Consider the following 72,089-nt stretch of genomic DNA (forward strand, 5'->3'; position numbering starts at 1 on the left):
CCGCGGTTCGCCCCAGGAGAGCCGGTGTCTGGGTGCTGGCGCATCCCGGGCGGTGGAGCCGCGGCCCGGCCGCTCCTGCTCGTCTGTCTCAAAGCGACACGGTCAGGTTTAAAACCAGGGGCACAGTAACTTTTGTGATTGTCTAATGGTTAAAAATACTCACGCTGGTTTACTGGGAAAGTATTTTAATCTCTCTGTTTTCCTAGGGCTGTTTGAAGGTTGGACTGAACTATGTTGATTTATTTATAACTTGATGTAGAAACATAATACAGAAGTACATTTAGTTATATCAGTAAAATATTTCTGGTTTAGAGAAGCTTAATTTTGGCAAGTGGGTTGTCTAAATTGCAAGGAATGTATTTTCCAGTAGTAATATTTCTGGTACTTTAAGCATCTTGTTGTGATTTTAGTGTCTTTTAAGTGGAAGAAGTTGTTGGCTGAGTTAGGTAGTGTATCCTTGGTTTTGGCTATGCTGCTTCCATCTTTACAATGAGATCTTTAGGTCAGCATTCTGAACAGACAGAATTAAGAAGTATGGTTTATAGCCAGGCATGTTCTACAATGTTCCTTAGAAATTACTTAACTCAAGGGAAGTTGCTCTTAAGCATCAGGAGTTACTCTGTGTTACACTGTGGTAGTAGATGCGTGCCTTGCTACTATCTGTCTTGTAGAAGTGAAGCTTTCAGTTAGCACTTTTATGGAAGTTTACTTATTTAAAGAACTTTCTACTGTAGAACAGAGATCCCTCAAAGTTTAGGAGAGGGCTTATGGTGAAGGTTAAAAGGTGTTCTCTTGTGAGGAAACTGTAAGGCCTTTCCCTCCCTGCCTTAGTGGCTTTGTGTGTAAATGCTGTTTTTAATAAAATGGAATATAGTAGTAAATAAAGTCAGCTTATTTTAGATCATGTGTATTTCAATTGGAAATGTCTAGAAAAAGCATCTTTGGTGATCTCCCTTTCCTCATTTCCTGTGGCAGTTCTACATCTCCTCCTCTGGCACCTTATCTTTTTCTTTCCCTGTTGCCTGATGAGGCTGTTAACCAGGCCCTTGGTACAAAGTGAACTTTTCTATTGTTACAGACATATCAATGCCATTTTGAAAAAAGGTAGGGACTGGTCTTTATTTCTTGTAAGTGTAGGTAGAATATCAGATGCAAAGAAGTTTTTATATGTATACAGTATTTATAGGATTGATTCATTAATTTTAGCATTTATCTACACTTGAAAATTAATTCTCATTTAGTTAGGAAAACAGGCAGTTGCTCCTCTGGTGCAATGCTATATATGGTCTGTCTTAACAATAGCTGCTCATGCTTGGAATTATTGAAGAATGTATAAATAAATCTTGAAGTTGCTATCAATCATCTTGCCCTTTTCTAGGCTTTTGAATATATACAAATATGTTCAGATTTAAATTTATATGCTGATTTTACATTTTAACCTTCCTGTCTGGTAATTAATCATTAGTCTCTTCTTTTGCAGTTAAAATGAATTCAGATCCTGATCCCCCTTCAAGTCCCTCTCACCCCCAGCTGCATCGTGGAAGGTCCCAACTAAACGCTGCTGCTGTGGACCGTAGTGAGAACAATCAGAAACCTGGGCCGTCTTCAGTAGATGCTGCACCTTTTTCTTCTTCAGTTCCTGGCTACTCCCATAGCAGGGAGAAAGCTGAAAAAAATGGTAAGTATGAAAGCAAATTTTATGCAGATTTGGCTTATGTTAAACATTGGGAGATTATGGTGTGTATACATATTTTAAAGTCTGTTTAAAGAGACACTGTAAAGTATGAAAATAAAGGTCTCTGATTTATTTTAACCTATTGTGGAAGAGACTTACCTTCTGCAGCTTACGTTGTGTGTATTTTTGAGTTTTCCCATCCAACAAGAGAGAACTTTGAAAAATGGCAGGAAGAATTAAATGTAATTTAGCATAATACTAAGGTTTCAGTTTCATTTCTTTAGTTGGCTAGATCTCATGCTAACTATAGCTTTAATATGAATTCTAGTGTGGATGAGTAGATGCTACTGTAATGTAGACTGAGGGAATAATGAGATGATATATGAAACCAGAGTGACACAAATAAAGTTAAGATTAGCAGGCAGATAAGAAGTTGAGAATCATGATACCCTTTGAAAGGCAGAATGATACTTCCCCTGTTTTCCACCCCCATCCTTCCCCCCTCAACCCTCCCAGTGAAACCGTTGAGTTTCAAAGATTGTGAAAACTGTTTGGATAAGAGAAATGTCTCATGCAAAAGGTATAAAGAAAAATATCTGCCTTCTGTATTAAGATGCTGAGTTCCACTTTTCAGTTTGTAATCTAATGCTTTGGTAAGAAGGTCTTGTGTTCAAGGTCTAGCAAAATTACTGCTCTTTAAATTTCTTCAAAATTGGACTTTTGATTCTGAAACTGTGTTTGTGCATGCCCTTACATTCGTAGATATGAGTCACTCTATTAAAGGTAACAAGGCCATCCAAGAGTTCAGAATTATCAAATGTGGGAATATCTGCGTGGCATGTGTCACATGCAGCTGAGCTCTGCACATAGTTCAGGCCAGTATTGTAGCTGTGTTAGCACATCTACTATTTGCCTCTAATTCAGAATTGACCAGATGGAATTTTCTGGGTTCTTTGTTACTAAAAAACACACTCCAGATAGACAATTTTTTGGATACCTGAATTTCTAACATGCCTCAGTATATCATTACCAACTTTGTCATCTCGCCCACCTGTAGAGGAATTCAGAGATGATGGAGAATTGACACTTCTAACATTAATTACATGATTATTAGTTTAGTATCAGTGCTAATAGGTATATTTTCTTCCTTTCTTCATTCTCCAATTTCTTGTTATGATTCATCAGGGAAAGAATAGCAACAGTATTAGGAAATGGTATGGAGTTATCTTGGGCTTTGTTGTAGTATCATTTGAAAGAGGAAAACACAGGTTTCTATTGGTGGTGCCCACATTCGTGCAAGATTCTGAAAATAAATACAAACTATTAATCTACTGGTGTTTTACATGAGATTGTGTCAGATATCCTTCTGTAGCTAATTTGGAGATTTTCTTTATATTATTACTGGACTTCTAAAATTATATTGAGTCTTGTCTTGGTTTGCTTTACAAGCCTGTGTATTTCCTAATGATCCCTACACAGATACTTTTGTTTGTGCCCCTAGAAGAGGACTTCCAAGCATTGATGTATTTCTCCATTTCAGTTGTGACTCATTCCTGATCACTTTGTCTCTTCCTTTGAAAATCTTCTCAGTGCCTGGTGCCACTGTCATTGCATTTTCCATCCTCATCTTCATATAAACAAGCATTTAATGCTGCAGAGTGAGCATTGCATCATGGTGGAGTTTCTAACAACCAAGAATTTAGTGGATTTGAATAGCAAATGTGTTTGTCTTCGATGAAGAAACACTAGATGTTTTTTCATCTAGTGTTTTCTTCTATGGGTATTTTAGATTTATGTAGTTTGTCATAATACATACAGTTTCTAGAACTGAAGACTCTTTTTAAAGAAAGGAAGCAGAGAATTTTTCTTCCACCCACAGCAACACTGGTTATCAGAACTTAAAAACAGGGTTTTTAATAGGAACCTCAGAAAGAAGTACAAATAGATCGAAGTACAAATTGTCATGTATGTGCGTATGTTAAACAATATGAAAAAAAGTGATGTCTTAAACAGAAAATTGGCACTTTAGCAATTCTCAAAGTTTTTAAACTGAGAAAGAAGGTATTCCTTGGAATCACTAGAGCCTTTACCCATAAATTTCAAGTTGCTGATAGATACAGGAAAAGTGAAGGATCTGGTTTCCAAGCTGTGGCACAGTGTGGTCTGGTTGTATGAAAGGGCATATGCACTAGGCTAGACCACTGATATTCTGGGAATGGCTGTTCCAACTTCTTTCTTGGCAGATTAAGAAGTCGGTTACTTTGAATAGTCACTGTATGTCTCTGATGATGACTCTAATTCTAAATGGCGTAAAAGAATACAGAAGAGATCAGCACATTGCTGTACAGAAAGCTGTCTCAATAAATTACATATGTAGGCTGTTCCTCTTCATTAGTGACTTGAGTATCTTGCAGGAAATTCCACAAACTTAAATTTGTAATAAGTAATGTAATTTTAAATAAATCAACTATGTTTTCTCTTGGAGAAAGGGAGATGTACTACATCCATCTCAAATCTTGAAGGGAGTTTTACCTCCAGACTGTCTACCACATGCCCATGTGCCCTTCCTGCAAACTGGTATCCTAGACTGTATTAGACAAAGCATTGCCAGCAAGTGGAGGGAGGTGATCCTTCTCTGCTCAGCACTGGTGAAGCCATACGTGGCAGTGGTGTCCAGTTCTGGGCTCCCTAGCACAAGAGATGTGGACAGACTGGCGAGAGTCTAACAGAAAGCCACTAAGATGATGAAGGGGCTGAAGCATCTTTCCTGTGAGGAAGGGCTGAGAGAGCTGAGGTTGTTCAGCCTGGCGAAGGCTCAGGGGGATCTTATCAATATCTATAAATACCTTTAGGGAGGGTGCAAAGAAAATAAAACGAGGCTCATACCAGTGGTTCCCAGTGACAGGACCAGAGGCAATGAGCACACTCTGAAATATGGAGATTCTCTCTGAATGTCAGGAAACACTTTACTACTGTGAGGGTGACCAAGCACTGGCACAGGTGCCCAGGGAGGTTGTGGAGTCTCCCTCCTTGGAGATACTTAAAAGCCATCTGAACATGGTTCTGGACAACAAGCCATAGGTAGCCCTGCATGAGCAGGGGGTTAGAGCAGATGACCTCCAGAGGTCCCTTCCAATCTTAGTCATTTGGTGATTCTTGAAATACTCTTGCTAATGTATCTGTATTTCTTATCTGTGCTGTTTCTTGCACTCTCTACTTATGTATGCTGTGTTTAGGCTTGTTGTGGTTCAAGCCCAGCTGGCAACCCGGAACCACGCAGCCGCTCACTCACTTCCCCCCACCCCTTCCTTCCCCCACTCCTGGAGGGATGGGGAGGAGAATCGGAGGAATGTAACTTCCATGGGTTGAGATAACAGCACTCCAGTAACTAAGGTATAATACAAACCACTACTGCTACCAATAATAATGATAAGGGAAATAACAAGGGGAGAGGACACAACCGCTCACCACCCGCCGACCGATACCCAGCCCAACCCGAGCAGCGATCTGGGCCTTCCAGGTAACTCTCCCCAGTTTCTATACTGGGCATGACGTGCTGTGGTATGGAATACCCCTTTGGCCAGTTTGGGTCAGGTGTCCTGCCTCTGCTTCCTCCTGGCTTCCCCTCCTCCCTGGCAGAGCATGAGACTGAGAAAGTCCTTGGTCAGAGTAAACATTACTGAGCAACAACTAAAAACATCGGTGTTATCAGCGTTGTTCCCAGGCTGAAAGTCAAAAAACACAGCACTGCACCAGCTACTAAGAAGGAGAAAAAATGAGAAGAAAATGACTGCTGTAGCTGAACCCAGGACAAGGCTATAGCATCAATGTGAACATTAAGTAACAATGTGAACATTTCCTGGAAACACCCGTCTCCCACTCCTGCAGCATTACCTATATCTTGCAGCATAATCCAGCGAATTAATGAACATCCTGGCTCTGACTCAGTAAAGCACTTAAGCACACACATATCATCAGATGCACAGGTACTTAATTTGAATCAAACTCCTATACTATAGGTTATTTTCTTAGCAATATTTTAATCCATCTTTTGCTAATGTATTGTTAGGTAATGGTTTTGTTATTTCTTGTATAATTCATTTTGGAATGGGAGGTAACAGTGCTTTGAGAATTTATTGTGCAAATTAAATCTGGATTGAAAGAAGAAGAAAATATTCAATTGTTGAGCTTGATGATCTGCAGATACTGGTTTTGTTCCTTTTTTTTTCTCTTAAAAAAAAAAAAAAAAAAGAGGGTATTCATATTTCTACCCAAAGCCATTGCATTCTCTAGAAACTTGTGCCTATGTAAGTTACTGGTTTTTGTGTATGTGTTAGGAATGGAATCAATATCAATATATCAACTCTTATGTTTAAAAATAAAAATTGTTATACTTCCAAGGATGTTCCTGGACAGGAAGTTTATTAGTGAGCAAAGCATATACACTACTAATTAGGGCTTCTGAAGTTTTAAAACCATTGAGTCACCAGTATTCATGTAAGCAAATTACAGGAGAGTTGCCTGTTGCTTAAACAAAAAAGTCCTGCCATTATTTTAGTAGACTGTGCCAAGAGGAACATGGAAGACCACTGGCTGCTTGATAACCAAGTCTGGTAAAGTCTGTTGGGAGAGACTAAGACTCAAATCTCCTCAGGCACCTTTATGCCCCCAGGTGCACAGGCCCTTCTCTTTCTGTCCAGCTATATACCCCTTTTTGGCATCGGTATTTCATGCACTCTGTATTCTCCTTCCTTTAGAGGCAGCTCTAAAGCAATGCAAAAAGAAATAACTTAGATGAGAGCTCTGGAGGTCCCACCACTGGGTTCTCCAAACAGGCTTAAAACCTTTACTCTTGCTAGTGGAACCGTTTTTTTCTTTTCTACATGTACACAGAGCAGAGCTGGGAAAAAAGCACCTTCAACATGTTCACTTAGTTACCATGTAAGTATCTGAAGGCTACTGCTATTAATGTAATGGTTTTTTGGAAGACATGCATGAATCTATGCTCCAGGTAGGTGGTCTGTATTGCTGAGCCAGAAAGTAGCTTTCTGTGGCCCACTGGATGTTTCACTTTTGATTCAGGTGAAAAGAAAGCAGAGTTGAGAGAAACTTCTTTCAATACAATAGTGATCAGATACTTTCCTGGGATGTCTGGACTCAAGTAACTTCTTCAGGTCAGCCATAGTGATAATCTGAACTGGACTGACTCTCACCCCAGGTAAATATTTATTGAGCTGCAGGTTATCTGGAGGTGTTACCATTTCTTTTAATGCTTAACTACTTTCAGGCATGTTCAGTATCTGTCTTAAAAATTGACTGTCTGCCAGTCAGCAAGTAAAAGAGAACTTCCTAGGATAACAGAAATCTGGGAGGCAGTGTGAAGGTGGTAAGTTTTTATATGTGGATATAACAGATTTTATCTGGTTTTTACATCATTCATATACATTTGCTAGCCAGTGGCGTTGGAGAGGAGGAATTCAAAGGTAAGAGTTTGGGAAGCTTTGAGAGCATTGCAAAGTTAAGTTGCAGTGTTTGGAGGAACATCCCTTTGGTTAAGGAATGAATTTCAGTTTTGTCCATGTTTTTGCTGTTAAGGAAATAGGCACAAGTCTCTTGCTCCAGAACTGGGAACATATGGGGAAGGTATTTGTACTGACAGCTTTGCAGACGGAAATCAATTTCTTAGGTTTTGTTTGTACATGTGTGGAGTTCTGCTTGTACTTAGGAAGGTTATGAGAGGTTTTTTGTATCTTTTGGAAGAGAATTATTTTATAAATTGCATGTCAAAATGTATAAATAGTACAAAACAATTATTCTAAATAGTTTACAACCCACTGTAACAATGTACAACAGTGCATCTTGCTTGCATTGCTAAATGATAGCTAATGAATGGGGAACCTCTCTAATTTACAAATATTTCCCAAGTGGTAGCCTCTTCCACTTAAGGTTACAAAGAACCTTTGCTTCAAAGCTCTGCTTTAGCACTTCTGTGTCTTCATTTTCTGGCAGTTTGCTTGTACAGACAAACTCTTGAGGCGAACTGAAATGTTTGTGCAAAGCTTGAAGAAATTTCAGAAAAATCTTTGATTGTTAGAAGGGGAGGATTATGCTTTGAAGTATTAATTACTTAACAATTTACCTGTCAGTTTATTAATGCCCCTTCAAACTTCACCTGTAATTACTCAGGCTTCTGGAAGGCTCATTTGCCAAGCATTGCTGTGCGGGAGAAAGGATTCTATCCAAACAGAAGTTAATGACTGTGTTTTTCAGGTAAAATTTTGGGACATCATCATAGTTGGTGCAGAACGATGGGAATTGGCTTTTTCAGTTCTGCTGCTATTGTCAATAACATGCTCATGTTTTTTACTGTACTTGGGAGTAGGATCAGACACCCATTGATTTGAGGAAAGATTCTTCATCTTTTTCACCATTTGAAATACGTAAATGTTTTCTTCGGCTGATAACAAAGATATTGTTACTAACAACAATTGTGTTCACACAGTGAACCAGGTTAAGAAAAGTGCCCTAGCTCAATCTTTCTCTGTTATTTTTCAGGTAGATTGATTTTATAATCTGTGTTAGTTTACGGTAACAAAAATGTTTTTTCTAGCATAGTTCCAGGGTGTTATAAGGATAGAAATGAGCAGCAAAAGGGTAGAAGAGGAAAAGCTATATTCACATTAGTATATTAAGTAATGAGATAGGATTGATTCTAAATTGTTTGCTGCTAAGGACTCAAGGTTCCTATTGTACACATTTAAAATTGAAGCTAGTGGCTGGAATACAGTCTTTCAATTTAGTTTCTTCAAAAGGAATCCAGTGTGTGTGATCCACTGTGCAAGCAAAATGGGAACAGTTGGAAAATTAAAAGCACATTCCTCATCTGAACCAGTTCTCTAATGTAATGCATCTGCACTCATAAGCACCGAGAACTGCTAACTTCTGGAGGTATTTTGCAGTGGCTTTGGGGAAAAACATTTGGAAGTACCTAAACCTGCCTGTACGCTCATCTTTAAATAAAACTGCAACAAATCCCTGTTACGCTACAGTACACAGGGAGTTGTTGGAAATCGTTGTGCTGCTCAAGGGCCCCTTGCAGTGGCAGGAGGTCCACTTCATTGCAAAAGTTAGAAGGTGAGACTGGAAACAGTAAACTGGGAAATAAAACCAATCCTTTGCAAAGTCAGTTAACTATTAGGAATGCTTACTAAGCAAGGCAGTAACGCACTGTGGACTTGCGAAACAGTTGAGATGGGCCTTTTTTACAGGCCAGTCTATTTTGAAGGTAAGCCAGTGAATTGTCTAGAGTATCTGTGTGGTAAGGAGCTTAAACTGCAGAATTGCTGGAATTCCATTGAGCATTGCGCAGTTATGATAACTTCAAGTCTTCACCTTCAAAAGTATGTGGCCTTGGTGAGGTTTATGATCTCATTTTTCTTTCTCCTCCCCTTTTTTTTTTCTTGATGGGGAGGGTTAATAATTATTATTACTAACTAAGCAATGACAAAAGCATATTTATTTTTAGCTCTCCGATTTTGGAACATGTTAGATGTATCCCTTTCTCATCCTTAAAGGATTTAATGAGAGATGCCCGCATAGAAAAAGCAGCAGTACAATTCTCATGAGTTGTGTGTAAAATTATTTTAATGACTTTAAGTGATCATTGTACAATAATAGCTATGCTAAAAAGAAACATCTTTTAAGAATAGCTTTCTCTCCACTTTTAAAATTTATGGTCTCTATAATATCACTCTTGGTCTTACACCTACGTGCATTTTTTTTTTTCCATTGCTCTCCTGACAATTTGCCTTAATCTTGTGGTGATGCAGAAGTTGTTCCCTTTTCAGTTTAATGCTATTCAATGACTTGCAACTTGTGTGACTTACCCTTTCTACAAAAGCATTGCTGTTCCCAGAGAAAGAAGAGCTGAGTTCTAGACTTCAACAGCTTTGTAAATAAAAGTTACTCCTTTCTCTCCTGTCCCTGTTATCACCTTTAAAAATAGAATGCTTGGCAGTGAATGCTAATACAAATATTTTTAATTGTTCTTGGGGCAAGTAGGACCATCTGACCATGGAAGTTGAAGTGCATAGAAGAAAAATATGCAGTGTACTTTTAGCTGTACCAAGCCCTTATTTTGCAGTTAAGGTAAGAATTCAGGAGGCTTACAAATGGACAAAAGGATTCAACGCTCATGGATGAGCAAATAAGCATCTGAAGTTAATAAAACCATGTATCAAAACAATGATGTTTGTTGTGCAAAATATTTATCCTTCTGCATTCAGTTCCTCAGTGTCATTATATTCTGTAAGTACAAGTCATGTCTATGACATGATGCTTAGTGCGTGCTTTTAAGTGGAATGTCAGATTTTCCAGAAACTTTACTCCTACATAGGTACTGCACACAATACCACCAAACTTCTGGAGCTTGTGGAAAGGGAGTAGGAGGATTTCTCTAAGAGACTCAAACTGGCTCTGCTGAACACTGAAAGCTCAACAGTACACTCCAGTGACACACAAAAGCTATTAGAACCTACATTTCTGTAGCAAAGTGTGGAAACAACTTTTTTTTAGAAGCCCATTGGTAATAGTCTATCTGTGGATGAACAGTTCAAATCTCTCTCTCCTGAAAGAAAGAAAACAGACACCTTTCACTTCGGAGATATGCTTATGTGGCATCTTCTAGCAAATGAAAGGATTTTTGTTTTGTTGTTAAGATGTGTATGCCTTTGCTCCTAAGTGTGTCTGATGTTCTAGAAAGCTTGTTTCATAGCAAAAACTAAAGCTGTAATAAAAAGCTGTGCCCTGTTCCCTGAAAACCTTGAGATTGTTGGATTTTGATTAACTTGCCAGATCTGTGCTTAGAGGATTTTTTTGCAGAAGATTTCCTTCTGTATCAGAATTGCCACTGTGCAACTTCCAAAAGGGACTGGAGGTATTATACACAATGTGACTCAAAAATGCATAGTTTCTAGGGAGACTTTGCACAAAATGTGTTCTGCTATAACTGGTTTAGTCGATACACATGGACAGGCATGCCCTTAAGCTTTCATTTTCCTATTTTGACTATTTATTGCTTGAATAAAGATCATAGACTCGTAGAATAGTTAGGGTTGGAAAGGACCTTAAGATAATCAAGTTCCCACCCCCCTGCCATGAGCAGAGACATGGTGCACTAAACCATGTTGCCCAAGGCTCTGTCCAACCTGACCTTGAACACTGCCAGGGATGGAGCATTCACAACTTCCTTGGGCAATCTATTCCAGTGCCTCACCACCATCACAGTAAAGAGGTGGTGAAGAAGAGTAACTTCTTCCTATTTAAGTTTGAACCAAAACTAAACTTCCCCTGTTTAAGTTTGAACTGTTACCCTTTGTCCTACCACTACAGTCCCTAAGGAAGAGTCCCTCCCCACCATCCTTACAGGCTCCCTTCAGATACTGGAAGGCTGCTATTAGGTCTCCACGTGTCCTTCTCTTCTCCAGGCTGAACAGCCCCAACTTTCTCAGCCTGTCTTCATACGGGAGGTGCTCCAGCCCTCTTATCATCCTCATGGCCCTCCTCTGGACTTGCTCCAACAGCTCCATGTCCTTTTTATGTTGAGGACACCAGAACTGTACACAATTCTCCAAGTGAGGTCTCATGAGAGCAGAGTAGGTACCTGCATTATTTAGTTTGTGTGTGTATGCTTTCTTGTTGCTTGCTTTCCTATCTAATGTTATAAAATCTTCATATTTCAACATTGTAAAACTTTCTTCATACTAGCAAATGAACTATTGCTGAGAATCTGCAAGAAAATTATTTTCTGTAGCTAGTATATTTAATTTATGAACTTACAGCAAATTCATTCAGTCTTCTAACATAAATTAACTGCTTCGTATTCATGACAAGCTGTTATTTCTGATGTTTCAGTCATGCTTTGTTTCTTGTTTTTTGTTGTTGTTTTTTTAGTAACCCAGTAAGACCAGATGATGACAATACAGTCCATTCATAGCTTCAAACTGTGTAGTAAGACCTTTACTGACTTCATAAGAAGCTATAGTAGTTTCTCTTTCCAACTGTACCCTGACAAAGGTAAATACTAGAGGAACAGAACAAGACTGATGAAAGCTGAGGAGCAGGAGACACAACTCCCTTACAGCAGTAGTTTGAAAATCCTATTTAGCCAGCCAGAGCTGAAATATGCCAGTACCCCAAAGCAGTCTGCATATACGGAGTTTTTGCAGGTGGGTTGTCTTTAGCAGCTGGGTGGTTGGTTTTTAAGAAGCCAAATGCTACTTTTTCTCTTTTAGTTAATTTTAGCTTTATGCTACAGAAGGAATTGAAATTCAGGGGACAGAAAACAGCACTTAAATGGCTTCCAGCAAGCTGAATATTTTTGTGGGTGTTTATGGTAATAAGGTGATACACATCCTCTCTGTGCACCCCCCTAACTTCTTTTGGGACAGGATTTATAGCATTTTGAGGTGTTACTGGCTGTTTAATTTGCAAGCTAATCCAGTGCTGGGTTAGATAGCTACAGCTTATTATAAACTCTGAGTTTCTCTAATGAAACTTGTGGCACAAAGCGTATTTATAACTCTGAATTTAAAGATAGTAGAATAGTTAGATTTTCCCTGCAAGTACTACTTAGGCATTTATTGGTGGAAATCTGTAGATGTAAAAAATAAAATAGAAATCCAGCTTCACTTTCATCATAATGAAAGTCATGGAAGAGGCTTTTTCAAATACAGCAACTAATTCGGTGTTGTTCACGGAACAACTGAGCAACTAATTCAGTGTCTCCTTCTAAACAGTTACTTGTTCATCTTGTGGGATATGGTGGGAGGGGTGGAGTTGAGTAGTGAACCTAAGTTACTCACACTAGTACCCTCTTGAAAGCGGGTAATTTTCTTTGTAATTCAGACAGTACTCCCTTTCAGATTGAGTTACAATAAGGCCTCCTTGCTAAAGCAGTAATGTGATGTATGCCTGAAGCTTCAATTAAGTAGAGTGATGTGCAATGTGACAAAGATCAGTTCAGACAGAGTATTTGTTCATGTGTGGGAGGAGATCTAATGTCAAAGACGACATTTTTCCCTCCCTGCTCCCACCACAGCGATTCAGCTGGTGGAAAGACCTGTGGATGAAGGCTTGTCCCATGCTACTCTTCATCAAACATGTCAATTACTCTTGTCAGTTAATAATGTGGAGCTAAGGGGAAAGCTTGACATTATGTGATTTCTTTTAAGTACAAAACCCACTTACATTAAGCACTGCGTTTACTGGATAAAGCTGGTGAAAATACTAAGTGCAGTTTCTCTTCTTGTGGATGCCATCCAGCTTTTTCTTCTGTTCTACCTGAACTCTTACCAGTACTGAGCTGTTTGGGTGTATTTTTTCGTTTAAAAAGTGTGTCACAACTCCAAGGTTTTATTCTGGGTGGTAATAGTTCAGAGCTTATGACTGTGTGTACAATGATAAGGTGTCATCTTGGTGGCATTTACTACATTTCAGCTGGCCATTTATTATTTAGTCATGAAATCCTTTTGCAGGTTTGGTTTGGGTTTTTTCCAATAAGCACTTCTGATGTGGTTTGAGGGTTTTTTGGCCTGAATAACACAGAACTGTAACAGACTGTCACCTACCTGTTAGCCCCCTTTATTTTTTTCTTTTCTTTCACACATAAGTGCATTGAACAGTATAGGCCTTATTGTATATCACTGTGTGTCCAAACTGATACTTTCCTCTGGGATAATAGGAGCTATGTATTTCTAGTCTTTGTTTTTTATTTCTTAATCTGTTCTGTATCCATGTAACAGCCTGCATTCTAATTTGTCTAGAGGACTTGTGTGAGAAGCCTTACTTGCTATCTTTGGAGATAGAAATATGAGATGGATCTGCTTATCCTCCAACCATTTGACTCTTTCTTTCAGGGATGTTTTATGTCAATGCTTTTTACACAAGATTTGATTTTACCCAGTGTTTCTTATATGTACCCTCCATAGGCTGAAGGTTTTGGGTTGTTTTTTTATCTTCTACATATTTGCCTTGCATTGGTATCAGATTTAAAGGTCTCTGTTATCAGGGATCACTCTGGTATCATACTTGATGCTTTCCATTTCTCAGTTTTAAGTGAGAGGCTGCACACTGCTGTATATAATTCGGTAGTTGACTTGGATGAAACAATTAGAGAAACTACAGTTTTAGACACAATTAGAAGAAACCAGAGCTTCTTTAAGCCTGAGATTCCAGCACAGGAGCTTCTGAATGCTATTCCCTGGCAGGGGAAAGAAAAATACATATTATAGTAGATCATTACTGCGGCTTCCTCTTTTTAATTTTTCCAAATAGTCAATTGCCCCTGAATTGTGTGTAAGCTCTATGGTCTACGTGCTAAGCTTGCTGCTCCTCGTGTGTTTGAAAAAGGCATAAAAAGGTGGTAACAGGTTCTGCATCGAGTTGTTCTCCAGATCTTTTTCTCTTGCTCTATCACAGTATATGTTTTAAATTCATCAGTTTTCTCTATTTTTCTTTGTTTTGCCATGACCTTAGCTTTACAGTGACACTTTCTTTTTTCTAAGAACTTTTTTTCTCCTTTTTTTTTCAAAATAGACTTGCTTTTAAATACAAGTCTAGCAGGTTTTGTTTTGCTTCTGACACTCCTGTCTGAGAACTAAATCTAACTTGCTTTTACAAGAGTGGCTCACTAACCTTTTAAACTAGGTTCTGGGTGTTCCTCAATTAGAAGAAATGCCATGATACCATTCTTGAACGTGATACTTTCTGGGGCATAGTTGAGGTCATTATTGCTGCTTTCTGGCCTTTTAGCTGCTTTTTCACAGTGTGTCTTAGTCATGTTTATTCCAACAAAAGATCAAGAAAACCACATTTAAAACCCTGTATTTAAAGAAATGTAAAATTTGCAGTATCAGTTGTGAGATTACTTATTGTCGCCTGGCTCACTTTGCTGGGCCACCTTGGTAGCAGTTTTCACCTGTGGCAACTGTCAGATCTTATCATGCAATGGTAAAAATGCTTATGTACTTTTCCAGGTGTGTGTTCGGTGAGCTTGGAAGTGTGTTATCACTGGCTAGGACTCAACGTATCATATATGATGTGCATACACTTAACACTCCTGACTGTTTTCAGTGACTTCAGGATCACTTGCTATGCTAATAAAATGGGACGGCAAATCCAGAAATCTTGTTTCGTATCTTGTCATCTCAGATCTATTATTTTCCCCACACATGGGTTTTACATGGGTTTTTTCCTCCTCCTCCTGCACGTCCCTGTCACTTTTTTTCTGAGCCCAAATGAATGCTTGTAGTCGTGATCATATAACGTGTGTATGCCATAGAGGTTCTCCTTCGTACGCGCAGTGTAGGTGTTGCGTAATGCACTCATCTTTTCTTCAGTAGAGTTTCCATGTAGCTTTAATATTCACTTGTAAAACCTGTAATTTCTTTTAAACTTACATATTTCAAATGAACACTTTATCTTCATTATTGCTTCCTGTCTGAGAAACTCAGTTTTCCTTTTATCCTGTTCTCACTAGGTTTCTGCTGTTCAAAGCACTTGTAAGCGTCCAGCTTGTGTTTGTGTAAAAGTGATCTATTGTGCAGGATAATATAACTGTCTTGGGGTTGGCTCCCAAATGCTGCATGGACAAATAAGATATTAACTCAAAAGGCATAAGAGACCGTGATACTTAAAAATACCAGCTTTTTTGCTTTGATATGCCTTGTTCATGGTCTTTCTTCTCTTGTTTTGTATGGAATTCAGGTGCTGTAACTGTGACCTAAAGCTGTGTGCACCTGGCCAGGGGGTGATAATAGCTGGCAGGGTGCTAAAACTTTACCCATGTTCTGGGTAAATCCACCCTACTGAGGGCTTTAATATATTTGTGTTGACAGGAAAGTAGATCAATCACTTTTATTATTCAACATGCACTCTGTTGACTCTTCCTGTGTGAGATAACCTTAATGGTTTTGATTTTGGTTTTTCTTTTGAAGGAAGGTGGTGATCCCTAGCAGTTAGAAGAGCACTTAGAAAGTTGCGGTTGTTTTATGTGATGGATGTGTGTGTATGGTCTACTGTCTATGTATATATACAAATAAAGATCTTTCCTTGCACTGAAGGCTTATTGTATATGTGCCTTTAAGTATTTTAGAATTGGTGAATGGAAGCGTTATGCAGAGTGTCATTTAAAATGCTATTTTTGTTGAAATGATGCTTGTCTAAAGTGTGTGTAAAACAGTAAATGTGTCATTAGACACTTTGCATCAAGTCAACCTAACTGCAGCATTGTACAGACGATGTGTTTCAGTTTTCTGTGTTAAGGGTATTAGAAAGGTTGGGAATTTATTGCATCTGTCATTGATTTGTGCTACAATAGTGGGAAGGAAATCTTATGACAACTACAGTGTACTCTGGTTGTCTACAAATCTTTTGCATTGAAAGGATTTCTTACATAGATTTTGTAAATCCGTTCTTCAAAACCTTGTATGAATGTTGAAGAGTTCATTCCATTTCAGTCCTTGGTGTAGTCCAAAAATCAGGTTTGTATGTGTTATTTAATCAGTGATGGTAGCTTCATTTTATGACTTGACAGTTTTAAACACTGATACCTTGCAATCTCACTTCAACTAATCCCCTACTATGGATTAACTGCCTTTTTGTCAATTTGATTGCTAAATGTCAGAGGTAAGGGACAATGATTGAATCCTAACATAGTACTACATAATGTTCTTGAAAAATCTGAAATGTTTCCTTTTGCAGCATTTCCTATTTCTGGTTAGAACCTAACAGGAGCAGTGAAAATGCCTGCCTATGCTGAAATGGATGCTAAATTCCATTTAAGCCTATAGCAGCAAAGCTGGAATCTTAATTTATGTAGTCAATGTGCTAAGTAACGTGTAAAGTTTCAGAAAGTAAATAGTAATCATAAGTATTCATCAGCCTGTTTACAATCTACCTATATAAACAGCTGTGTTTAGACTTCCGTATTCTGAGTATTTTTCCTGGAGCTGTAAAACATACTTTTTACTCGTAAACAGAAATAGCTCTAGTAATATTTTGATGGCACCTTTGAAGTCCGTCAGTTAATAATGTGCGGTTTTAACTTACTGTTCTAAATGCTGTATCTGACAGTGAAACAAACAGGTCAGTTTCATTGTACTAAGTCTTTTTAAATAAGTGCTTTAATAAAATTGGTTTTAAGTGACAGCTTTGACCTATTAAATTAAAAGCCTGGATATCAGAAATGGGTATTTCTGTAGCCCTTCAGAGGTTTAAATGCTTTCTGTAGTATGAGGACATAAATGCAGCAGACTTGGGAATATATCTGCTTTATCCTTTGTGCATCACAAATAATTGGGGTTTTTCCAGAGTGGAACTGAGGAAATGAAAGGATACTCTATCATTTCATATCTTAAGCTTAAGACTTAATCACACAGAATAATAAAACCAAAACATTAGATTTTATTAATAATGTCATTGTTCCAGTATCCACTGAACAGTTTGTGTTGAGTGATCTGTCTCTATGAAGGTAAAATTAATCTAATTGGGAACTGAACCACAGAGCAGCCTGGTGATGAACTAAGGTTTACACAGGGTTGTGGTAGCAGAGGAAGAACTACAGCCAAGTATTATGTACTAACCACCTTTCCATGTCCTTGTCCTGTATTTTTTCTTATATGAATGTTACGTGCCACTTAAAACCTGTGTGCTCTTAGCTGACTGCTTTCATTTGAATGACTGCAGTGCTTGTGAGCCTTGAATAACTGATAGACTTCATTGGCTTATATAAATGCACCTGACACACAACAGCTACTGAAGTCTATTTTAATTGTCATAAAATATACATGAAGTATTGTAAGATGAATGTTCCTCTCTTCTGGAAATTTTCATATTCAAGACAGAGTAAAATTTGACATTAAGAAGACATGAGTTTTTAGCAAAGCTGGAAAATAAAAGCTTCTACTGACAGCATTTGCACTGCAGTACTCTTATGTGGGAGGAATACACATCAAGACATTTTATGACTAAAAACATGCTTAAGAACAAGGGAGATAAGTCTCAAGATCACCACTTTTTATGGTATTTATGTGGTGAGTGTGTTTACTCTTGTATAGTATTTTTTCTAGTGTTGAGCTAAATTGAAAGAAAATGTGTGTTGTCCATCCTCGTTCCATAACACACTTTGACTGTGTTTTGGACCTTAGCCTTCTGAGGCTGACCTCAGAACTTTATCAGAAAGTGAGTTGATACAGCAGCCGTGAAGCTGGAGTCATTCATGCTTTATCTTTTTGCTTATCCTTCAAGCAAAATAGCATAATCATGGGAACACTATGATACTAAGCTATTCTAAATTTGATCTCCAAAACATTCCACAACCTGCTCTTCCACCCTTGCCCTTCAACTATGGAACAAACCCACAGACATAATTTTAATTAACTATCTGTGATTTATATTTATAGGTCACATGTGAGAGTACATAGAAGTGGTAACTGGGTGGGAGGGATAGGGCAGTAGGTTGAAAATAACAGCAGGAAGCATTTTCTCCTGGCAATCAGTGCTGTTTGAACAAACATTTCGACAAGTTTGCTGCAATACCAGCACATTTTATTTTCTTTTCCCACTGAAGGTGGTAGTTGGACCATAAGGCTGCACCTTTTTAATTTTGCTTTTTTCTTTTTTTTTTACTATCTTACTATCTTTGCAAAGAACATTATTTACATGTTCATCTGCAATGTAATTACAATGAAGTCACTATATCCTGGTATTGAAGAAACAAAATGGGAATGCTTTACAGCTTTCTATTGTAACAAGTGTTCTTATCTAAAAGACATTCATCTGAGTAGTAAGAGATGGAAGGGATCAGAACCATGCCATGCTCCTATGTGTGGCAAGTGGAGCAGGAGAGAAAGGAAGATCCTTTGCCTGTATAAGCTGGCAGAGAACTGCCTTTCTTATTGGGGCTTATATCAGTTTAGCAAACGGGTTTTTATAGTTTGCTTTTTGTGTATGTATAAATTCAATTCTAATTAGCAAATACTAGCTTCTGAATGGTGCCTTCTACATTGGTTTATCCAGAGTATCACCAAAATATTTGTATTCTCAACATGTAGAAAACAGAACAAAAGGCATCGCAGAGGCAGTTGCTGCTGAAATTTTGATGCAAAAGAAGTTAATGAATGTGAAAGCACAGGGAGAAACAGTAAAGTATTGCCTTGCCCAACTTTTTTAATTTGGGTGGGGTCAATGGATGACTATTATGTTTCTTTCAAACAATATACTCTTTCTTGTAGCTTCTTGTTTATTGTTAGCAGAGAGCCCCTGAATGATGTCTGCTGGTGTGAGTGGTGCCATCTGGAAAATGGGCTTATGACTTGTTTGGAGGTCAATCCTGTAGGTTATATATCAGGGCAAGGAGATAAGTGGTTAATTTTGCTGGGATGCTGTTTGCCTGTTTTACGATAATATTTTTACAGCTTTCTGAAAAGACCAAGTACTAAATGAAAATTATTTTTCATGATGTGCCTTGTTTAGCCAGATAACATGTTATAATCTGGCATTAGTATTTTTCCAAGTGGAGCTTGGCAGACAAAACTGTGGCATGGTGAAGGAGAAAACTTACTTCATGGTTTGCTTTTGTTAAAATACACCCATTTTAATGAAAGCATTGGCTAGCAGCCTGTTTTTGTTTGGAAATACTCCCAGTACCAGGGATGCTAAAGAATGTAAGTAGCCCTGTTCTTTGGGAGATGATGTGGAATGGGGTTTATTCCTTGCTGCCCCCCACCCTTTGAGAAATAGTGGATACATACAGAATGGCACCTCAGCTAGCAGGGCTGCTTACCCACTTTCTGTGTTGCTGCTGCCCAAATTAGGTAGGGAATGAAATCTGAAACTTTGAGTGGATGCCTGAAGGCTGCTCTCAGTTTCCTGTGTTTGGGAATTCTTCCCAACCGCAGTTTCTCATGCCGTCTGTGCCCTCTGTATGTAGCTATCAAGCATCAATGGTGTGTTTGATGAGCTTGTGGGGTCCTGTGGTATGTACGGGTCAAGCTTTGGCACTTGCTGTTGATTTTGTGTCTTCCTTTCTAACTACAATTTCATGTTGGCTGGTAAAGCTGTTACTCTGAATCACTAGTATGTTGTCCTTTCTTACACTTAATCAACTTAAAGTGTACAAGTTGTATTATTTTTTTTCTCTTCAAAATTCTTCCAAACCAATTAATGAGAAGTCATCTTATGAAAAGTAGCAGTTTTGGCTTTTGTCAGCTTTTCCTTTAAATTTGCTCTTCATTCATCAAGTAGAGTATGGCATGATGATCTTTAGTGGATGTCAGATAAAGCTCTCAAATTTTTTTTCTTTATGATTGGTGGAGCAATATGATGCTTTTGAAGAAAAAAATATTTAAGTCTGTATGTGTGTGGTAGATAGGAAAGGAGGAAAGAATTAGCTGTGAGTGTGGACCTAGACACAAAGTAAGTTTATAAGGTGTAATCACTGTTAGTTTCTGTATGATGCTGGAGTTGAGGAGTTGAGCCTTCAAATATACTGGACATGGTTTAAAGGCTGGTTAATTTTTCAAAACTCTTGAAAAGGCTCCACTGCTAAATAAAGAGGCTGCCAGCTGAAAGAGTGAAATGCTATTAAGAATAGGAGCAGCAGTAGTACCAAAGCTGTTCTGTACTACATGTTCCACATGTGCTCATGTTTATCATAATGTGTATTCTGTTGAGAAATGAATTTTGTGGAAGTAAATGAGAAACTGTAAACCTTGTGTCATTCTGTGGCTGGTATCAGATAACATGTAATGGTAAATATGTTGAAGTACAACAACTGAGATGGAGTGTAAATATTGTAATGAGTTAATTTCCACTGTTACTGCGAAACACTCGTGTTGGATTTTTGAGATATGTTCCTTTAATTCTTCAACCACATACAGCAGTTATTTAGATAATACTTTTGAATATTGCTAGTAAACAATTTTCTTTATCAAATTAATTTATAGAGGGCATGAAGGAAGAACCTGAAGTGCATTTCGAGGAACTACTTGAGAGGGCCAAAGCTGGAGAACCAAAAGCACAGACAGAGGTAATTTTATGTTCTCTTTGTCCTGTCTTGTTTACTCTTAATTTTAAAAATAGCACTGCCTGCTGAAGAAGTGTTCTCTCTTCTTTTGTTGAACTTGTATCTGTTTTGTTCTTAAACTGTTCAAAGAAAGGTGATGCCAGATGGTTTCTCCGCCTGGAGAAATGCTGCTTGTTTGGGAGTGTTACTGGCTTCAGGTCCAACTCTTGACTAACCCTTTAGGCTGCATGTGAAAACAGGGAGAGTAGGCTGAGAGCATGGAGAAGGGACAGAACTGCACATGCCAAAGTTACTTGTGGAGGAGTGCAGATAGGGACTGTTAAATGCCGTTGGTTCAGCACTGAACCACTATATACAGAGATCACAGGACTCTTAGGCTGAAGTCTGTGGAGTAAACTGCCATTGAGGTGCATAAGCAGGAGCAGAGGTTGGTTGATGTTTTGCTCTTACAGCATTTCTCTGTTGAATTAACACGTTAGAAGAGAAGCCCCTGCTTGTTTCTTGAAATCAGCTATGTTTAGTTGTGTAATGGCAGATATAATTTCTTTACTAACGGTAGCCTCTATGTCTTAGCACTTTAGCTGTCCCTTAGATTTTAGAAAAAATGTACCAGTTTTCCACTGCATTCCATAGTCTGCTGTATTGGTCTAGTATAAACAGCTTAAAATTGTTTCAAGGAGTTCTAATTCATGTTTTGCTTGGTTAGTGTTTTACTTCCTCTTCCTTTTCCAGCCCCAGCTTTGCTGGCAAAAGGGAGTGGTTATGGTCTCCTGCACGCTTAGTGATGGTTTGGGTTTTTTCCCCAAGGATTACCACTCATTTTGCAAATAAAATAGAAGGTGGGACGGTCAAGAAATCCTTTTAAAGCTGGTAAAAAAAAAACCTCAACGTGGCAGCACCGGGCTCACTCTCCACTTCGGTCTCAACTTGTTTGAGGGGCAGACTGTCCTTGGAGTTGTAATCTGAGAGTAATAAATTCCTCACCTTTGAAACAGCCGGTGAATTTGCGGAGGATGAAGCTTTAGCTTTGAGGGAATCACTGCTGTGAAATCCACATTTGGCTCTACTCCTCCACACAAAGGAAAGATTACATAACAAATTTTCTTAACTAGAAGTTAAATCCTGAAGGAATATTTATGGGGCTGTCTAAGTCAATGATGTGTGCATATGTATGTATATAAATAATGGGTTTTTTTCCTTCTCAATTCATTCCATCTTCACTCTCTTCCTTTAGATCTTTGACTGTGTTCACTTTCTATTCCCACACAATAATAGGATTCTTGTCGTAAAGATATCCAGCATACAATTTTGCTTCAGTATGCACTCAGGATGAATTGACTGCCTGAAAAGGAATCCCAAATACAGTCATTTCTTCTCTATGCAATCAAATGTCTTGTCACTTGTGGAAAGAGTATTAACTTTTAGTTTTCAAAACCCTAAAAAAATTTATTTCTTCTCTATTGTTGTATACATCCCTTTAGAATAAGTTAGAAAAACCTAGATTGATTTCTTACCTTTGTAGGAGTACGAATGAGAAGCTGAGATGGTACTGTTGTGCTGTATGATAATAATTACAAAGTCAAACACAAGAAATCACTCTGTTCACTGGCTTATAGTTATTACTATGAGTTTGTTAAAAAATAACCATGCAGTGACTGTGGAGATAAATACACTCTGAGTGGCTGTCAACCTGTATTACCTAGCTTTATGCAGTTAGTTTATTGAGAAATAACTGTATAGCAATTATGTACATGAGACACCCACAGGTGGAATTCTGTTATGGAGAAAGGCAGCTCTGTGTCTTTAAGTCTCCAGCTAACTGGAGGATCTCTGCAAGGGAACTTCTAGAGATAACCACCTCAGTGAGCAAAGCCCACAGGTGAGACCAGCCTTTAGAGAAGTACAATATGAAGATCTGTGTTAAGCCATTGTCAGCTATGACTGCATTTCACAGTTTTAGCTCAAAAGAGATTATCCCTGACTGCTTAAATGATAAATTTGAGGTTAACGCCTTTTCCTGTCAGTTCTTCCTCCTGTATTGCTGCAGGGCAGAACTTTGCAGCCATCTTCAGGTGGTTTTGCTGTGACAGTGAAAGGTGACTGTTGCACAGGGCTTATTGAGGGAGCTGGTGGACCTTCCAGTAATATTTCGTGGAAAACCTTGATGTTTGTTGCTGGGCTTGGAGATGTGGTTGGTTTTGGGTTTTTTTCCCCTACCAGAACTTTTAACATACACAAAAGCTTATAAGTTTATAATCCAAATAAAGGGAAAATATTTTCTGGTGGTTCTGATTTTGGGGTGGGTTCTTCTGGATTTTTTTGAGGGACTAATTTTGATGATTAAATCTTAATGCTAAACTTAAGAAACAACCTCCCAAAACCCTCAGAACGCCCCCAAAAATACCAAACAAGACAAACATAAACCCACTTCTGTCATAAAATAGGTGTTATGTTATATACTAGTTGTATACTTGCTTGTGCAGTAGCCTCGTGCAATACAACTGATTGAAGAATCTGCGAACTGATGTTGTAATGCGAGTTTCTATATCCAGGAGATCTTTATGAACTAAAGAACTGCATCGTTAAGTGCTGCTACCCTTGAAGCTTTGCTCAGTATCCATAGCTATCGGTATAAACATGCTCAAGAAAGCTGTTCTTGTCAGAGGATGTTGTTTACCATCTAACTTGTTCAAGCAGTTCCTTTGTAAAATAAATAGCTGAAGTCATATCTGCGGTTGGGTGATAAAGGTGATAAATTACCCAGCAATTGCTGAAATCTTTTTTTGTTGCTGTTTTTGTTTTTCCATCTCATGCTCTCTTCTTGGTTTGCAACTATATCCCTGTGCTCCCTGTTGAACTCTGGCGTGACTTTGTAATCAGTGTTGTGTTCTGACTTTTGGATTACTTAGTCCAATTTCTTTTCTTATTTTGTATGGTTTTGAGTAGCTTCACAGCACATACAGTGACACTATGATGTCTACCCAATAGCTATCTGTGTTGTTGGAGCACTCAGGTAAGTGTAGGAAACAGCTGAAAAACCGGAGACCTAACCTTTACTGGAAGAAAAAGATCTTTTTGATTATACCAGTGTGTTTAATCTACATGGGACTTGTTTGGATTATTAATCTTTCAGAAGTATTCCTTTAGTCACCTTTAGTGGCAACATCAAAGGCAGAGTTGGAGAAACTATCAGACAGGTATTTTCAGCAGACAATGCTGTAGCCTGATGGAGCTGATCTCTTAAGGTATTGCGTTAATTGCTCTTAGAATGTAACTCAAGTAACAGCAGGGAGAGAGGGGTACAGTGAGCCAAACAAAAGCATTTCTAGGTTCTCCAGGCATGCAGATAACATGTCCGGTAGCTTTGGCCGTTTTCTGCCATTCGCTGTTTTGTTGCCTTATGGTATGATAAGCAGAAGTGGTTCATACTATTACATATATATATATTTACTAGTATATTACTATGTGTTTCAGTTTTGTGGAAGTAGAAAGGTGGTGTGTTTTTCTTATCTGTAAAACAGTAATAAAAGCAACTGCTTTATAATTTCTGTAATCCTGAATAGAAGGATTTTTACAGGCTATTGCACTGAATTTGCTTGATGCTTAAGCAGTTTTATTCCATTCAGCAATTAATCATGAGTTTGCTTTGACCTTCAGTGGTTAAACTGCCATGAGTCAGGGATTTCACTGCTGAAAACTCCTTCCATGTAAGGCCCTTTGTCAGCAACTTCATCTGAATTCCTGAGTGTCACTGGCACCAGGTTATTACATGTAATTTTTATGTTTCTGGAATGAGGCCAGCAGTGTTGTCTGACCGTTGGAAACTCAGGAAACTTTTAGAGTTCAGGAGCTCTCCCTGATCCTGCTAGATGCCCAAAGACCAATGGCAACTAATTCATTGACCCAGCCAAATGTGTGGCGATTGCTTCTTGCTTCCAGTTCTGGAAACTGATGTTCCCTACAGAAGATTGATGAACAGCTTTGTTCTTTAGTGCTAGGAGCAAATATTTTGTTTAGAGAGAATTTACTCTAGCTGAGTTCCAGGGCATGGGAGGAGACAGACAGAGTATATTTCAATAATGGAAGGAATTCTGTTCCCTGCTTCTTGTAGGTGGGGAAACACTTCTTAAGATTAGCAGAAGAGGAAGATGAAGAACTTAACAATTGCAGTGCAGTTGACTGGTTCATCCTTGCTGCTAAGCAGGGTCGAAGAGAAGCTGTCAAACTGTTGCGTAGATGCCTGGCAGACAGAAGAGGTATGGATTCTCTGAGACTTCCTGCTCGCGCTTCCCACTTTATCTGAAGTAATAGTATATTTATTGTAACACTGAAAAGAGGGGTTAAAATAAGATGGGAATGTTCATGGCAAAAGTATGTGAGTAGCTGCTGGCAGCCTGTTCAAATAGGTATTTAAAAAGTGTTAATTACCAATACTGCTCATAAAAGCATTTATATTGATTAATTGCTTGAATTCCTCAGTGGAATTCATGCTTGTTCTTCCCCTCCCCACCTTTCATTGCAGCTTGGTTTTCTTTGACCTTGAAGGCAGTATATAATGACACACCACCTACATATCTGATCTTGTTTCATTCTTTTGCCCCTCTCCAGCCCCACTCCTAGTTGGTCTTTTTCACTGTCTTCTCCCACTTAAAGGTTCATACCTTCCTTTGTGCTACTTCCCATGCTTGGAATGGTCTCCTCTTGACTGTGAACTATCTGAACTCTTATTTATGGAGGGGGCTGGGAGGAGGAGGAGAAGGCGGGAACCAAAACAAACCCAAAAAAATTGAAGCAAGACATAAGGATAATGCATGTCTTGGACAGTCTTTGGAGTGCATTTTAAACTTAAGCAATGTGATTAGATTTAAATAAGCAGTGGGCACAGAGTGCATTTGTGCAATTTACTTAAGTGGTCAAGATGTGGATGAAACTTGCGAAGTTCTAGTCTAAAGTGAGAAAAATAAATTGTGGGCAAATCTGTCATTGCCGCATGGGGGTGGGATAATAGTATGTAATGTGTTTTTCTTTTCTTCAGGTATCACTTCTGAGAATGAGCAAGAAGTGAAAAAGTTATCATCTGAGACTGACTTGGAGAGAGCTGTGAGGAAAGCTGCCTTAGTCATGTATTGGAAATTAAACCCGAAAAAGAAGAAGCAATTAGCAGTTTCTGAACTACTGGAAAATGTTGGACAAGTTGACAATGAAGGTTTGTTTATGAACTGATTTGTGGTATTGCTAAAATACAGACTGATAGGCAGAATACAGCTAAAAACTTAAAGGGCCTTATAAACAATCAGATATGAGATAACAGTAAATGTATGATCTACTTAAGAAAAAGTAACATTAACAACTTGTAACTCGTTTAGTAACTGTGCTCTCTGGACCAGTAGTTAGTTCATAAAGGCCTGCCAACTCTTGCTATTGTGATTCAGTTAAGCACTCATTCAAGTGACCAAACATTAAAAATATCTTCATTTGGCACTTGCTGTCCTTGGAAAATAATTTTTAATGGCTTTACTAGGTTTGATTATTTACTTATTTATCCCTTAACAGTCATCCTGATAATATCTTGACTAAGTATTTCAATTTACAAACCCAGTCTTCAAGACACTTCTCTCACTCTGCCATTACAGCAGTATATGTTAACTATATCATTGCTATTCCCTTTTCTAATACAGTGATAGAGGTGTAGAAAGCTCTATAGCCACTCCTTACCTGTTTAAATGTATGTTTGTCTTTTTCCTGACTTTGAGAAAATACCATTCTCCAGGTATCGCAGTTTGAAGAACATTCCAGTTATTTTTCGATCTCTTTAATTGACTGCTTTGATTTTTCCGTAAACTTCTGTTATCAAACCAGATGGTGAGAAGCAACCTGGCCCACTCCCAAAGTCAGTGCAGAAGCAGAGAAGAATGTTGGAGCGATTAGTGAGCTGTGAATGTGAGTGCATGCTGCTGCTTTCAATCTTTGCCTGTGGTTTTGGTTTCTATTTTGTTTTGCTAAGCAATTTTTTGCTGCCAGAATAGGGAGGTATAGCAAGTTTGATTTGATGTAAACTGACAGTGTCAATTTATTATATGTGCATGGTAAATAACTGGTCTGGATGTGATGTTACAGAAGACTTAACCATTACAGTCATCTTGTCAGTGATTAGTATTCTAAGAGGAGTTTGCATGTCAATTGTTACTTTTATATTCTTGCCCTTTCAGCACTTAGAAGTCTATTCAGCTGAAAAAATTTTTGCACTTCCATTTTTCTTTTAAACTGTAGTAACCTTTCTGATTACAAGATGGAAATTAATTATGCAACCATTTAACGCAGACAGATCCCTCATTCTATTTGCCTTGCTTCTGTTTGCCATTCTCCTGTAATGAATGTTTGTCTTTTCATATTTGTTCAAGAAATAATGTAGGAAAGATGCAATGCACCAAGATACTTCTTTCATAACTTAGCAGCAGATAGTTCATGTAGCGGAGAGAACTAAATCACTCAACACACACAGAGTCAGATTTGTAGATGCAAATCTGTGAGTTTTACAAGGTATGTTGTGGTGGGAGGTTGGAGTTGAAATCAAGTTCTCCCTAGCCTTGCATACCTAAGAAATGCTGCTGGGACTTCAAGAGAAAAGTCAAGTTGTTATATTAAGAAAATGAATTCTAAACAATGCAGCATGTGTAGTTTTTCAAGAAGTTTATCTAACATAAGGTTTGATTAATCATTGTTTGGAAAATCTCACTTCCTTGAAATGCAGAGGTCATATGAAATAGTTTATGTGCAATCTGGATGAGTTTTTGAAGAGCACTTTTAAATATTGCAAAGCATATTACTTACTAGTACATCTGTAATTGAGAATACATGTAATTAAAGCATTGTATGTGGATTAGTGAACCAAATCTGGGGGGTTGCAGGTTTAAATGCCTTGCAAGATCAGATGTATGTTTCATTAAGTCAGTTTGGCCTTCACCTTCAAGGATTGCATTCACTATACAGGTGACTTCTGAAAATAACATTCCTAAGAGTGGCATATTTCAGTTTCACATTAACTTTCACAGAAGTAAAACAGGAGGAGGAACATGGGCCTGTGTATGTGGGTAAAGAAGTAGGTGATGGGAAAAATAGTATTTTGGAGATTGTGCTTCTGGTCCTGTCAAAACTTGTGCAAGAGGAGGTCAGCTGTTCTTGTGACTTGTTTGCTACTTGTGGAAAGCTAGAAATAGTCCTTCAAGGGTGAGACTGTTGTGGTTCATCGTTCAGTCACTGTATCATGGGTTCATTGGAGCCATGTTGCATTGGTGCTTAGTGGACACACTAGTTCTTTCCATCCCTTAGCTGACAGGCACATGCTGATAGAGCAAGTGCAAAGCGAGTCATTTTGTTCTGGATTCTTCAGAGAGTGTCAGAAAAGGAACTGGCAATTTTTTAAATAAATTTTTTTTTGAAGGCTTAAATGGCAGATAAAATAACAGAGAGTAAATGAACCTACATGTAAGTGTAGGCAGAAATTGATGTGCATATTTTTCATGTTTCTATGGTGGATGGGGGAGGCAGGGGAATTTGTCAGAACCAAATTGAAGAAAAAAAATCTGTGAATAATAAAGTAGGATCTACAACATACGCTTTTCATATCAATTTTAGAGACACTTGGATGACAAAATACTAATAACATTTAAAAACGAAAAGTTTTCATCAAACACTTGAAGTAGGAGTTAAGCTGTTACCTCTTCTCTGGAGAGCTTTTATCTTTTCGTGGATGAACAAGACAGCATTTACTTCTCTGATCCACTGAGTTTCTCCATTCATCTTGCTAGCAGGAGATTTTTCCTTCAGTTTTAATACATTGCCGATACTTGGAAGATAATTTTTGAGCCAGATATGTGCTTGCAGATATCTGGTCTGGGCTATCCTTAGTGGAGGTATAAACAGAAGATTAGATCTGACATTGTCAGCGGACAGTTGTTGCGTGCCTGAGAGTATACTTGTCATTACATTTGACAGGGCATCTATACATAGTAAGTTAATAACTCCTTCCCTCTCAGGATGTCCCATGGCCCTGTGAAAGTGCCGTAAAGGAATTTTTGTGAGGTTCTAACCATGTCTGCTTGCTGATTCCACACCAGAAAGACTTATCTTACCGCTGTATATTTTTTCCCATGAAGACGATAAATTTAGATGACAAATTTGGCATTAGGCTTGATCTGGACCCCACCAAGATAGCTAAGGTGTCTCACTGACTTCTTGGTGCAAGTGCTGTTGCCTTTCAGTCTGTGAATTGTATGAATAGTTAGCAAAAATAAATCCTTTCTTGATTCTTTAGAGCCATGCCAGATCGTATTTTGTGGGACGTACGGGTTCATGCAATTGGGGGGGGGTAAAAGCCCAAGCAAAAGGCAACATTCATGTTGCGAGGCTAAAGCAAAGGATAGATAGATTGTAAGCTGCTGGTTTTCTGTTGAAGTTTTTAACACCCTTCTTCCTATAGCAGGTATCTTGCCACAGATACTTCATTTTGTTCTGTATCTACAGTGTTTTCAATACTAAATACTGATACGTTCCTATGTAATTTATATAAATGTAACATTTAAAATAATTTATTAATAGGCTCAAACCCACTATTTCTCTGATTTTAAATATAGTGCAGCCATTCAGATTTCTGTATCTTTAAGATCTCAAACTAGTACCAAGCAGGCTAGCTTTCATACCTGTGTATCAGCTGACTAGCTAAATTTACTGTGTAGGAGTTGTGTTACAGATTTTTGTCATTCAAAAGTCTTTCATATCTACAGCAATGTCATTTGCTTTAGTGTATGGAAAAAAGTTGCTGCTAATTATCCTTCTTCACAAACGACATCAAGCTTGTCTACCCTAGAAATGGGCTAATCCATGCTAATGTAAGGAACTGGCTGTGCAGAGTTTGGAGCTGTGTATAAATCATCTTCTGTCTTGCAGCATCCTTACAGTTTTCAGAAGTAACCTCTTGTCTCCTTTCCACTCACAAGAGTGGGTAAGGATCTTCAGGGCAGAGTGGTAAATTTGTCTCTGTGCACAACTAGGAGAAGTATTTTGTTGCTGCCTGTTTGGTTTAGATCACAGGTGATGGTGTTAATATAGTTTGGGGGAGGCCATTTGTATAGCCACACAGCATAGTAAATTAATACACTGTAAATAATTTATATTTAGTCTTGTAGATGTGAATAATTGGGCATTTCCCATAATTATATGTCTGTGACTTCTAAACTCAGAAAAATGACAACATGTTAAACGCCAAATCAGAAGTTAGGTTTTCAGTTAATAACATACAGATATTTCACTACTGTTCCTGTACAATTCTTTCTTTTCAATGTGGCTGTTGGGTAAAGATTGCTCTCAAGCAGTTGTAAAAGATATAACATCTTATTATTTAAAACTGTTTGACCTAATCCAGTAGTCTTTTTTTTTCCTTGGAATACTTGCAGATAAGCTACGTTCACACTCTCTGTTCTCCTGCTTACTGGAATAATAAATTTACCTGCTGATTGACAAGATTTAGAGTAGCCATATGTTTCTGGCACAAGCAGCTTGTTTTCAGCACAGGTGTCAGAACAAGTGGCAAGGTAATCCTTGTTAGCCATAACAGAAGTAATCCTCTGTTATCCATAGTTCAGTTTTTGAAGCCCAGAGTAGGTTTTTTTGTACTACCAGGAAGGAAAATCAATATTCCAACACATAATCCATAAGGTGGTGTAGTGATGCTGTTTATTCAATGTCTTTATTTTATCTTTTAGCTAAAAAATTTATTGCTTTGGATGACTTTGTTGAAATTACCAAGAAGTACGCAAAGGGAATCATCCCATCGAACCTGATAGTGCACGAAGAGGAAGATGATGAATTGGCAGGGAAGACTCCTGAAGAGCTGCCCCTGCGACTGAAGGTAAAAAGGCAATACTGAGCAGGTTGCATTGAAGGGCTCTTAACTTGGGCTTTTCAGTCAAGACAGAAGTGACTTGCACTTGACTCTCAGAGCTGACGTTTAGTCTATATAAGTCAGTACAAAAATTGCTGCTTTAATTTCTTTTTGGACTTGACTTCATGTACATGTTTATGGTTTCATATATATATGAGTCACAAATTTAAAAGAAAGGAGTAATTGTTTTCCCTAGAAGAGGGTAATCTACCTTCATTACGTCTCAGCAAGGATTTGAATGTCCCTATCATAACTGTCATTTTTATTACAGATGTCATGATATGCTTCATATCATACCTATTTGAACGGGAGCAAGCACGTGTAAAAAATACCCATAGCCTTGAGGTGTGAAAAGGTTCTATTATGAAGGAATTCAAAACAGTGTAGTTTCTACACTGATATTTCACTAGGTAGTGAAAGTAAGAAGGCAAATTGAGGTCCTGCGTTCACACTGGTATAAATTTCAAGCAAGGTAGGGGGTTTCTAGCTGCTGACATGAGAGGTTTTGTTGTAATTGTTGTCATTTTGTTGTCCATTATCATATAGTAAGGTGGAAAAAAAGGAGGATGGGGGTGAGGGATATTTCTTTCCAGTCTTTTGAATGACTAATACTGTGAAAGAGAGACATTTACAAAGAAGAACAGGGGATACCTTTGCTAATAAATGAGCTTATGTCCAAGTCATTGTGTGTTGCCCCAGTTCATCACAGTGCACAGATCTTTGCCTTTCCCTTAAACTAATTAATCTGAAAGCCTAAGTTCTGGGGAGACATAAAAACTATCTTTATATGGGGGAAGGAGGATTGTTTGCAGCATCTAATAAGCAGATGCAGTATTTGAGTATGTGTTTGAAAAATCCTGTACCTTTTTATTGATCCTATGTAAAGTGTGTGGCTGGTCACAGGGAGGGGATTCAATCCAACAGTTCCTCTGCTCTCTGGTGACTGTGTTGGAAAATGCCACATAAGATAGGTAGTTTTAAGATCCTGTACAGTTACTGCTGTGGAGTTAAAAGAATCCCTAAATATGTAGTAATGGTAGTTAAAAATATTTATGCTGTTTCCAAATGACACTTTGATAGCTGTATATCTAGCTGCTTGGGAAGAATTGTTTTGAAGATAAGCCACAGCTGTAAAGACTTCTGTAAGTGCATATGAATCATATGCACCAATTCCTGTAGTGTATACGTGTATCACAATGTATAGCATAATCCTTGCAGAACAGTGGCAAAGTTAAGTGCTTTAAAGCCACAGTACTCACAGCTCAGGTAATAAGCTAAGATACAAGACTGCAGCCATGTAGTTTATCTTCAGGATGAAGTTAGCAGAGCTGAATATTTGACTAGGAATCCATTTAATTATGTGTCAAAGGTAATGAAATACATCTTTCATGAAATCAAAATCGCCTCTGAGCTTCATCTGACTGAATTAATCAAAATAAAGCTAATAATCTCAGACAAAGTAATCTAATTTTATTGGCAACTTTCATCTGAAATATAAATTTTTTTGTGTCAGCTGATGTTAGACAACGGACTGCTTATAAATAAAGTGCTTCTTTCTGTCTTTCCAGGTTGTAAAATATCCACTTCATGCCATTATGGAAATTAAAGAATACCTGATAGATATTGCATCAAAGGCAGGAATACCATTGTTCCAACACACCATATCAATGCTCTCATCTTTTTCTTCATCATCAGTAATCTGACAATTGAGTTTTTTGCCTTCGTTATTCCCTTAGTCATATTCTATTTGTCCTTCATTTCTATGGTGATTTGCACACTGAAAGTTTTTCAGGACAGTAAGGCTTGGGAAAACTTCCGCACGTTGACTGACTTACTGCTTCGTTTTGAACCAAACCTAGATGTTGAGCAAGCTGAGGTGAACTTTGGGTGGAATCACTTAGAGCCATATATCTATTTTTTACTCTCGGTATTCTTTGTCATTTTTTCCTTCCCCATAGCAAGCAAAGACTGCATACCCTGCTCAGAATTAGCTACCATCTCAGTTTTCTTCACAGTGACAAGTTACATGAGTTTAAGCACATGTGCAGAACCTTACACACGAAGAGCATTAATGACTGAGGTAGCAGCAGGTTGCTTATCCCTATTGCAGGTACTACCTGGGAATTTTAGCTACTTGCAGTTCTTGGGTAAAACATTCTTTACTGTTCCTGTAGGCCATTTCTTTGTGATAAACGTAAGCATCCCATGCCTTCTGTTTTTGTACTTGTTCTATCTTTTCTTCAGAATGGCACAGCTGCGGAATTTTAAAGGCACCTACTGTTACCTGATCCCATACCTGGTCTGCTTTATGTGGTGTGAACTCTCCGTGGTCATTCTGCGGGAGTCCTCTGGCATTGGGCTCGTTCGTGCATCCATCGGTTATTTTCTGTTTCTCTTTGCACTCCCAGTGCTGGGCGTAGGCATTGCACTGATGTGTCTTATCCATTTCATTAAGTGGTTTGTGTCTCTGGAGCTCATGAAAATTGTCGTGACTCTGGTTTTGTGTACTGTTCCTCTGCTCTTCCGCTGGTGGACAAAAGTTAACTTCTCTGTAGTGGAAATGGTTAAGTCCCTCACTCGAAGCTCAATTGTGAAACTCATTCTGGTGTGGATTACAGCCGTAGTGTTGTTCTGTTGGTTCTATGTGTATCGGTCAGAGGGAATGAAAGTTTACAACTCCACCTTGACGTGGAATCAGTATTCTTTCCTCTGCGGACCCCGGTCGTGGAAGGAGACAAACATGGCCCGCACTCAGATTTTATGTAGTCACCTGGAAGGACACCGAGTGACGTGGACTGGGCGGTTCAAGTATGTGCGTGTGACAGAAATTGACAATAGTGCAGAATCTGCAATAAATATGCTCCCACTTTTTATTGGTGATTGGATGAGATGCTTGTATGGTGAAACCTACCCTGTCTGTGACCCCAAAAACGTTACACTGGAGGAGGAGGAATTATGTCGTCTCAAGTATCTAACAAAGCATAACTGCCACATGAAAATGTTTGATAGGTACAAATTTGAAATAACCGTGGGCATGCCTTTCAGTAGCAAAAATGGAACCAAGTCTATAGAGGAGGATGATATAACCAAAGATATTGTGCTGAAGGCAAGCAGTGAGTTTAAAAAAGTGTTGTTGAACTTGAGGCAAGGGAGTATAATTGAATTCAGCACAATTCTGGAGGGCCGTCTTGGCAGTAAATGGCCTGTCTTTGAACTGAAAGCAATCACTTGCTTGAATTGCATGTCTAAACTCTTACCTGCAGGGAGGCATGTGAAAATAGAGCAAGACTGGAGGAGCACAGTGCATACAGCCATTAAATTCGCTTTTGATTTTTTCTTCTTCCCATTCCTGTCAGCTGCATAATGAGCTCTCATACTGGTTCAGTGGTATCTTCAGTGTACGCTGCATTTACACTATCAAAGGGTCGGCTTCTTAAAAGGTTAAGAAAAAAGAAACAAAACCCAAAGCCACCTTGCTGTAGCAATGCTCAAAACGTATGCTACTGTAGAGCATTGGTTGAGTCTTGTAAGTGTACACGCTGTATCCTGACTTTAAACCCTGTATGACTGAAGTAATATATACTGGTTTAATATTATAAATGAATACAGGGGATTGCTGCTGACTAATTGCATGGAGACTATTTTGTCCACAATGGATATATATTTGCCTGTGGTACAACATTAGATGAATTCACTTGCTCGATGTTAAAAGCACTTTACTCTTTAAATATTCACAATGTGCCCATTTGTATTTTCACAGGCATGACTTAGAATAGGTAGCTGACAACAGCTTGTGTTGCATATATTGCTTGTATTTATTTGGTGTTTTCTAGGAAAAAGTGATCTCGCAGTCAGTGCCTGGTGGTGTACTGTTCTGCATCCAGAGCTGCTCGTTTCACTGTTCCTTCAGAAGATGGTGACTTTAATGTTTTCTGAAAGGGCACACTGTTTCACACCCAGCAAGGCTATAAAACCTCCCCGAGCATTAAAAATACTGTACTATTTGCTATTTGTATGCTATTTGTCCTGATTGATTGGTTATAGTAGCTACATGTATGACACCAAGGTATAACCCATGCTGGTGTGTGAAGGACAAACACCAGAGAGTAAGGCTGGTATCAAGGTGGTACCAGTAATGGACAAGCCAAAGCAACTGAAAATAGTACCTAAAACTCTGCAGTGGAAACTGAAATACAATGTTTGTTTAGTGATTTGTATTGTGCAAATAAACATAAAGTACAAATTTGAATTGAATGGGTACGATGTTTGTTCCTTATGCTTTGACGTTGTGAGCAGTTGTTTATGTTGCGCTGGTAACAGCTCTCACTGAGAAACACAACCTAGACTGTTTAAAATGTGGTGGTGTGAGATACTTGAAGTACTGCTTCACGTTACTTGAAACTACCAGTAAAACCTGAGCATGCTGGGTGAGGGGTTTTGTAGCTGTGAAATCTACACACGCTGCTTACCCCTGCTTTAGCCGTGACTTTATACCTTTTTTGGCCACTAGATGACTGTACTTCACCGATACATCACACCGTTTCCCCCGTACACCCTGCATTAGGTTCTTTTTATCTTCGCATCTTAGTTAGATGGAGATGGGGAGAAGTGTTATCAGTGAAAACTCTTGATAGAGAAGGGGAAACGTTTGGGGACAATGAGGCATTTGGCTGCACTCCCAACTATGAGCACCCTCTTGAACATCAATCACCTTGTGCTGCAGGTGGGAGAAGCCAAAGGCACATGGGGGTGTGCTGCCCTGTTCCCAGGCAGTGAGCCGAGCCTGATGCTGCGGAGCAGAAGCCTCTGCCGGCCAAAGGTACATAGAGCAGAAAATCTGTGGAGTAGAATCGTGTCTTCTGGGTGCTTCTGGCTTTGAAAGTTGTCAACCACCTCTGGTTCCACCTGGGGAAAAGAAATGGTGTGAGGTGCAAATACTGACTTAGTTTCATTTACCTGGCCCCATTTTGGCTGGAAATAAGCCAGACTTAGCCCTTTCTCCTCCTTTTATTAGAACATCTGTGGGCTCTTTTTTCTTCCTGGCTCTGAAATGTAAGTACAAAAGATGCAGATGTTTTTAAATCCTTTTGTTTCCTTTTTTTTTTTTGCATACACATTCTTGTGAAACTTCATATATTTGTGGGAGGGAAAAGGCAACAGTCTTGGTATTCAGAAGTAATGTTAAAAACACTTCTGTTTTTAGCTTTTACTCTTTGTAAGGATGGCAATTTAGTGACTTACTGTGGTGCATTTTGAAGAAATTATTAAAAAAAGGGTTAATCCAGGTACTTAAGTTCCCATGTGCAACATGGTCTGAGGCTTAACAACTCTGAGACTTCTAGTTCAGCCCTTTCTGAGGAAATCAATAGGGTATATTAGCATATAACTTACTACTTTTGCAATTAGAATTACTAGGTAAAACTCGAGTTCCTTGCAGGGGGGAGCTCCCTCAAGGGTACCAATATTGGCCAGATTCCAAGTTACACAATTTCCCTTTATGCTCTTACATGAAAAACAACCCCTGGAGTAGCTAGATCCTGGGAAAAGTAATCCACGTGCTCTGTAGTGGCAGGTTGATGGGGACAGTTGAACTTGTCAGATGTTTCCAATAGAGGTGAATAGTTTTGAGCACCAGCACATGGTAGGCCATTTCCACGTTCTTAGCTCCTCTGCGTATCCAAAAGAGAATGAAGAGGTGAATCTGGCTTCAAGACCTTTAGATAATGCCCTTTAAAGTTAGTTCTTGAGTGTTCCTTCTTGATGCTTTTCATGGAAAAAGAGGATACCTTAATGGCAATGTGATGGATAAGTACTCCATTTTCTTGTCGGTCTAGTCTTCAGTGTTCTGAAACCTTTACCAAATAAACCTTTTCTTTCTAAACCATCTCTCATCTGACAAACACAAAATCACTATTATTTAATAAGCAATTGAAGTTACAGGCAAGGTGTTCTTGCAAAGGGTGCTTCTACGTACTTCACATCTTGCAAGCAAACAGAGCACAAAATGACGTTGTTCCCATCATGTGTGCTACAGCTCTATATTCCAAACCAGTCCATCTCCTAGATTGGAAAGAAGAGAGACAGAATGTGGCAGCTGCTGTTAATTATTCAGTTAATCCTACATTTATTATTTTCTTACTCAGTTTTGAAGACATGATGATTTATGAGCAGTTCCAAAGATAGGTGCCCTTTCTCTAGGCTGATAACTCAATCTTTTGAATTAGTATTAATTAACTGAAGAGGAGGAGAGTACATGGCTATTGACACATCTAAATTAAGTTCTACTGTTCTTCCATAAGCTCAGCTTTAGCATTTAGAATATACAGAAGTTAAAGTAAATATTCATTATTTGAATTTCATCCTCAAAGTAATGTGAAAAAGCACTGCTTGTGCTCCAAACTGGTACGTGCTTCCGTAAGCACAGAAAAACAACAAAGCACATACAGAAACTGTGAACAATTTAAGAGCCTACTCTGGAGTGACTAACAGCCTCTTGCAGCAGGCAAGAATGCCAGGGGTTTACACTCTGCGTTTTGCCCTGATCTTCCAGAGCCGGGAAGCAGTAGGTCTGTAGGAATTACATGTGGTTTTATTCCCAGAACTATCTGGGCTTAAGTGCCTTAAAATAGCTATTATTGATTGTAAAATTGCTTGCAATTTTTGTGTAAAGCAGAGGAACAAGAATGTCATCGTTCATGTAGCGCGGCGCTTTCTTACTGCTGGTGAACTTGAGCCTTTGACATAGTAAATGCCACCTTTCAGAGCACACCCATGTCCATCTGCCTTTTGCTTCTTTATTTCCACTGAAAAGGGTAAAAGATGTTTCAAGATTGTGAATACTTTCTTAATGCTTTTGAAATCCATCGCAACCTTTCAGGGTAAGGAGGTTAAAAGAGGCTGTGCTTTGATCTCAGCTTCAGGGTTTATTTGGTTGAACAAAAGATAGGTACAAAGGAAAACCTTCGATCATTAAGTTAGAAAAATACTAATCCATGCAGCAAAAATTAGGTGGAACCCACCAACTTGTAAAGAGATATATACCCGCTTTTAGCAACTGCCTACATCCATGCAGACATTACTTCAATGCAAATAGGATGCATAGAAACCAAACAACCAAATCACATTACTGTTTATATGCATTAATTAAGATGGTTCATTTATTTTCATATTATTACTCAACAGATTTAATTAGCTTTTATTCTGGAAAGAAAAAATTATTAATATCCTGTAACTTCCTCTTATAAATTACAGCCTGATGTGGGAAAGATGAGAGTCACCATCCCATTAAAGGAGGGTTGTTCAGCACTGAGGAAACTTGCATTTTCATCACCTCTAATAGACCTGAACTTCAGGTTTTGAAGCAGAACAGGATCATAGAAACACTGCCTGCAACCTCCCGTGACAAAACATTTTACATGAGTATAGAAGGAAATGCAAAGGGTATATGTGTCTTCCCGCTGACAGCAGCTTCTGTAAGGTTGCAGCCTCACAACACTCATTTCAGTTCTCCTCATGCAACAAAAGTTCTCATTTCAATTTGGGCAGCACGTGGTGTGTTTTACTACACGTTCTGAGTACTGAGATACTTGGGGTGTTTCCTGTGAGGGGCTGCACCAGCTGCTGCTGAAACCCGGGATCTGTGCAATCCCACTGGTGAAGTGTACATGTAGATAAATCAGACTTCCCAAAATACAACAGAAACAACAGAGCAGGAGGTTATTGATAATGAACTTTTGAGCCAAGAAGCAGCTGTGTGCCCGGCACTTGTGTCATGTGGAGGACGTCTGTGTATAACTTCCACAGCGAGTGCACATGTTGTTCTTGCAGCAGAGCCACCTGATACTGGAGTTTGCCCACACACACGTAAATGTGCCCCGAGAGCTTTCCTGCCACAGCAGCACATCCTCAGGGCATGATGTTAGCCCTGATCTTTGCCATCTGGTGCACTGGTTTAGCCCTAACTCTGCCCTCCCCATTTCCCACATGACCTGTGGGTTGGGATGCGAGTTCCTCCTTAACTGTCTCACTTTGCAACAAGGGAAATAAAGCAGTGGAATTCCGGTGTCTTCCAGTGCATTCCCACTGCTCCTACTGAAGAACATGCAGGTTTTCCTACAGCTGCTTCCAGACAGTAGGCCACTGTCTTCAAACTCACAAAACAAAATGAAGGTATGCTCCCAGGACAGTGACAATACTGATAATTCAATGTGACTTGGCAGCCCAGACATTCACAGCCTGACCTAGGCTGACAGCTGTAGTCCTGGAGACTGGTGGCACTGCCTGCTTGAAGATGGTTCACTTCTCTTTACCCTACCTGCAGCAGAAACTCTGTTCTCCGTGGTGGACCTGGCTGGACTATCCACGCCAACACAACTACAAGCTGCTGTATCCTCCTGCAGATCCCCATTACAAAGAGAGGGCTCTACCCTAAGGTTTGTGACAGCTCCAGTAGGATGGGGGCTGGATTTACCAAGGGCAGCTGTGTTCAATTAGCTTTGGACTTTCCCACCTGCCACCAGTAATAGAACTGGGTCAGGTCACATGCAGGGGTGGCTACTCCAATGTCGTGGTGTGCTGATGTCTCTGATGGATCCAGCACTGACAGGAGCACTGCTGGGAGATGGTATGTCTTTTGATGGCATCACCTGGGTGGAATTGCTGGGAAGGGGGAGCCTCAGGGCTGAAGAAACACCTTGTACAGCCACAGTGAGGTGGCAGCAGCCCCTGCTCCAGACAGCTGAGTGCTTTAATGGGGCTGGGTTTGTCAGGGGGATCCCTTGCTCCCAGAGAAGGTGCTGGGCTGTACTGCAGCACCTGGAGGGCTTTGGTCCTGGCTAGGAGCCCTGGAATCCTGCGTGTCAGGGGAGTTAGCTCTAGACAATGTGCATCAGGCTCCTTTGTCACAGGCCATTTGTAAAGGAAGCTCTCAGATGGCTTGAGTCTCCCCAGCACAGCCTGTTTTGTTCTACAGACTGTATAGATGGAGCCTTAATTTAGGATGGTCGGCAGTGCCTGAAATTTGTCCGTGAGAACAGTTGTCTCAGTACTCACCTTCATCGCTTGAGTGGTATCAGTGTTGTAGGTGTGTGGAACAGAAGCATCACACCTCCAAAGCTGCTTTAATCCGTGCACAGCACAAGTCTGGGAGCTGGGAAGATTGTGGCTGAAGACAAACACTTAGCAATAGGAGAAATATAAAAGCAGAGAGAATGGTGCAGTGGGTTGCTCTTGGGAAGCTGCTATTTGACACAGTGACATGCGACATTGATGTCAGGTAATGGGTTTTCTTGCAGCTTTTAGGTGTATCCGCTGCTTGTGAGGTCAAACTGTGAAGTTCGCTTCACTTGGACAGGAAGGGAAGTTAAATTACTATACTCTGAAGTAGATTTGCATGTAACTGTAACATAGAACGTGGTGGTCAGAATGTTGTCATCTTAAAATCTAGTATCCTGCATCTTAATGTAAGTGGGAAGTGAAGTTTTTAACCTTTGTGATGGTATAATTCACCTATCTTTAGAAAATACATTTCAGCATTAGATTGCACATCTGTTGCTGGTCCATGGATAAGTATAAAGCAGCTTCTACCCCTAGACCAGTGCCTCCTCAGCCCATATGGCATAGCCGTTTGGCCCTAGTGGAGCCTTGATGACACTGTGGGTCCTTGCTGTGCAGGCTGTGGTGTCCTGGGGGCGAATACCCTCTCTTGCCACAAAAGACTTCCCTTGCATCCTCTGTAGCTCTGTCCAAGGCACAGGGCAGCCACCCCACAGCTGGTACCACAGCTCCTGCATTTCCTGATGGGTTCCTGGGGTGTTGCCAGTGCAGCTGACTCCATTCCCACTCTTACGGCAGGTGATGGATCTCTCAACCCTGTTCTTGAATCTTGTAGTTACATATTGGAGTATGTTTTAGAAAAACAAAGTCAGTGTTAAGAGAAAGTGCTCTTAAACTAACCCCAGCTTACTTCCCCAATCCCTTCATTTCATAGCCAAGTCTGTAGCTTCATTTTGGTTGGCATTTATGAGGCTGGATTAGTCAGTGTTAGTGACATCTGCATTGGCTTTGTGGAGATGTCAGTGAATGATGTACAAAGGTAATTAACAATTCCTGTTTCCAGTCTTAATTATTGACAGCGATTTAGTTCTCATCTGCAGCTTGATGCAGGATGCCAAAAGCACCGCAGCGCAAGTCGTGTCCCAGCTGCTGATGAGTTACACTTCTTCAATATGGTCTTTAAACGTCAGAAAATGCAGTCCTGGGGGGTCTGGCTAATCCTGTTCTCCCGCAGGCGCACCGCCTAAGCACTTACATGTGCCTCATTAGCCTCCAGAGAGAGCACATTTGTGTCTGCAGCCTCTGTGTGCTTGTTCGCGTCACCTCTTCAGGACTTCTTGCAAGAAACTGGTACTTCGGGCTCCGCGCAGGGCGGGTTTGGCTGGTGACCGCCTCCCATGTGCGCTCTGCCATCAGAGGGCACTCCAGGCTCACGCTGCAGTTTCTCTTCCTCTACTGCCGTCTCCAGAGGGCTCCGCCAGGGAACAAAAGAACCAGGTTCTGGTTTACTCCATTTCGGAGGGGAAATGCAGCAAGAAAAATCTTTCCTGAAAGACACATAACCATTTGTGAACCCAGCTCCCCGCGAGCTGCGAGCAGCATCGCACGAAGGGCAGCAAAGGCGCTGTGGCAGAGTGAATCTGCAGTGCACGGCTATGGAAACAGAGGGGGAAAAATCCCTGGTTTTCCTTGTGATGAAGTCCTGTGTAGTGGTGACCTAACGGTGTATGAAGGAGCGTGTGGCAAACTTGTGAAACGTGCAGGCTGGCGGCTTTGCAGCTCAGCAGTATTTTGAGAAGGCTCCTGTCTCTGGGATCTTTGAACTTAACAGCATCGATCTGCGTTGTTTGCTTCTGTTGTAATGCGGGTGGTGGCAACATGCAGACCTGCTGGTGGGAGCTCTGGTTTTTACTGTGTCTTCATGGATTAGATGCAACAAACTAAAGTGAAAAACAAGAATCGGGGCTTTTCATGGCTTAAATGTTTTCATTCACTTTCTGAAGCTGAACAGTAAGAAACGGAGAAAATCTGTGGCAGAGTTTAATTAAAACTTAGGTAGGAGACATGCTGCTTTAAGGGAAATTCTAGCTGCAATTCTTGCCTGAGATCTCCATGCACTGTAATTAATGCATAGATTTGGGAAAGCAGAAAGGTTGTGTGAAGATCACGGCCCAGGTAAACCTGAAAGACTGAATGTTCATCTTCTATGAATCAAATGGAGAGATGACAGCAGGTTGTTAGAGAGGTTTTGTTCTATTTTTGAACATGGCAGGATTTTTCTGCAGTAATAGCAAGTTTGGCATCAGAAAGGGCCTTGTAAATGTTGCTGTTAACCCCGGGAGACAGCAGTGCTTGACAGCAGGAGCTATGTCACGCTAAATTAGAAAGGGCTTGAACCAAGCCCAGAGCCCCTGTAATACCTCAGAAATCAGTCTGTGTTGATCTCGGTGTGGCCTGTCTTTATCTTGAAATAATTTCTTCGCTTTGAAGAGTGAGGCATTTCAACAAAGCATCTTTCTGTAGTTCCCTCTCTGGTTCCTCCCTCCCTATTCAGCGCTGGTGACAGCAGAGAGGTTTCCACGACAACAAGCCATGCTGTTGCCTCAGGTGACAAACTACAACTTCAATAAATAACCACTGAAAATAGCTTCAAACAATTAATTAGGTAATGGAAATGTTGTTTTAATGGGGCTTAGATGCTTTGGAGGAAGTCTATAGACCGAATTCTGATCAAGAGTGTCTACAATCAAAGCTGAAGCTACCACCTGAAGGTCAGGATGGATCTGTCTGCCCAAATACCCTAAGAGCCATCTAGTTTTAAAACACCTTCAAATTCCAAACATATTCCATCAAAAGGATGCAATGCAAAGTGAGTTTGTTTTCTTTTGGTGCTGAATTCTGTTCAAAGCACATTATGGCAGGAAACACATTCAAGGAGCTGACCGACTTGACCACCGAAAGCAGCCCACAGTTAGCACGCTGTGTGCGCGCCCTGCACCGCTGTGACAGACAGATGATGAGCCCTGCAAATGGTTTTGCAATAAATGGATTTTTCAGTCCTCTCTTTACAGAAGATGCTTTCCCAGAGTTATAAACGGATGATTCATAAATCTCTCCTAATGCTGCTTCTGGTAACAGTTCAATTGATCTTTAATCGTTGTTTAAAAAGTTAATCTCCATGGGAGTATTTCAACCCTACAGCCTCAAGTTTCTCTAGCCCAGGGCGGCTCTTCTGTCTTGCAGCTCAGAGGTAACACAGTCTTTAAGCACAGATGGATACACTGGGTACACACACGTGCCTTATATCGCAGTTCTCATATAGCACAGGTACTCCTTGGGACCAGTGGTCGTCCTGGCAGAATTCCTTTGTTGCTTTAATTTTGCTGTAATCATTACAGTAGGTTTCTCCTGAATAGTGCATCTATGAAGCAAGAACAAAATAGACACCAGCTGCTACCTTTTGTCATCCCAGCGAGTCTGTGGGTTATACAAACACCTGCCTTTGCAATGCCAGATGTGCTGCTACTCCCTTCAGGGCCTGGTTATGGATTGCAGGTTGAAAGACCTACATTTCTGTGCAAAAAAAGTCGATCTACGGATGAGGGGCTCTATGCTGCTCCTCAGAGTGTTCTGCTCAAGCTGCTCCCTTTGAGGGATTATTCACAGCCATTTGTTCTCAAGAAATAAAGATGCCCTACTAGCTCCCTTTGCAGGGTTCATCCTGCTGCTGCAGTGTGTCATCGCACAACATGGATCAGGTAGCTGCAAACGATGTAAAATGGAACATAGTGTGTCAAGACTTCCTTTACAGAGAGTTTTGGGGGCAGAAAACAGTGGTTTGTCTGAACTGAGTTTTGCAGAAGCCCTGTTGGGTCTGTTGTAACTTTGTCAGGTCAGGGATGAAATCCGAGTTTGCCGCAGGGGCAGTAGGAAAACCTCACAGCAGCTGTTGTGCTGGGTGCGCACGTGAAGCAGCGCAAGGCCTGGCTCTGGTCTGCCATTGGCCCAAGCCTGTTGGAAGAAGAGAACTGAGGGAAAGGTGTATCTGAAGATTCATAATGAAGGTGTTACCCTGGAAGGGACGAGATTGCATTTGTAAGCTGTATAAATCAGGGAACAGAAGCTGCATCACAGCATCTCAGGTAGGGCAATCACAGCCCTGTTCCTGTGTCACTCAGTCTTCACTCTGGGACTTATTTCCCCTTGGAAAATGTTGATTTGGCTCCCATGGGGATGAGACCAACACCCAAACCCTCAGAGTGTCTCTGCAAAAAGATGCCTTTTCTCTGCTTCTCTTCCTGTGAGAGGGCAAGCGATGCAGGAGTGAGCCACAGCAGCACCCGAGTTGTGTATGTCCGGAAGGGGGAAGATTCAGGTGTGGTCACTTTGGCGAGTGGATGTGCATAAGGTGGTCGTGTCCCTCCTGGTGAGTGGCTGGAAGGGATTTGTGTCTTGTGCAGGAGAGTCGCCTCTTTGTGGTGGGTTTTTAATTGAAGGTTTAAACAGTTAAACTGCTTTCTTAGTGCATTGGTGGTTGCTAAGATACAACCGCTCCGATTCTGTAAACCTTCCACTTGAAATATAGTGTATTGGCAAATAGGGCTTTCTTCTCTGACAGCTCGGGAGAGAGGGGGATTACAGGGCACTTACTGTTACGCCGATGAGAAACTGCTCCTGCAGCCTGCAGAGGTGGCTGCGCTTGCTCCAGTGGTGGGAGTCAATGGGATTTTAGTGGCTTCTGGCCACTGGATGTAGCCCAAGCAGGAGGCTAAAGGGAAAACATGGAGAGGGTAGGATGAGCTGGAGAGAGAGGCAACACAGGGTGAACAGTCAGCAGAACAGACCAGGGGGCGTGTGGGGTAAGGGTCTGTGGGGACAGACTGTGTAGAGGGAGCAGGGGAAAACTTTGTCCCGCACTTTGGCTTAGCCTCAGGCTGTGATTGACCTTCCTGAGCAAGAACCACCTTCTCCACTCTTTTATAATGAAGAGCAGATCTCAGAAGAGTTTAGTTTTGGGACTGGTGTGACAGGATCTTGGGGATAAGCTGTGCAAGGAGAGATTTCCCGATTTTCCACATGAAGTGATCAGGAGATACCAGATGTAAAAAGAGCACTGGTTTGTGGACATTCATTAGCAATGTTACAAGAGCATCACAAAGTAGCCAAACATTTTACAAAGGAGCGTAGCCTCACCAGATGTGTGGAGGAAGGTGGTATAAAACAGTACAGCTCATCTCCCATTTCATTATAAAGTAAGTCCTCACCTGCTGAGGTTGCAGAGAATATTTTGAGCATGTTCACAGAGTGCATTTCATGCAGCAGCACTTGTCTGGGTTTGCGGATCAATAGATGTAACAAACAGAGAGTGCAGCTGCCCATCGCAGAGAGGTGTTAGCAGAGAGGTCACAGGTTGATAACTGAACCAGCAACACTCTGCTCCCCACCTCTTCCATGAGACAACTTGGGATGTGCATGAATTTACTGTGAGCATTGACTCCTGGATCGCAAAGAGGTCGCAATGCCAGTGTCTTGCCTATCCGAGGGAAACCTCTGCTTCCTTCTGCATCTTCCCTCTGCAGTGCAAAGGAGCCTGGTCCAGGGCTGATGGGGATGCTCAAGCCTCCGCAGGGAGAAATGAAAGCTAGAGCCTGCCGGGGCTGGGATGTTGGCACAAGTCATTGGCAGTGGGGGGTCTCACTGTGGTGTCCTGCTCGGGCAGCGTTTGTTCTACAGGTAAAGTATGGAAGAATACCAACCTCTTTGCTCCAATCTGACACCCCAATTCCAGTTTCAATTACTTATCATTTACAGTGGTTTTTTTCCCCTGACTTACTCCTCCTATTGGAGAAATGGTGATGAAGCCACAGAAGGTGGTGATGGGGTTTCTCTAAGCTAAATACTCCTCTCCCTAGAGCACAGTCAGTTTATTACTCGCAGAATTTGGTCCTTTCTGTAAAGTTAATCTGCTTGGGAATCTGTTCAGATACCTTGGATGAGGCTGCTGCACGAGACATGCACATGCTACAAGTATGATTATTACTAGCTTTAAAACAAGGAGTAGCTCTCCAGCAAACCACCTGCATCGTCCGATAGAGTCACTATTGCAGGTTTTATTCTTTTTAGTGGCATGTTCTAAAAAGAATACACAAGCGTCACCATGATAATTAAAATAATTGTTTCATGGAGTTGGTGGTTTAAGGATCTTGTCCCACTCATTGACTGTCTCCACTTGGCAAATGGCAAGACAAGTAATTAGCTGTGCCTTGCCTGGCTGATCGTATTCATGGCAGCTTTTATAGCCGAGGAGTCTGCTCAGTCAGGTGCTTCACATGAAATGTTTTGCATCAGGGGCCAGATTTAGGATCTCTGACTGCCTAAAGCATTGTGCTGACTCTCACGTGGATAAAGGTTTGATCCTGGTCCAACTTCAGAGAGAAGGAAAAAGCCATTCACTTCTAAGAAAAGCTTTCTCGTGGTGCCCCCCGAAAGCAAACCTTTCCCGTGTGCACAGCTACCGGTCCTGGACACAACAGCCAGGCTTATCCTGGCTTCGTGAAACCAAGGAAACACCTTGTCCCAAGCATCTTCCGAAATCAGGCCCAGAATCTTGCCCACTCCAGTCATACTGTTGCCTTCTGAGGTTCTACCACATAAGCAAGAGAAGTGAATTCATGCTCTAATTTTAGACCTAATGCAATTTGCTGAGAATACTACAAATGGAAAAGGAGTTGGGAGTGGGAGCAAATTGGTGATAATGATGTTACGGAAAACTGGACATAGAAGGCGAACAATCCTGGTACTTGCCCTCTCATCAGGGATAAACAGCCACAACCTTGGAAGGCTCCAAAGGACCTAACTCTGCCTGAAAGCAAGAAGAGTTGCTGACTGCAAACAGGAGAAGCAGGTGGCTCATGTCAGTACCCCCCCTCCAACCATAAAGGGTTAAATTGCCGTATGCAGCTACTAAGTATGCGTGTGAAAAATGCACAGGGTTTGCCATCTGGCTCCTACTCCTACTGGGTATTTAGGGACGAAAAGGGGAACTGGGAAGGTAAACAGGGTATCACTTGATGTGTTGATTTTCAGCTGAGATTTTGCTCCTCAGTGCCTAGCCATATTTGTCCATCTAAATGAGTGGGATTGACTGTGTCTTCCCAAAAGAAGACGGGGGAAATTATCATGTAAACTCTGGGAGAGCTTTGCAGAGCAACACACTGCCTAATACAACAGCTGAGGCATATTTATCTTGGTCTGCATCCAGGAAAAGGACTCAGCCTTTCAGTGTCTAACGCATGTGTGCTGATGGCCATGTGGTTTCTCACAGCCCAGGGCTCCATACAGAACATGCAGGCAGGTGATATCACCATCAATATGGTGATAGGTGCTTTATATATAATATATAATAATAATCTCAGCCTTAGACTGAGATTCAAAGGAAGAGCCCAAGATCTGGGGCAAGCATCACAATGAACGGGGAGGGTCAGGTATCACTGGAAGTGAATCCTTTCCCAGCTGTAAGTTGTGTGTGTGCCACTTTTTTCCCTTCTTATTAAATATCTGTTTATGTATGTATTTATTTTCCCCTGTGGTAGAGGGAGAAAGGAAGCGGTGGGAGAGGGGAAGGGGTGGAATAGGGACACTGCTCTGCTGGTAGCCCCCTGGTTTGTCACCTGGCCAATGTCTGTCTGATTTAGGAGGCCAGGTCTGGACACATCCCAGACGTGTCCTCACGGCCTGCTGCACTGGAAGGTCTCCAACCTGGCCAGTGATGACACCAGTGCCATTTTTCACCCTGTGTTTGTGTGTGTACCTTCACATTGCACGTCTCTTACTCCATCTGTAGGAAACTGAGACTCGAACCTCTTTAAGTCTGTGCTGGGCTATGACCACACCACCTTAGGTTCACATAGCAGTAGCTCGTCCTGTGAGTCCCCACCCCTGTGACTCTTTCTCCTCTGTAAAAGATGCTTAACAACTCTTTCATGACTAGCTTAAAAATAAGCTGTGTCTGGAAGTCATCTATTTATGCCTTTTTGGTTGTAGTTTTATTGAAAAAGCTGGTATTAACATATTTATATTTTTATTCAACAACAGTTAGCTAATTTGTGCAACACAAAGAATGCAGCCATGAACAACAGCTTTCAAAACAATCAGATTTACCAACTTTACCATCACTTATTCTACACCACTGAAAGCTCAAACTAAAAAGAGAAAAGAAAGTTGGAAACGTTCACAATGACAATGTTGACTTTCCATACATTCAAGAAACCAGGGAACCGATCTGCAGTAGTGATGTCAAAGACAGGAACGGAATACTGGTCTTTGAAAGGTTTCTATTTATTTCGTCTATAATCACTTCATGGTATTTTGGTTGGGCATTTCATTAGTTCTATAAAGCTCCAAAGATATATTTCTTTCTTTAATTTTAACGTTCTTTTTGGTACCCAAAGCTGTAACAGAGTAAGGTACTTCAAATTAAAAACAAAAAACTGTGGTATTAAGATCTGCTTTATAATAAGTTATCTATAGAACTTACTTGAGAATGTTAAAAGCTAAATATATGTTTTACAGTACTTCTAGCTGTAAATGCCAATACGAGCTGACAGCATTATTTGCTTTTGAGCTGCAAAGGTTAATGGAGGAGGCCAAAAGTCAAAGAAATTGTGACACCCTTGAAGCGGTAGTTTGGCATTAACAAGTTTTCTATACAATTTACCACATTCTTAAACCTTTTTACAAGTGAGGGGAAAAGAAAAGGCAATTTTGTTAGATTTCATTAGAATAAATATGTACATGTACTGTCCATGCCTGCTACAGCATACAGTGTGTTATAAACAAACACTCCTAATTCCCTTTAAAATGAACCTACGCATTTCATACTGTATGTGTTTGGTGTGGCTGGGGAGTGATGCACATACGTTTGTGCTTCTACACACAAAATACACAGCACTGATCTAGAAAACTTCCAACGTACAGATTTCATGTGTTGTGTTGTCATATAAAAGCTTTGTTTCATTAGTTCTTGTAAGCAGATTTTCACCCTTTCCCCCCAAACCAGAAAAGAACGCAGATCCCTTCATGGGTACATTCTCCACTTACCGAGAAATCAGTGCGTAACGGCTTAAAGATTTATTTTTTCTGAGGAGTTTTAATATGGGGAGATTAACAGGCCACGTGAGGTGTGCTCTTTTATTCATGGTTTGAGGAGAAATCCTTCGGGATACTAATTTTTCTGCCAGAGCTATTAGGGATGCAGCAGAACTTTCTTTTCCCGGATTAAGAGGACTCCCTGCCCACTGCACCGTTCCCATTTGATTCCTGCATGTGCCACGCTGATTGTGTGTACTTTCCTTTCCTTTCCCATTTATCCATCACTACTCATTTTAAACCAGAGATAGATCTAATGGTATTTATGTGGAAGAAGGTTTGGCTTTGTTTGGAGCTTTTTATGTTTCATATTTCTCCAGGAATAATTTTGTCTCCCAGCAGTGGACTCATTTAAAAGTGTTAAAATTCACTGACAAGTGCTGCATGTCGCGGCACCGTTCCTTTTACAGCTACATTGCCTGTATTCCCCAAGGCCAGGACTAAAATAACCATGTTGCAATCAACAAACAAGGGACTTTCTGAAGTGTCTAGCAGTGACGTGAATTTGTTCCCACTGAAGCGGACTGTTGCCTTCAAGGACAGCACATCTAGCCAAAGTTTCTAGCACTCCAGCCCCCAAAATGGCAGGATGGGTTTGTACATTAACTGCCAGGCTGTGGCCGACCAGCCATGGTCTCAGATGCTTCTGAGAGTGGCAATACCAAGTTTTTACCTAGTCCTCCACATGATGAAGGTACTAATTAGTGTTTTAAACATGGCAAAGAGATCTATGGAGAATAAACTTCTTAAAGTAACTATCTCACTCTGTCACTTGGGCAGTGGAAGCACAAAGCAATGTGTATAAATAAGTAAACAAGAGGGTGTTGTAAAGACGGGAATGGGATAGGTGAGACAGGGCAGCTTTTCACTGGCAGGGATCCTGCTTCCAGTTACAACTGCCATGAGGCCCCTCCCAACGTGCCACATGGTCTAAAGGGATGTCGCTATCCCTTCACTCAAACAGACCTGGCTTAGTTGAAAGAGGAAAACATTAGTGAAAAAAATGATCAAGAGACTGAGGCAAAAAGCTCTAAAAATGTGGTAAATGCTGTGGACTGCAAAAGCAGGCAGGGCACCAGAACAGCATGGCCCTCTGAGCCACTGAGACCCTTGAAAAGATTAACAGGAGCTGAGGAGCCTCAGCCCTCCTCAGGAACGCTCCCAAAGTGAATAAATACCCCTGTTTGTTTAAAGGAACCAATACAGACCACAGTACTGGATTTGCAGTCGTGCCTTTTACTCATACAGTTGCAGTGATGGAAAATAGAAGTAGTTGGCTTGCCACCAATAATGATACAGGCTGAGGGATGAAAGGATGCAACCTACAAATCCCACCACAGAAGCCACAATTTTTGTGAAGATCACATCCTTCTACAACTCTCAAGAGGCTGGTTTGTAAATATAGAGGGATATTGATAAATCTAGTGCATTTCTGAGTTCACTTTATCCTGAAATATGTACAGATTGTTTGTCGCTGCTATAGCAATGATGTTCTCGGTTGGGTGCCATGCTGTGTGCAAGATCTTCTTAGTAAAGTCCAAACTGTCAACACTGATGTCATCTTTCCTCCGTTTGCCTCCGACGCAGACCCTCCGGGGCTTGAGAATAGCTCGTGGTTTGCTGCTCTCTCGGGATGCCTCCAAGGTCACATCCCGCTTGGTGTTCCGGTCAAACATTCGGAAGAAGTTGTTATATGCACCGGTCATGATCACACTGCAGGGAGAGAGAACAAGAACAAAGGGTTAAACAGCAGCTTGTGGGAAGCTGACTAACACAACTGGCTCAGGACCGCTCTGAGCTCAGGATAAGACAGTTTCACACTGCTCTGCAGAGTGTGTGGTTTTCTCCACTGTCTTCCCCTTCCCTACTAGAGTATTCCATGAAAAGTACAGTTACCCCAAAACTCACAGGCTGAAGCATGCAGGAATGTCAGGACCATGGCATCATGAGAGTGACTTCACAAGACAATAGAAGTAATATGTCTTTAAAAGTTATTTTTAATTACCCTCCAGCTTTTTACACATTTTTAAGGATCACGTATTTCAGGCTTTTCTCCTTCCCCAGACCTTTGCCTTTTCGGACAGCTGAGATTTACCATGATTCCAGAAAAAGTCTTTAAAAACCATTTCCATGTATTTCAAACATTTCGATACAATAACAAGGTTTACTACTGAACTATACATTTGAACGAGTATTTTGAAGAAAGGTGTTTTGAAAGGTTCTGAAAAATGACACAAGAGTTTGCACAAGTAAATTCTTTCCAGAATAAACCCTTTTCCCTTCTGAGGCCATAGACCTGTAAGTCTCAACACCATTAAAATTTGTATCTACAGTGCTTCTTAGAAATAAATACACTGATAACCAGGATTCTGTCATTTCTTCTATGGCGTTTGAATGAAGCTTCAAGTCAGGATATATTTCTGGGTCTGGGAGAAAGGGACAGAAAACATCCCTCAATCTGTATAAAAATTACCCCATTAATCAGCTTGTAGTTTGAAATAATGGATTGCCAGTTGCTTCATTCCCCCAGTCCCTAGGGGAGGATATTTTGTCACTAACTTTAATGAATTCAGGATTTCATCCATTGCCCCCAGGTTATTAGATTAGCATAATCATGGGTTTCAGAGCCTTGCTTGAAAGCTCATTCCTTGTGAACTTTTTCCATATGCAAACTCTCCTGTCTCCGCCCCAAATAGGGAGTTTTTTTCCGAATTTCCGTTCTGGAAGCAGGCATCCACCCCGAACAGTCAGGTCTCCACAGGAAAAGCTGCACGGTTCTAAGACTCAGGCAACCAGGAACTATTTGCCTTTCTAGTACAGCCCAACAGAGCATATTTCACCTGCTTCACATTTAATAAACTAAAATCCATCTCAAATGACAGTTGCATTAGCGCTTTGCTGTTGTTTCCCACTTGGGGGGAAGCTGTGCCAAGCAGCACACTGGCCAGCAAAGCACAGCATATGCAACCATGGAAGAATTCAAAGGCATAAACTATACTCTCCACCATACAGATGCTCACAAGCTGATTAGATTAGATGCTCCTGGATACAGGAGCTGTCTTACACTATGTGCACAGCCTCCAGCCAGTGTTGTCTTGATCTCATTTGGGGCCATTAGGAGCTACTGTAATAGAAATGAATAATACACTGAAAATGGCAGAAATGGGAGCTGTGCAGCTAACTGCTCTTACCCTACAGCTACTGACTGACAGCATCTCCGCTCACTTCAGAGCCACTGCGGGGTAACTAGAGCGGGTGAGCTGGATTTGTACACTGTGAATCACTAGCAGGACTGCCAGCTCCATCCTGCTTCCACGTTTGCTGATGGCATACTGGGGTGTGATGACAGCTGATTCCACACTGAGCTTTTTATAGCTCCTGAAGCGCTAAAGGAGACTGCTGCAAATCAGAAAGGTGTAGCACAGAGACACAGCACACACTGCCCTCAGCAACAGCTCGCCTCCAGCCTTCATCCTGTTGGGAGGCTGCTTTCCTGAGGTCTCCAGGCAGCACACCTCTGGCTGCCCTGCTGCTCAGTTTAGGGATGAGCAACAGAGACACTTGGCCATGTGTAGCTGCAGACAGCCTTTGGGTTGTGTGCAGTGAGGTTTCCCTTACCTTCACCCACAAAGGCTTGGCACAATCCCGCTTAGCAAGGCACAAGTTAACAACCCCACAAGCAAAAAAACCAAGAGTCAGTGTGTCAGCTTGATAAAACATGTCCCAGAAGCTGCAGAAAGCCTATTGATCAAGATTAGTGCCCATTTCAGAAACTGAATCAACAGCAGTAAATCTGATGTTTCACTCCTTCCAAATCACCGTGTCTTGTCATTTATAGCTCCTGCTGTAATGGTTATTCACAACATGAAAAAGCTGTGGCTATTTCATATCTCAGCGCTAACATACACAGTTTGTGATGCAAACAGCCCAGCTCAGCACTGTGGGCTTTATCCCCCAGGCAAAATTTGGAATCAGGTTCATAACACTGAGGCACTGTGGGCCATGGGCTGCAGAGCTGTGTTCTAGGGCAGTAGGGAGCATCCCTCCTGATGAAGGCAGGAACTGTCAGGGGAGCAGTGTTCATGCAGGCAGAGTACCAGTGCACCCAATGCACAGGGCGGTATTTGTCAAGAATCTTGTTTTAGGAGGTTTTGCTTGCAGTAAAACTGCCTTTACAGTCCATTTGCTTTTTAATTTCTTGAACACTCGCATCTTCTTAAAAGTCTGCTTTCTCCAGCTGGATTTACTGCAGTTATTTTTTTTAACATATGTAGATGACTACTTTCCATGCTGGCCCTGTTTTTCTGCAGTTTAATGGCTCAGTAAAAAATAGCATTATGTAAATGAGAAAGTGCCCATTCTTGTTCAAGGTCACAAACACAGATGGATTATAACCTTACCTGCTGCTTGAAATAACAATAAAAGAGAACGAGAACTAGGTGTAAGCCTGCAATTTATTCCCGTGCAGGAAAATATAATGTACAATAATGAAATGTATGCAATAAGAAGAATTTTATATACATACATATATTAGAATAAAAAATGTAGCTGAGTACAGGAAGAGTGTGCTCCGTATTTCCAGACCCTGCTCTGCATAGCATTGTTATGACAAGTGCTTGCACAAAACCCTTGCAAGTGAGGCTGGTTCAAGAAAGCAAACAAAGCCTCTCACCCAGAATGTCCCACACTGATTCACAGGTGTTAAGGAAGCAGCCCGGAAAAGCTCTACCTAATTACCTTTACTTCTATTTGTAAAACATGTTTAAAGTTGTGCTACCCGTGGTCAGAGGCACATAATCTCAGCTGTGCAGGAGTGTTTAGGACACAGAACACACTCCAGTGCACGCTGAGGAGCAGCACACGGATAGCTCAGGCTGGAGCAAAGCTGCATCAGGATGTGCCCAGCTCAAACCACCAGAGCTACAGGCAGCACGGTTAAAATATAGTAACTTTTAAAGAGGCAAGAAAAGCAAAAAAAGCAGGAAAAAAACCAAGGGGCAGTGACATGGCTACTGCTGCTACACTTCACACACTGACAGCCTAGCCAGTGCTCTGGAAGCAGCAGCAACGCCGCTCATCTGCAGGGTCCCAAGGGCACACAAGTCCCTGCTGGATGTTCTGCACTGCCCCACCAGAGGAACATGTTTTCCTCTTGGCATGGTGCTGCTCTGCACAGCACACTGAGTGCTCTGTGCTCCCCCTTTCAGAACACATCCAAGCAAGCTCTGAGGGCTCCTGGCAATGCTTTGAGTATGAGTGTTTAGAGTGACAACACAAACACAACTAACTCATCCAGCCTGCACTGACACTGGGGTGTTCTTGCTTATTAATGATGCAATCTGAGCCATCTCACTGCCACCAAACCTCAGTCCTCATGTGGGGTTGCTATGGCCCAAAGTCTTCCCCTTTCTTGTGAAAAATGTACTCTTACAGGAGGTAAAAGCAGGAGAAGGAAACCCCAGTGCAGACCAATCCTATTTTTATCAATTGACTTTTCCTCTTACTCCCTCTGTAGTCACCATTCTGTTCTTTTTTTCTCTTTCATCTCCTCCAATTCTGGCTCTGCCCTTTACCACACTTTCCAGGTAGGTTTTCCTTCTCCTTCCCATCTTTCTTCCCTCCTCCTTTTCCACTTCCCTCTATCCTGCTCTAAACTTTTTTAAAAATACCTTATCTGCCTCACTCTCTCCTGCTATAGAAGTATCCTCCTTAACTTCATCCTCTGTTCCCTGCTCTGTCCTGTCTCTTCCACTTCACTTTGTCATTTCCCCTTCTCTGTTTCTCCCCCCTACCCCCCAGTCTCTTCATTTTACTTTTGGAGGTGTCACTGCCTAACCTCTCTTTGGAATCTCCCACTACTTCCAGCCTTGATTACTCTCACATGATTACTCTCACACACAACTTGCACAGCTCTCCAGGGTTTGGGGCTTCCATCCTTTCATCCTTCAGCCTTCATCCAGATGAAGGAAGGAGAAATGAGCTGGTGGGAGGGTCTCCTTTCTCATCACATACAAACCACTGGCAGGGATTTGGTAGTGCAGGTTGTGGCACCAGAGATGTCGGGATGCTGGGAGATCTGCAAGGCTGGGCTGGCCATATAGCAGCTTACCATGGGATGCAGGGAAGGGAAAGCACTGCTGGTTGTCTCTTTTGCAGAATTGTTATTCTTGCCAAGGGCTGTAAAAAATGGGTTTGCACGCACCCATGTGTGCAATCTGCTTTACAGCTGGGCAATCACAGCACAGGCCTTGGTGGCCTTTTGGCGAATTCCCTACTTCACCACCCTTAAGGGCATCTGAATAGGATTAGATCATTTGTACTAAACTGCAATGAGATCTTCCGCAGTATTTTGGGGGCATTGAGATTTCATCAAACACAGTCACTAAGAACTGGCATATCTCTGTCTTTCTAGTATCTGTTATTCCCATGCTTTGCTCACAGTTCTTTATTGCAAGCCAAGCTCTTAAATATCATCTCTGCTTCACACAACAGTTCTTATCAAAATTGCTTCATTCAGCTGCCTTCTGGGATGTCGGGGTTTGCCCTTAAGCTCTAGGAGTACCAGCTGGAACTAGGGCTTACTTAAAAACCAAACCATACTCATTTCACATTGTTTTGTGTAGGTTTTGGTGTAGTTTTTTTAAAGACTTTTTTTTATAATGAGTTTTTGGGCTAACTGTGGCCCAGATTAGACTTCCTGGACACACAGACATTTTTATTCATCTTTGGATTTCCATTGTCTAGAGAAATAGCTCACCTCCTTCACTGTTGCTCAGGACAGCACAGAAGCCATAGGATGGTTTGACAGGACTAACACTGGGCGAGGCTTCAAGGACTGGTACACACTAGGTTTAAGGGTGACAGGAAAAGAAAAGCAGCCCAGCTAACCTGCCCCTCACTGCAAATGTGGCAGCAGAACAATTCTGCCCGAGGCAAGAGTGGCAGAACACCAAATCCAAGCAGGTGTGAGGGGAAGAGACTCAGAAAACAGCTTCCACCAGAGCCTGCCTCCAGACTTGCAAATCACTGCAAAGATGACCCTCAAAGCACCCAGCATGAAAAGGGACTATTTCTTTGACTCAGAACTGTCTCCCCGATCATATTTTGAGACCCTAAATTTGCAAGATTTCACTACCAAGTGTACCAGATGTGCAGAACAGCACATCTGCAGTCTCCGGGGACTGACTTGCAAGCTCCACCGTATCTGGTTTCTTGACAAGTTGACCTTATGAGAAGAAAGGATTGGTTCCAGGTAAACTCTTCAAAAACATTTTTCACAGCAATGTAAAATTAGATTTCTTACAACAAAGGGAAAGGAGGAAGCACTGCTGCGAACAGTGCTATCATGCTGGGAAATTTTCCTTTACACTGCACTGTATGAAGCTACTGAGTCCCCAGCACAAAGAACAAACTGTAAACCACCTGGGGACCATGCTGGTGGAAAACCTTGACACACTGGATTCAGGGTTGTGGCACTGTGGTACAGCTGGCTGGTATAAGACTAGGAGTCAGAACAGGGGATCCCCAAGTCCTTCCAAGCTAATATTTGACATGCCGAGGTTCAAGAACAGAATGATGTCTTCCAGCTCTCCAGCATGGAGCATGCTGCCAGACAGGAATAGACTGTTAACATCTCATCCACTGGGACCTCCCAATTCCGCCTGATTAGAGTGAAGGCTGATGGATATTCTGTGGAATGAATGACAGTTCAGTAGGAAAGGACTGACTGAACAGTTGTATGTGACTTCACTCATCTGCTCACAGCCTATCACTTATCATGATAGTATTCAGAAGTCTCCCTGGAAGGGTTCCTATACACTCACTGACATGAAGTCTTAAAAAACCCAGAATAGTAATTAAGGTATTTACCATGTAGAATTACTACGTTATTTTTATCTTTTACTGGCTCTTCAATCACTAACAGCTGCAAAAGTGCTAAATTTTGAGGTAAGTCTGAAATAACAAAATTAATTTGGTTGACAGTGGGAAGAAAACAGTGTCTTGCAGGTCATTATTAAAAGATTTGTCTATGGAAGTGAATGGAAGAACTAAATTACATCGCTGTATAAATAGAGCTCACATATTCTACATAGTCATGTAATGATGTATATACAATAAAGATGGCATGATTTTAGTGTAATATACTCAGTTAAAGATAATATGTGCTCATCTGCTTGAATTAGTGTAAGACCCCTGCTTGACTCCCCCCCGACCACTGTTGTTGCCAAAGTACATAGTGATTAATGTGCCCTTCAGCAAATGAGATCGCCTCTGTCTGATTGTATTAGTTCCTGTTCATTGGAGTAACTGAGCATCAATCACGTTCTAATCAGAGCTCACGTACATTGATTTTTTTTGTAAACAGCCTCACCATCAGGTTCTATTATAGTCTAGATTAACTTCTTAGTAATGACAGAAGAAAATCAAGGATTCTCACCTAAATGATAAACATGCTTTCGCTTTTAACCGAGCAATCCTGTCTTACTCTACTTTAAATTGTCATTGTAGCTTTAAAGCCTCCAAAAGATAAAATTAACATGTTTAGAGCTGCAGTTGTTAGTTATGTATATATATGTATACACATATATATGTGCAGTTTATTGTCATGTACTGCAGCATCTCTTAAGAGTACCATTTTTAGTAAGTATTGCTTACCCTTAGCAGCAGTTCTTTTAAGAAAATATACACACCAAGAGGATCAAATTGAGTGACCCTGCTGTCCAAATTAACTGTTCTTTAAGAGTTACTGGTACCCAAATATAATTTAACATCCACCAAAAAAAAAAAATCCTTGTAGTGTGTACCAAAACAATACTTGTCATACACAGAGGCAAGAAGCTTAGATGTTCATCGAAAGACTAACATCAGTGCTGATGTATTTGACTCTTAGAAAGCAACAACTAAATTAAAGAGAACCCTTGTCTTTTGTCAAATGTTGCCAGCTACTCTACTCAACAGTTTCTTACAATCAAGAGCAGTGTATTGTGTTCAGTGACGGATTTGGTAATTGTGCACGACTAACAACACGTCAGTGTCTTGGCAGTACAATAAATGAAGTCCTCACAATCTAATGTTCCCACTTAATAATTACTCACTGCATTGATCTTTCTGATCTGTCAAGTAGGAACAAAAATATTACACTCACTTTAAATCCTTATATTGAATAATACTTCTATTATTACCAGGCAACTATCCAGAGACAGGTCTTACAGCACTAATGAGGATGGCAGCACTTCATTTGATTACAGGAGACACTGGGCCTGGGAACAAGTGACCATCCTCTACAATGCACAGGGAATTCCCATCAAGGATAAGCAAAGTGGTTTGAAAGGACGTGAAAATCCCTGAATTTTGGGGGCTTTAAGGCTTTGAAGTTTCACAATATCTAAATGATTTGATTGTGCTGTTCTGTGCCAGATTTAGGCAGGGAACAGCACTGCCCATATTTCCAATAAATGCTTTAATTTTGATATTTCTAGTAGGATCAAATTCAAGCAGTAACCAGCCTGCTGAGACAGCCCTCTGCGAGAACACCCATTCATGCATGAGTTTGGGAGGTTCAGAGAAAAGCCTCCAAACATAAAACTTCTGTGGGTCATTCCCTCTTCCTGTCCATATCAAAACCATCTGTGCAACAACAGCTGGTGCCCAAGTTGCAGTCATAGCAATCTGGGAAGTATTTTGCCCAGTGTGGTCTACCTAAGTCATTTAAAATGACCAACAGTTTGTATCACAGGGGATACTCAATGCTGAGTTAATCCTTGCCAGAAAACACACTACCCTGGCATGGAGACAATAGAGATAATGGAAATACATCATTTCATTTGCATAATAAATGATACAAGGTACAAGTTTATTTCTTAGTAAAAAAGAGAGAGGGAGAAGGACTTTTGACAAGGGCAGGTAGTGACAGGACTAGAGGGAATGGCTTTAAGATGAAAGAGGGTAGATTTAGATTAGATATTAGGAAGAAGTTCTTTACTGTGAGGATAGTGAGACACTGGCACAAGTTGCCCAGAGCTAAGCTGTGCCCCATCCCTGGCAGTGTTCAAGGCCAGGCTGGATGGGGCTTTGAGCAACCTGGTCTAGTGGAAGGTGTCCCTGCCCATGGCAGGGGAGTTGGAACTAGATGAGCTCTAAGGTCTCTTCCAACCCAAACCAGTCTATGATTCTATAAATATAGAATCTCTCCACTGAGCAGGTGCAGAAGCTGAGCAAAGGAAAGAAGTATAAAGGGAAGATGCCCCTTACACAGGGTACAGTATTATACTTTGTCTGCATTTGTGGAACGCAGGACTGGAAGAGACCTTGTTCTGCACTTTCAAGTTCAGACACTTGTCATTTTAAGCAATGTCTCATATAACTGCTTTCACAAATTTCCTGAGCACCATCATTGAAACAATTGTGCTTCTTACAACTCTACTACTCAGGACTGGAAGACTGTTCCACACTGTCACTGTCCAGATAGGTACGAACTACCTCTGATTTCTAGGCTATAATTACCTGTTCTGTAGCTATTTACTGTTGTGTCATTCAAATTTATCTTAGCTAGATCCTCTTCCTCCCTATGTATACCTCCTTGACATACCTACTAGAAGAAAGGATAATCTTCTCTTTTGCTAAGCTGATCAAACTCCTGCCCTCTCCTCTCTTTAGAGCAGCTATCCATTTGCCCGATTAGTTCCTCCACCTTGGAGATGAGGGACACAAAAGTGTAACTGCAGTCCAAAGGTCTTTGAATAAGACCATAACATGTCGCTCTCCTTCTCTGCTGGATATCCCAGCCTTGCCCATTCAAGGATCATATGTGCCTTTTTCACAGCTGCCCTGCACTCTGTTTCATAATCCTTGCCCAGTTCAGGGGGGTAGGCCTGCTACAAATACAATGAGATGAACTGGTTTTCCCATTTCCAAATGAGAGGCTAAGTGAGCTAAAGGCACAGTTCCAGGCCCTCAGCAAGTGCCAAACCTTTGCCTCTTGGCTTCTAGCATTGCTGAGCCAGGAGTCACTGTGTGCCATTCAAAACTGGCTCCTGTGCTCTTTCACATGCATTTTGTAGACTGCTAATCCCTTCCACAGCCACCTAGCATATGAATGCCTCTGTGAGTTGTTTCCAACTGATAACATGAAGGTTTGTGTTTTCTTTTAACTAAAACCCTCACCTTGCATTATACTCTTGGATTTCATCCATTTTTATTACCCCATTCCTCTTGGCTACTCAGTTCTTCTTATACAATAGTCCTACTCTCCAAAGTACTGACATCATTTGCTAACATTATGGCATTACTGCACTACATCCTCGCTCTTGCTATGCCAATACTTCTCATTAAAATACTCAACAAGGTATTATGTCCAAGACAAAACCAAGGGGCTCTCCTTCAGTGCACAGGGAAAGGGACTGCTCTGGTGGAGGAGGGTATCAGAAAAAAACCTGTCATTTGGCAGCAGTTTGCAGAGAACCAGTGGGTGCTTGTGGCTGCCTTTCCTTACTCCCCATTTCCAGTAAATGAGCTGAATTTCTGAAGCAGCTCATGTGTAAATACAGGATCACAGAAGCTTCCTTAGTGTGTTGGTGGTGATGTGTGAGTTAGCAATATTCTTTTAACTTTTGCAGCCCACTTATGATTTTGGTGAAAACAGACAGAACTGGAAGGGTTTCTTCCCCCTAAGGCATGAGCCAAGACTAACAAGGTATACATCATGTCTAAGGAGGTTGGAGATACAATCCTACCAATATCCAAACACCTTTTATCAACCTGCACCTGTGAAGATGCAAACTGATGTGGAAATAAACATGTATAACACTTTACTTTCTGACTCTTCCCCATTACATGGACAATCTTTTGCTAAATGAAGACAGTGATGGACATAAAGATTACCTGTCTGATCCATTCCATGCACATTCAAACTTGTCAAAGATGCAGTCATTTTCATAGAGGGAACACAACTTGCTCCTAAGGTAATCATGGACCTGTTTCAAAGAAAATAGCTGTTGTTATTCTTGGAATAAAACTAAATATAAAACTCCATAACCAGCCCCCCACTCTCTGATTTATCTCCCATGTTCACTTTCCAAATATGCTGCACAGATTGGTAGCCTTGCAGAAGATGCTGTGTTTAAACCCTAAAGAAGCTACCTGTACTTTTCCACAACCCAATTAATCTGGTGCTACAGAATTATCGTTGCAGAAAGGCATGAAGCATACCTCCCTCAGCAGGCTGCAGACCACCCCTCTTCAACATATTTACTTCCTGCTTGGGTGATTTTCTCAGTGCTAGCCTAATTCCCAAAGACATTTCACCAGCTGATACCCTAGATGTGCTAATTAATGTGCAAGAAATCTAATTTAAATAGTAACAAAAATGTCATATTCCAAGATAAGCAGACTCTCACTTGAGGCAGAAAGATCTTGGTTCTCTTAAAAGAACCTGTATGTATGGTATTACCTATATTTGGGTAAGCCAAATACAGTATATGGTTGTAGTTGCACAAGCTGCAAATTAGAACACTAATTTAGCCCAACTGGGCTGAGACTTGCCTGAGACTTAAAAACGACATTGTAAATTCTCACTTATATACTTAAAAAGTGAGACTAAGCAGCAGAAGACCTCTCCTCTGGGCCACACATCTCTGCTGAACAAGAGTTATCATAAAGAGACATATCTCATGCGAACTGTTACAGTCCTTTGCTGAATTTGATTAGTTTCCCTTCTGGATGATTGGTTTCATTCCACAAGGAAATAATGAGCTAGAAAATCCCTGCCTAGATGAATTTACTAATGCATTTTCACTCCTGATGCTTTCTTCTAGCTGTTGTAGAAATTGTAAAACAAAGACCTGTGGATGGCCTCTCAGAGCTCACACACTGATCCCATAGCCAAGGGGCATAATTTAGCTCTGACATACAGAGGTATTGGTTCTTTCAAGTCCAGGGAGACTGTTCCTGCTCATGGATGCTCAGTATCCTTCTCTGGCTTGAGGGCATAAACATTTCTTCTAGTAGGATAGCTTCTATCAGACCAGATAAGAGACAATGACCTTTCTCTTACATTTTCTTTAACCCATTTTCAATAGCCAAATTGTACAGTATCCTAATATTTGTCATATGAGGTTATTAAGGATTAGAAATTTTAGTTATGGATCAATTTTCATTAATAGATGAGTGAACACTGACTTGTATATGAACAGGTGTCTTACACAGCAATAACAGGAAAGTGGCAGATGCAGAGAATACATTTCACAATTAAATGCATTTACCCCCGTGGTGAATAATAGGTCAGAACACTTCTAGTAGTTTCTTGCACCCTCTGTAACTAAATCCTTTCATTTTATCTTTACTTCAAGCCTTTTTATGTTAGCAGTATAACTTCCTTTATCTTTTTAGTGAGCTCCCAACCCTTGGAAGTAATAGAAAAGTTGGGTAAGGCAGAAGGAAGTAGTTGCATTTGCCTCACTGATTGTCATTTCTAGGTCTTCCTCTTGTTACAAATTCCAGCAGCCATCTGGCATGACCACTGTCACGTATACACCCTTTGGAAAGTGCGTCCAAATCCACAGCTTGGAGCTATGCCTTTCTATCACTCTGTCAAAAAGCATTTTGCAGTTCCTCCTTCAGATTCCTTACTGATCTCTTCAAGGTCTCAGGTCCTTTTTGTTGATTGCCTGCAAACTTGCACTCCTGCCTTGGACAACCAGCTTCCTCTTCATGTGCACCCTACAATTATCGTATTTGAACACATTTAGACTCTCAGAGTGACTATGAAAAACTAACTGGAAGAAACAAATTCTCTCCTTGTATGCATGTTCATCTGCCACCACCAACTGAGGGTAAAATCAGATTTGCCTTGTCTGTTACATATAGCTCTTACCACATATTAACAGTACTTGAATGCAAACCAAATTCACTCCTGATTACAATAGACACTCTCCTTTTCTTCACTGCCCAGTTTTAGGTCAGACCTTCATAGAATTATCTAGTAATTCTGTGCTGCAAACTGAGGGAGCAACATGACTACACAGGGAGCTATTTCACTGGAACTGAATAGTCACAATCAGAAATTGCACCGGTGTGACACATTAGTCCAAATCCCTATGCAACAGACCCTGCCAAAAGTGGATCAAGCTATTATCAGCTATGAACAAGTTCACCTTTGGCTATTGCTGGTATGGTTCTGCTGGGGTGACTGACCGGGCAGCATCAGAAGAGTATCCTGTTAGGCAGGACTGCCTTGCAACGTTCAAGCACTGGCCATTCCACTGTACTGCTCTTTTAGTGCTGTCCAGTGCATCATACACTGCCCTTTTTGCTTTTATGTGAAGCATAAACAGGAGAAAATCATATTGAATCACTGTCAGCAGATACCTGTTTCAGCAAGGCTGCAACAGCTGCTCTGTGCAATAGCATTGATGGTAAGCAAAAGAACTTGCATGAGGAATATGGTTTTGTTTTTTTTGGTGTTACTAAGACTGTAACCTGATAATAAAGCAGTATAGTTATAGATTGCTTTCTTACAACCCATAGGGGAGATCTCCTGTTGTGACCCTCTTCATGAGTCTCACAGCTAGACAACATCTAAGTGGCTACCATGCAGTGGATGAAATGAGAAATTCAATCTTTTAATAAATACCTTTTACTCTTTTAATGATATACATGTCATTATAATTATGTGCACACATAACTGAAAATGTTTGCTTTATCTGTTGCCTTCGGGTGATCTGCCACAACAAACTTTCAGAGAGATTTCCAAGTTTATACATGAGATTTAGGTATGTGTGAGAGAGATACCACTAAGACAAATTATTTTAAAGAGTACTTCATACCCCTTTTGCTTAAGAACAGAATTCTCTGCTCTCTGCAGCTGAAAACCATGAAAGGCTGCCCAGAGCAGTTGGACTGTGTGAATCCTATGGAGTCCTGTGCTACTGGCTTCCAAAGGCCCATGAGTCCCAGATTCTTCTTTCATCCACTGTAATGCTCAGCAATGCATCTGTATAGTCTTTACAAGGCATTGGATAAATACTTGAAAATGAAAGGCAACCCATAGGCTGAAGTAAGGCAGCAAGAACACTTATATTTGCAGGGGTTTTGCTGTTGCTGGTCTTTTTTTCCTATAAGCTTCTGATTGCAATAATTAGTACTGAAAATTTTTCATTTAATTCATTTTTCCTATCTCAAAATGGAGAAATAGAACTTTCTAATTATCACCACTGCTGGGTGTCGGACTGATTTAAACGCGGCCAGCTTGTTTCACAGTTACCTACATGAGGAAATAAAACCAGATGTCAGTCAAGACAAACAGGTTGGCTTGACCAGCTATTCCTCTTCAGGGACAAGGTTGCCTACTCCACTCACATAAGTATAAAACAATATATTACCTAAGTTCTCCAAATCTGAGATATGATTTAGTTATATAAAACACAGTCTCGCCCTTATCCTCCCACTCCATTTTCACAGCATATCAACATTTCTAACACATTTAGCATTGCAAGTGCTGCCATTTTCAGAGCAAAACCAATTCTGTAGTCTTAAAGGTACAGAGGCTCAGACTTTCTAATATCAACAGGAGACACACTGAAGAGTATCCACTGAAATGTAATGGGTGTATTGGATAACACTTGGGCCCACTTTGTCTACTAAACACTAGCTGATAAATACTCCCAACATCACCGATGTGAAATTTCAGTTGTTTTGACAAGACATGCTACTAAACTCTCATTACATGTTATTTTAAATCCAATCTTAGTTACAATCACTGTAAACTACTGTACCCCAGCTACCATTATATAGACAGAGAAAACAAGGGATCGTTCCAGCGCTGTCACAGGACTATGTCTTAGTAAGCCCTACGAGCCAGATGAATGATGGTTTTCCTACTTTGCATACTTTTCTGTAGGTAGCGTAACAGTTTTTCCTCATTGCACTTTCATAACAAGCAGTTTCTGTGTCACAGACATATTTTCCTTCTTCAAAGCAGAGTTAAAAAATGTAAGCTCAGCCTTATATTGCCAAACAGAACAGATGTCAGAGTACAAACTCAGCGCTGGCTGGAGCCACTGGCATTTTGTCTGGATAGTATCACAATGAATTCAGGCAACCAGATGTGTCTGTCTGGCATTCAAGAACTGCTGTGTCAGTGGTGATGTCAGGGTTGAACACTGATCGCTTCTAGAACTAGGCACAAGCGAGAAAGGCATAGATGAAGTTTTTAAATGAAGTTCTGAAATGACAAAGGTGTAAACTCTCAGCAGGCCCAGCGGGAGTGGAATGCTAAGAACACACAAAATCCTTTCCTCAGTTACTTTTACATGTTAATAGTGAAATACACCATTTGAAAACAGATGCCAAAGTGAAGAGATGATTTCCCTTGTTAGAAGCATCAGCACCTTCATGAACCCAACCCACAGTGAGTGCTACTCTGGCTCCCCAGGCCATACACTTCCTTACTAATGCTGAAATTGCCCTTTTCCAACTACAGGGATGCCACTGTGAGGATTTTAACCACCTTGATTAGCAGCTCTCTTAGCTAGCTGCTTCTCAGACCAAGCAATGAGAAGTTCAGGAAAGCATTCCTAAACATTCCAGGAGAACACTGGTTTTGAACAGTGACATGCTTTTAAATTGTTGCATTTCAAGATGTAGGAGATACCTACCTGGTATGTTTCTACGGGCTTTGTTTCCATGTTCAGATCCCAGACTTTGACAGTGAGGTAATCTCTCGTTAGCATGTATCTACCACTGTGACTGAATTTGACATCTGACACTGAAGAGATTATTTCTGAAAAAAACGATCTGTTACTGGGGTCTTCTGGTTCTTCATAAACTGTTGGGAAAAAAAAGAAGCAAGAGAGAAATTAGAACTCTATTAAAAATTGTTCTGTTGTACAATCTGAACTGTGCATTTCTTCTGAAACATGTAATTCAATGTACCAAGGAATATGATATTGAATTATCTATATTCCACACAGATATATGCCCAGCACAATTTATTCTTTATATAAAAATACAAACTGTAAACTTTAAGTATTATAATAATTAACCTTATAGGTATGGGTCCAAAGCATCACTTTGGGAAATGGTGTAAATACAGCAGTTAGTTAACTACAGCTACCTATAGCAAGGCAGTTCATCTATGGACATCCTTTCTGGGATTCGTACATCTTGTTTCCTGACTTACCAAAATTCAGATGTCCCTGTCACATCAAAGGTGTACATGTGGTCTCACAATAGTGCTGGCATCCCAAGGAAGGGTGGTTACTCAAAGCCTGCCCTGGTTGCCAGAGCCAGCTGGCCAGTCTGCAGGCTGCTCACTGGTCATGTCTGAAGGCATCCGAGACTAAACACGACAATTTTGAAAAGCAATTGCAAATTGCAATTACCTCTTCCTGGGAGGTGAGCAGAAAATAGTGGTTTACCATGTGGATACATGGACTGCTTGGTTGGTGTGCAATTGCTGACAGTTCTGGAGATAACCAACCTTACCATACGTGCTGCTTAGCTGTTCTGTGGGCTGCACGATCCATCAAGGACCATGCAATATTGCTCACAGTACTTCCATACAGGGAAATCCAGCTCATGGAGCTAGGAGATGGTCATCCCTGCTCAGCTGTACACAGTAATGATACTGGATGACTTCCAATGAATTGCAGGAACTTGAAACGACTGGTATGAGTGGGCTCTGCTTCACATGTTACAAGTCCACCAAGGTCTCTCCATCCCAAAAAGCCTGCACTAACTTTAACCCTGCCTACCAGGTGCCTAGAGCAAGTCTGTTGCCTTTCTGCAGGTATCTGTGGGCATCTGATCCAAATGACCTCTCAGGTAAACTTTCTACTGAACTCAGGCTTTCAGGATGTTTCACTTCTCACCAAAATCAGTAGGGTTTTGGCAGCTATGTCTACAATATTCTTTGAAAACTGGTAATCTGGAATGTCATTTTCAAGTCTCAAAAGCAGGTGACGAAAAGCCATGCGATGAGACACAAAAACATGCTGAAAGTAGAACAACTTTTTACTGTCAGTCAAAACAGTGTTTTTCTTATAGTCCACTGGAACATTTCTTTCTCAATTAATTTATCTATGACTATGATTCAGGCTGTTGAAAGCACCATGTTACAGTCTCCATCAGGTGAAATAATGTTCTGCTGAAAGTTAGGGGTGAGCAAGTGGGCGAAATATGTGGGGTAATGCAAAAAATTATGGGCAATTTCCTTTGGGGGTGGGCACTGGAACGCAGCCAGGCGTGCACATGAGAACGAGGTCTATATTTGAACATGTACCACACATCGAAATGGTAACGAACTACTTCAAAAAGGGGGGAAAAACTTTTCTTTTCAGACAGGTTGTAAATGAACAACTTTAAATAGCTCTGTAAAAATTTGCCTAGACATTCTGCAAGGCAGGTATTTTATAATTACCCTGTCAGATTTTCAATAGAAGCCTGACGAGCACAAAGCAATTATCATTTCTCATACCTCTTCCCTTTAATCTGTCCAAACTCTGTATTTGGCTGGCAGGAACTTAATCCTCCTAATTATGATGTGAAGTTGCTATTAAAACCAGGAAAGAAAAAAAACCCCAGCCTCCACACTAACTGAACTACACCTTCATTTATAGCTGAGATATGTTTTCTCGGCTCTGTGTATCTCGTCCAACTGATTAGGAGTAATATTTGTACCTGGATACTCTGTATTTTATTAATTAATGAGATTAAACCATTTCATCCTTTATCTGCACTGTTTATTGCTTTTCTATTCTTACCACAGTAAGTATTAGAAAGACTTAGATTAATTAACTGCAGAAACTAACACAGGCATGAAAGCCTTGTATCATTACAGAAAGAAAGATAGGAGTAGAAATTTTAGTAGCACTAATTCTTTGCAGATAGTTCCTATAGTCAGCACAACCAAGACAGAAAAATTGTTACAGGAAATTAAGCAGCAGCTCCCAATGTTACAGTGAAAGCTTAGCAACCAGCAGCATATGCCTGAACAACCAGAACAAGACACTGGCCTCACGAAATGAGATACAGTGTTCTTGGGTCTTGGCTATTTCTGGTTTAGAATCGATGTAAGGTTATGCATACACTGCAAAAAGCATAATCTTCATTCAATTTGGCTACTACAAGTTGAGTAATTGGAGACAGAAGAGCAGTGACAGCCATGTGGCCTGGACTTCAGTTCAGGCAAGCAATTTAAATTCAATCTGGCCTCCGCAAGCTGATAGAAGAAAACAAAACAGTGCTTGCCCATCGTTTGTAAAGCCAGGTTTGCCAACCTGCACTAGAAACACACTTTCTGTTCACTCAGTTTAGACTTTTGGAGGCTGCTTTTATGCCAGCGGGCAATCAGCACCCAAACCACAAACCTTTAAATCTAGCTTACTTTTCTGTATCTAAATAAACCTTGTTAGACCAGGACCTGGAATCAGAACTTTACTGAGATTTGATTACAAATTCTATTACACTCTTTGGATTTTTTTAAATTTCTTAATAACTAATTTTTGCCATGAAAAAGGGTATTTAACTCTCATTAATACTGTTCCTGATGACCTTCACAGTGCTAATTATATGAAAGACACAAAGCTACCTGTCTAGTTGCAAACTAATGAACATAGGAATCACAGATGGTCTGGTGTGCTGGGCTTTAACTTGACACTGCTCAGACTCAAATATGACCCTCAAGACAGGACTGTGGAATAGAGAAATATCATGGGATTACAAAGGGAATCTGAGCATATCTCTGAGTACAGCCAGTGCTGGAGAGGAGCCTCCAAGGAAGGCACCAGTCCTACCCCCTTACTCCACTGGCAGATACATGGGTTAGCTGGGAAGTCTGCTTAGGGGTCTCATCAAGCTTACGTTGCACTCTGGGTGCTGCCACTGCAACTTCCCATTCATTTTGATATGGGCTGATTCCACAAACTTGGAAGTTGTGCATTTTGGACAAGACATATCCAGTGAAAAAAAGCCAAACAACAAACTAATCTTCAAGTTCCATTCTCAACCACAACTAACAGCTGACAATAATTAGTGCTACACATGTGAACATAACTTTCTTACACATCTTGTTTGTTTAGTTTTACATTAATCACAAAAAATACCATACTTTGGAATCCCACTATAAAAACTTGGAGAGAGACCAGGTAGTCACTGATAGCACCTTCCTCTTCAGCTTTGCCAGCTACCTTTCACTGCTGTATGATATTCCATTTTCCCTAACACATAATTGGGAAGAGGGATATCAACTACCATTATCCCAACAATAGCCAAAAATAACTCAGCCTCAGAAAACAAAAAACACCATGTTCTCATAAAAGGTTTTTCTCCTTGTCCCATTTCCAAAGATGCACACTTTTGATGGAGTCATTGCTATACTCCAGACTTCAGCACCACTGAAAATCAATCTTTATTTTGCTGAGCAGAGCTTTAATCACTGCAGAGTATAAATTCTGGCATATGTGAACTTTAAAAAATAATAATAATACTAAAAATGGCTCCTATGGTGGGTGCAGTGTCACAATCTAATATGGCATACGAAACCGTATTACTCCCAAAGCCACCGCAACAAGAAGTATACACAATTCTCTACATTATACTATAGGGCCTCAGGTAATGCCTTGACTGAATTTTCAACATTCCTTCAACTCCTCCTTTTCCTCTTATCTTCACCTTTTGCCTGGATGAAATAAACACACCAGCACTCACAGCACTGTTACAAGGCAGATGGCTCCAATATACAAATATGAATCATGTTTTTAAAAACACAAAGAAGAGTGATCTATTTAAAGGGAAAGCAATAACAGTATCTGAGATAATATGGGGCAGGGTTTAGAACAGCTATCTATCTAATATAATGAAAGTTTATCTGGAGCTACTTTTTACTTTCAACCTGAATTTGATGGGATAAAAGAAATGTCAACTGTATTCAGTTAAGCAAATCTTTCATTGCTTTTAAAAGAGAGGAACACACAATATAAGCTTTGGCAAAATGTTGTTACCATGGCCTGAGCACTTGATGATAACCGCAAGTGTTTACTATGAAATACCAGTAAACAAAACAAAGAGAAAGAGGGAACTAGTAAGGGAGAAGACCCTCGATGATATAGCTGTGTAGTCCTTAAGGCATAAAGATATGAACCTTGAAAATTTCTGTTACTGCCAACCAACAGCAGAACTATGGATAAAACCAACTTTTTTCTATTAAAAGCCAAATATATTTAAAAAGAAAAACAAAGAAGAATCGTGCTTACACATATTGTAGAATATGGGATTATCTGAGGGTAAACAAAAACAAAATGAGGGAAAACTTGGAAGATGAAAGCTTATCAGCTCCACAGATTTTGGTAAGAAATTCCATCATTCATAGGATAAAGCAGCTTTAAAAAGTCATTCCCTATAGCAGAAAAACAAAGTTGCTTTCTTTCTACTTATGTACAAACTATAACTTAGTAAAGCTTTTTTCCTAGAGGATACTGTTTATAGCTTGTATTCTGTCCTGAAAACTTCTGGGGGTTTAGAGCATTTAAACATTGTTACTTAGATTTACATCCTTGGAAGCCCTGCACCATGAAATAACTTTATGTCCCCCTCTAAAGACAGCTAATGGATGCAGAAAATTGTCCAGCTCCTGTTCAAGGGTCACAGCTACAAGCAGGTGAAGGCAGTTTGGGCGACACTGGAAAAAGAGGCAGTGGGGTTGATGAGGAGGGAGGGGACTGTAGAGGCCAGAACCAGCAAAGATGCTAGAAAAAGACAGGGAGAATAACTGTCGTATCATCATCATCATTATTATTATTAATATTATTATTATTATTACTACTATTCAAGCATGCAAACAGTCTGCAGTTAGGCTGAATTAAGGACTTATTACAGATAACCTCTGGGTTACACAGGTACATACACAACAGGTGTATTTCAACTGGACCTGGAAATACTGAATCAAGTAATCTCTCAGTGGCTTTAAGCTCCATAAACATGTAAAACAGATGCATTCCCAAAGAAAACAACTTATCATCTAAAGTCTCTCTTTCATTTCAAATCCCAAATGAAAATGGCTGTGGTACCCGATTAAAATGTACTGGAAAAGGGTACTTTGAAATGTATGGAATTTCACCTTTCTTAAGAGACTAGACACAGCAACATGCAAAAGGAACAAGAATCAATATGCTCTCCTGATAGCTGATAAATAAACACTTTTTAAACATTCTTTTTTTTTCTGGAATACATGGTTATACTAATTAAATGTTTCTCACAAACATGATCCTAAGCTAAAAATCTTATAAATGTTTTAATTATACTCTAATGTGTTTAGATGACAAATTAGCACCATTCCCCAGGACAGTTGTGATTTGCTCTACTACATATATTTCCTAACGTTTAGTATAAAAAACCCACAAGCTAAATTTCATTGAATTTCTTTAAAAATATTAATCACATTCATTTTTATTAAGTCCATGACACATGCTTGAACACAGAAAACATTAATTTTATTGTGTCATTTAATTCAAGATGTGCTCACATCTTGAGCTATGTGCAGTTCTGGTCTTACTTCTAGTGTGGTAGAGGTCTCAAGAAGACAAAAAAGTGGGCAAGAAACATGGCCAGAAGTATCAAGTTACTTTTATGCAGGGAATGACTAAACAGACTGGGACTCCTCAGCCTAGGAAAGGTTGAGGGGTTTGTAATTAGGAGTGGCATGGAAGGGATGAATAGGGAACGACAGTTTACTTTGTACACTGTCTCTTCCAATCAACAAGTAGGGGTCACCAAGTGAAACTAGGAAAGGGTAAGTACAGAGCAGATGGTTCTTCATACCATGTTTAATTAAGCTACTAAAGACTTTACTGAAAGATACTGTGAATGGTAGAAGTTATACACAGGTTTAAAAGTAACTGCACAATTTTAAGGAAAAATAAAACAACCCATAAACCCAAACATCTGTTTGAGTATTGTTTGCAGTGTAAGTTGACTTTCACTAAAGTCCCTGGACCCCAAGTTTCCAACTGCAAAGTGTAGTCAAACATTTTCTGTTGATGTTTCTATTGCCCCATCAGAGCCAGAATATTGGGCTAGAAGTGCCTCTGGTCTACCCATGTACAGCCATTATGCACCATTAATAAATAAATAAAATATATATATCACACAAAACAGTGCCTGAGCTCATTTTGAGTGACTCAAAACCAACTGCAAAG

General features: G+C 40.5%; 2 protein-coding genes across 2 annotated transcripts in view; one reads left to right on the top strand and one right to left on the bottom strand.

Annotated features, from left to right (window-relative positions):
* Positions 1-1,484: 1,484 nt before the first annotated feature.
* WFS1 (Wolfram syndrome 1 (wolframin)) lies at positions 1,485-34,063 on the top strand. The gene is given in 8 exon segments (XM_010024784.1): positions 1,485-1,678; positions 20,680-20,762; positions 24,871-25,015; positions 25,795-25,965; positions 26,619-26,699; positions 30,521-30,666; positions 32,268-32,337; positions 32,340-34,063. Coding segments are annotated over 8 exon segments (2,613 nt in total). The 5' UTR covers position 1,485.
* Positions 34,064-50,116: 16,053 nt separating this feature from the next.
* PPP2R2C (protein phosphatase 2, regulatory subunit B, gamma) overlaps positions 50,117-72,089 on the bottom strand; it is a gene marked incomplete at its 5' end in the record, with an annotated part of 64,518 nt that continues 42,545 nt past the window's right edge. The window contains 3 exons of the mRNA XM_010024785.1: positions 50,117-50,613; positions 60,781-60,872; positions 65,553-65,722. Of these exons, the coding sequence (XP_010023087.1) occupies positions 50,322-50,613; positions 60,781-60,872; positions 65,553-65,722 (554 nt within the window). The remainder of the gene's footprint in view (positions 50,614-60,780; positions 60,873-65,552; positions 65,723-72,089) is intronic.

This window comes from Nestor notabilis, unplaced genomic scaffold (genome assembly GCF_000696875.1).
Source record: "Nestor notabilis isolate BGI_N333 unplaced genomic scaffold, ASM69687v1 scaffold6122, whole genome shotgun sequence".
NCBI classification, from domain to species: Eukaryota; Metazoa; Chordata; class Aves; order Psittaciformes; family Psittacidae; genus Nestor; species Nestor notabilis.